At 41.6% G+C, this 72,089-nt stretch overlaps 1 protein-coding gene across 1 annotated transcript; it reads right to left on the reverse strand.

The window, feature by feature from the left end:
• Positions 1 to 33,518: 33,518 nt before the first annotated feature.
• On the reverse strand, positions 33,519 to 42,379 carry tshz1 (teashirt zinc finger homeobox 1). Its single transcript, XM_078290546.1, has 3 exons — positions 42,376 to 42,379; positions 40,655 to 40,708; positions 33,519 to 37,411 (listed from the first exon to the last, which is right to left on the reverse strand). Exons 1-3 carry the CDS (start codon positions 42,377 to 42,379, stop codon positions 34,047 to 34,049), a joined length of 3,423 nt encoding a protein of 1,140 aa, XP_078146672.1. The 3' UTR covers positions 33,519 to 34,046.
• Between the last annotated feature and the right edge of the window lie 29,710 nt (positions 42,380 to 72,089).

Consider the following 72,089-nt stretch of genomic DNA (forward strand, 5'->3'; position numbering starts at 1 on the left):
CAAGGTCACTCAAAATTGATATATTTTCTACCTGAATCTGAAGACTCAATTTCAGCTGTCCGACCCGATTATTTTGGAAACAGTCAAAGACAATTAAGACTTTGTTGGGATTTATCTCTATCAAAAAGCGAAGTGATTGTTTGAGTGGGGAGGAAGGTGAGAAAAACAATGCAGAAAGGAAAATGTATGCGTGTGTGTGTGTGTGTGTGTGTGTGCTTCAGAGAGTGAGTTAGAGGCAGAGATACCGCCTGCCACATCTGAAGAAGGGAGCTGAAGTGGAGGTGTAACCAAACCCACCCACTGGCTGACTAGCAGCTACATGGCTTGTGGTCAGCATTATTTTCCATAGACCAAACAAAGCAAAACAATAGATTATGTTGAAAATAGCCTGTTGGCATCCTACGTTACACAATCAATCATAAGATGTGCATAGTTTTGTAACATTTGTTTTAAAAAGACTTGCTGTATATGCTACAACTTCAAACATTTCCTGCACACATGGCCTCTTGTCTTTAAAAATGGCAATTGAACTTTTATTTTGAAATTTTCACTCAGTAAACTGAAGCACTGCTAGTATTACAGGAACACCAATTGAAAGCGCTACAGAGGACTGAATCAGTATTCATCAATGTGCCATGTTCCGGTTATTAAGCTCTTGTTCAGGTGTTATGAATGTGTTCATGTAGTGTTACCAAATGATTCATAAACTCTGCTGAGTGCGCACTTTGCTGGAAGGTGAACATTTTTTTTGTGTGAAATGTTCATCATAATGGCTTAGTTTTGAATTACAGTATTGCTGAAAGTGGCAATAATGGTGCTAAATTAGTCAATCTAATTTGGAAAAGAAAAAACAGAGAATGACTACATGACACTCACTGCAAGTCTTATAGTTAGTATTTCAGAAGAGATGCTTCAGTTGCAGCATCCATACACCTTTGCAAAGAAGGAAACATACACATATGAATGCACATGCCTCTTTATTCATTTTCTTACACTCTAGCTCACACAAACACATTCAGTCTCCATGAAGTTTTAAAGCAATATAATAGGCTTAAAGTCGTATTTCTATCAATACCAAAGGTATAGATGCTATAGATTATTTTCGTTTTTTTTCATCGTGTTATTTGAAATGATCTGATGGTAGAATCGAGGATAAAGTCAAAGAACATTTTGTTACAATGAGGCCCCTGGGGCTCAGCTCTTGGATCTCTCACCAGTATACAGTACTTGTCATGGTTGTCATTTCAATGTTCCTGAAGGTTGCCTTATCTAAAAGGCTCGGGGGGAAAAGAGGTGGAGAAATATTCACTGACCTCAGGATGTATCTGAATAACTTCACGCTTTAAGATGAAGCCTTTCACATGTGACCGATATACATGGCCAGTCGTCTTATCAGTCACTCGTTGTTTGTATGTTTGTTTGAAAACAAACATACTTGTTTTTATTATTTGTATTTTGTTAAATTGTGAGTGTTAACGCTTGATTTGTTCAATTTTTCATACTATTGGGCTCTTCAGACAGAGGAATCTAGAAAGTTATAAATAAAAGGGAATCAGAGCTGGTTAGTTTTGGATAAATATTGATGCAAGCAAGATAGTCTTGTCAGTGTAATAGTCTCTCTCTCTCTCTCTCTCTCTCACACACACACACACACACACACACACACACACAAAAACCAATAATAATCCATGTTCTGTCAGATAAATGATGTATGGAAAACGTCTTTTTGTGTCCGTCTCATAATAAGCATGTAGTCATGTTGATGTTGTCCATTCACATGATTTCATAACCTATGCATGCGACCCTCTGCTGTGCATGTCCGATAAGACAGCTTTGTACCAATGGAGTTGGACCTGTCACAGATCAATGTGGAGCTAGAACTGTTATAAATGGTGAAGATGGCATAAAAGACAGGTGACACAAAACATATGATAACAGAAAGAAGTGGGTTGAGGAAGAAGAATGTTGCTTCTTGTGTTTTTCGTGGTGTGCTGTGCATTACATTTTTTCGAACTTGTTTACCTTCCTCCCACAAACACAACACCTGTGGTTTTTGGTGTTTTACCACTTCACAACTACCATTTACATCCATTCAAGATGATCTAGTCAGCATTCAAAGAAAAAGCCTCATCTCTTTCCTGAGCCATTTCCTCAGCGACTGGACAAACAAGTGATTCCCAGTTCACACATCTTATAGGAGGGCAACGAGTGAGTTCATCGAAAACCGCTGCGATCTGTGTCGCAACACATTTCAGCCACAAAGGCTAAAAAGCATCCATCTCAAGCCAAAAAAGCAAATGACAAGACAGTGTTATTAGTACACTATTTTGCATCATGATATACACTGAATGCACCAAAAACTGTAGTAACAACTGTAGGAACATCTTCCTAATATGGAGTGGCAGCCGCTTTTGCACAATCCACATCTCAGGTGTCTCAAAGCTTAAAAGTCCACTCATCTTCTCTTCATCTACATCTCCTCCTTTGTGATTGGTATAGATTTAATAAGGGAAATCAGTAAGGGATAATGGCTTTTACCTGGAGTCACCTCATCAGTGTACTTAATGAAAAGAGTAAGTGTCCCTAATATTTTGTACATTGAGTGACCTCTTTCGGTAGGTCTTCTGCTCTAATAAACTAGCTTACTCGTCTCTTCTGAAAAGGAGACAAGTTCTATCGATGTTGTTGCAGTTCCTACAGGTCACCAATAGAGGTTGATAAAAGTCACAGATTACTTAATGCCCCTTTAATGCACATAGTAATACAAGGCTGAATGTTTATTGGAGTAATATTGACAGTCTAGTGTCTGTTGTATGTCCTGCACTGCTGGTTCCCGCAAAAATGACGCCTATAGATAAATTCCTGATTCAGCCATTTCCTACAATCAAGAATCCCTCCGTCTCTTTTCCTCTCTCTCCACTCTAATTGCTTAACTACCCCCTGAATACCCTTTCCTTTTTTCTCTCTCTGTCTTTCTCTTTTATTTCTCTCTCCCTTCCCTTTTTTTCTTTCCCTGTCCCTCTTTTTTTTTGCTCTTCACCCTCACACATACACACACACACACATACACACACACGCACACACACACACACACACACGTTTCCTCTGGCCCCGAGTCAGGCAGGGCAGCTGCAAAAGGCCTCACCGATGCGGGCTGACGAGAAGTGACAGCTCTCTGTATCACTCCCTGGCACTGACAACTGACAGATGGATACCACTCACACACACTGCAGGGGAAAAGATAGGGTGAGAGAGAGAGAAAGAGAGAGAGAGAGAGAGAGAGGGGTTGGGGAGGAGGAAAGTGCAGAGGAGGAGGATTCTCCAGCATTATTCTCTTTTCATGGGGGCCATTGTTTGATGGAGTGCTAGGGTAGAATAATAAGCTTGTGTCATGCCAACCTTAAGCTGTTTTCTCATACACAAACACACACACACACATGTCTGCACACACACACACACACACACACACACACACAGGGTAAGGGAATACATGTATTACAGCAAACAGATGACCAAATAAAAGTGAAGAAAAACAAAACAACAAAGTAATCACTTGTTGGAATACATACTTGAAAGGAAAAAGGACATTTAGACGATGAAATTACAAACACACACATCTCTCCTCACAACTTGCAAAACTCATTAATTGGGATTGTAGATGATGCAATAACCACTTATAAATGACAATGTGAAAATTGGAATAAATTGTCCAATCAATTCCATATTCAGTAGATTTTTGAAGTAAAGTAATCAAAAAGTAACTGGAAGTGATGAGATTATATGTTACTGTATGTTTTCCTGTGGATTAGGGCGCCCAAATACATTTTTAAGCAGGTAATCATTAATCTGTGGCAGAATACAAATTGAAAATTACAATCCCATTCTTGAATACATACACTACCAGCACACGCATGCATGTGTACACTCAGAAACACACACACAGGTTGTTTTGTTGATCGCTCCCATGCCAGACATTTTTAACATGATATCACTGATGTCAACACATTGCTCAGTTGATGCCTACACATTCATCCTGTGAAGATATTTGTAGTTCTCAGTTCTGCTGAAAAAACATGGACCCATCACAACACAATGGCTGATAATATCATGTATAATGCGATGTCTCTCTTTTTGACACAGGGAAGACAAGCGCTGAAATGTAAATAAAACGTGGTGTTTTCATTATTTTGTCCTCAACCTTTGATTCTAAAAAGCCCTTACGCCAGAATATTTACGCTGCAGTATTTGCCATAAAATGGAACTGCAAGTACACACTCATACACATAAGCTTAAAGACCAGCAAACATTTATCCATGAATGTAATGTTTGTTTTTCCTTTAGCTATAACACACCATAGCATCAATGGGAGAGAGAATGTATTGAAACGTCCACCATTCATCTGGTGAATGTTGTCCTGACAAAACCTTTTGTCTGAAATCAATACTGCGCCCCACATGAAGGAAATGATTCATGACTCCTGGGCAAAGCCAAACCATTGATTCAAATTCAGTTCAGTTCAGTTCAGTTCAGTTCAGTTCAGTTCAGTTCAATTCAACTCAACTCAATTCAACTCAATTCATTTAATTTAATTTCCATTCCATTCCATGGGTGGTAGGCCTACATAGTAAGGTTTAAAGTGACTGATGCATTAAATACAAATGATGTTGCTAGTAGCAGGTAATATTCAGTAGGAACACACTCTAAAATGTCACTATTGCAGGAACATTGATGGGGCAATCAACTTGTTCTTCCCAATTAAAAAAAAAAGATATATTGTACTTGGAGATACAAGCTTTTTGCCTGAGTAACAAAACAAAAGCTTTTCCAGTTCAACTGATTGGCTTGGGAGTATTCACATGAGAGTCGATAGCCAGGTGGTGATTGTGGTGGTGATTGACTCTGTACTGCGCTGAAAAGCGGGGATGGAGAGGTGGGGGAGATGAAAGGAAACATCGTGGCAGTAGGGAAACGACGGGGGAATTCTGCTAAGTAGACACAAATCAAAATGGAAGCGGACACTGCAACTGTACATGCCAACTGCAAACTGGATAAGGTGTACACCTGCCTCAGTAGCCTGGAAAACATCGGTATCTCTGAGCTATCTTCTCATCATCGTAACAAGGTCCACCTAAAAATGGAACACTTTTTTCCCCCAAATAATAACAGGACATTTGGTGTGCAGCACATAAGCACACTCCATGAGGCTGCCAGTGGAATCCACCTACTATTTGATGCTTTATTATTATTTTTTTCACAAAAGACATGTTATGATATATCTATCAGTATGATTGGACCGCCCCAGTCTCCAATCTAAGAATTCAATTTTTTACTCTTAAATGTACATAAGAAATACCCAGGGAGATTTGGGAAAGCTATAGGCATTCAAGTGCAATACGCTTTGATTTGATTTTAAGTTGGCACACACCAAGCATCCAAACTTAGAGTCTCAATGAACTAATAAGCTCATGCCTGAAACCATAAGTGACATTCTAAAATAGCAACAGTGTCAAGTCTCAAATGGGCTGTGCCACACCAAGGCGATGATGACATGGGTATTGTGTATCGGAGGTGAAGAGTATGGTAATGTTGTCAGTGCACCCCGGGGCATTGGAGCCATCATACAGGAAAACAAGAACCTCGGCAATGCGCTGTCTCGTTACGAGCTGGCACATATTCTGTCACTCATTATATGTTCTTCCTAACGCTAGACCACCGCACTGATTACTTCCCCTCCGCTTCCCACATCCCTCATAGACTGCTTGACCTTTTACAATCGCATAAAAAAAAAGATTATTCTATTTTTTCTGTAGGGTAAATCTCGTGAACATGAAAACTTGTGATCATGATAGCTGGAGCCTCTTGTGATCATCACAGCAATACAGTCTCTTGTGATCGTGATTGCTGGAGTCTGTTGATCGCTGAAGGCAGTTTGTTTTCTTGCAGAAAACCAAAGTGTGATGAGTTTGATCCTCGGCCAGCGGGGGAGTGGTTTGAGAGGCAGGAGACTTGCTGCTGCGCCACTGTCTGGAAGTCCATACTGCAGATTTACACTTCATGCTTAGTCAGATTATCACTTGTGGTTTCGCTGCTGTATATTGCATGAAAGACAGGAGAGAGAGGGGATAACATAGATGGATAAATAGATAGATAGATAGATAGATAGATAGATAGATAGATAGATAGATAGATAGATAGATAGATAGATAGATATTGGTCCGACAAATAAACAGACAACTACATTGCTTTACTAACATTATATCATATCATATCACACATTAGAGTACATGGTTTGCACCTTAGCCCAACAAGAGTCCATGTCTTGTACCCCAAACTAATCCACTTTTTGTTTTAATATACTTGATGCAGGACACACAGATGTTAGATGAATGTGTCCATGCAGAAAAGTAGCGAAGCAAGTTAATTTACCACTTCATTCTCACAAACTCTACCTTTTTTCACCGTCTGTAGTTGTATTCTAAGTATTCAAAATCATAAAATCTGTACATTTGTGGTGGCTTAAGCTTACTCACATGCAAACACACACACACACACACACACACACGGACAGAGAGAAGAGCATTGAAGAAATCTGCCATGAAACTTAATCACAAAAGGTCATGTTGGCGAGTGAGGAACAGATTAAATTAGCATAGTATTAGATATGGAAAATGATTTCTGTCAAATCAAACTGTAGCACAATTATAATATGTTAATTACTTATTTCATTAAGGAAGTTGATTGCGGTTCACAGATGAAATCATGCGGGCAAAGACACCTGGAAGGAGGTGATGAAGCTTGAAACCATCTCTCTCTCTCTCTCTCTCTCTTCTGCCCCTCCACTCTGACTCCTGTTATTTCCTTCCTTTGCATCCTCATTGCTCATCATCGTTTCCCATTTATTCTCGCTTTGCCATTCACGTATGCATTAATTGCCTGAACGTGCCACATAGAAATGTTTCAAAGGGCACAAGGCCTCTTATTTGTTCATCAAAGGGTAGATGATGGGTGGTGTGAGATCATATGACCAAACCAGAGCGCTGCTCAGGGGAACGGAGAATAGGAGCCAGTGTTTATGGCAGCCAATAAAAACACATGGGGAAAAAAAAGAGAGCGAGGAAAGCAATGATTTTTTATAGACCAGTCTAGAAAAACAAGATCTTATCTCATCATTAAGCATTATAATAATATGTAATTGTTTATAAGGTTTTATGATCTGCGTTTCTGTATTCATTGTCTCATGTTGAGAGTGGAACAAGAGAAATCAAAGTTTAGTTTCTAACTGAAGGGTTTGTTTTTTTGTGATGTTTAATCTTGCAATGTGACCAAAAATGCATGATTTTTGTGTCAACCTTTATGAACAAGTAATAGGCAGCTGCCAACTGCTTTTGTGCTCAGTTGCGAGTGCAAAGACTGACGAAAAATGAGTCAGACTAAAATTGTGAGGATTGTTGACACCTTCATTGTTTGGACTGCTTATTGAGGTAACATTGTGAACATCTGTGAACACGTTGATGTCTGTCATTTTTTCAGTTGACATGAGTCGTTTTCTGGTTACAGTGCATGAGATGGTTTACAATGGCCTTTACATAATGCATAGAAAGTTTGCAAATAAACAAACAAACAAACTAGAAAACAAGTCGGCAAGCCAGCAAACAGCCAGGCAAATATATAAATAGTTAGAGGCATACAGACAGAGAAACAGAATTTCAATTAAACCAGTTATAGACTTAGTATCTTGGGGTGCTATAAAGGTATATAAAGATGATATAAATAAAAAGGAATATTGAGATGGAACTGTTAAGGAATTGGAAAATTTGATCAATTCCCAACCCTATATGTGTACTTTGTTTTGTAATGTGGTTGATTTTGTTCTGCCTCTGTGTGGCCATGTTTCTGAGTTACTTTGACTGCAATACAGTTGCTTGGCTTGCTCGCTTACGTCCCTGGAGCCTTTTCTTTGAGCTGCCAAGCTCAGTAATAAGTGTCATCATCGGGATAAGTAGACTATGTAGGTGTGATGTTGGATGAGCAGAACGAGGACTGTTCACTCAGCCGTAACTTCGTACATGACTGCATTTTTCTAGTCAGCTCTCAATCAGAAAGAGAAAGTAGTTTTGTAGCTTACAACTCAAGAAGAAGACAGCGTTGTCTAATGGCAGTAGATGATGCACAGTATACTCAACAGTATGCACAACGCTACAGTTGGCTAGGATATGTTCAACTGCATGGCTCTGTTCACCACATAGTATACAGGCTGCATATCCTATCGTCTGTTAGGGCCCAGTCCATCAGTATTGCACCAAGGCCTGGTGTTGGTACGCTACACACCACTACTCACACACATACACAAAGACACAGCACCAACCTCAGAGCAATAAATCATTCCACAAAGCTTTCATATTTTGCCAAATTGTATATATTTCTAGCATAATTTATTATCTAATCAATGGCCAGAAAAGTCCAAACTAATCTGGAGCCTCTTTCCCTGATTGAAAGACTGACACATCTTGTGTGAGTTACTGAAAGGCTGAAATTCAGAAGACTGTATGATGATGGCAATGCTAAATGGCACTTGCCTCTGACAAGTGGCAAATGGAAAGGATTAACATAAGCCAATGAGCTACAGAATGAATATATGTTTAAACCTCATTTGAAGTGGCATCTATGACATTACCATGCCAATTTAGAGAGAATTCAATCTGTTGGCATCAACCCACTAAAATTGTGATTGGACTTCTAAAGAGACCAATTTGTTTCTAAATGTGTGCAGTCAGGGCTCTTTGTGATTATGATATGATATCTGTATCTATTCTTGAGTTCAGCTGTATTCTCGACTCCATCAGCCCTCAAATTAGCCTTTCTTATCAAGTATTTGAGGGAAGATTAGAACATAATACAGTCTATCATTCTGAGAGGCAGGGTTAATGTTTAGTAGAATGTTTGAGAGGTTATCAGCTGTCAGTACAAATTGCTGGAAAGTTGATGAAGTCTGTGTGTTTCATTTGTGACCGGCAGTTAATCCAATGTACAAGAGTTGTAGTCTGGGATGAATTATTTCAGATGCGGCTGACAGCCTTTCTTTTCATGCATGTTTATACAGTCCATAACTGTCACTTGCACAGTGGGGTTGGCCATGTTATTTCTCTCAATGTTGCTACTTTTATATGAGTTTATAAAAATGGCTGTTACAAAATGACTGCTGGCGAAACAAATTATGGAATATGATAAAATATAATTAGCTATATTGTGACTGTAATGTACAGTAGAAAACAGCTTTATAACATGTTTTATAAGTAGTAAGTAATAATCCTCTGTATTTTCTTTTATTCTTTATCAGTGAAAATCAGGTTACATTTTTTTTGTGAATGAATATACAGCATTTGCATTGAAATTCTTCTCCTACAATTGTAGCTTGCCATTATTTAATTACAGAAACTTAAAAGCACCAATTTTGGAAGTCAGACATGTTGCAGAAACCTGCAGGAAAGCTTCCGTGTGTCTCATGGTTTGATTATTGTGATGAATGATTATCATCTCTCTTGCTCTTACAGAGCAGCAGAGGATGAGAATGACCAGTTTCTTAGACTATTATCTCTCATCTCTTTGTGCAAACGGCACTTTAATGCTTCAGAGGAGATGTCGCTGAATAAAATTAGAATAACCGCATGTGAAAGAGGAGGTTCACTCTGGTGGGGCTTGGTGTTAAAACAAATTGTATGTATGTGTGGCAGCGGGCGTATGAGATGCGTGTGTAAGAGGAGACAAAGTCCTGTGTGTGTGCGTGTGTGTGTGTGAGTGCAAGGGAGCTTGTGTATGCCCTGTCATATGATAAATGTTCTCTCTCTTATAATCTATGTGCTTCAAAATATGATGTATGTGAGGATGAACTTTGAATTATAACCTGAAGAGTGACTCATTAATCTTCTGACTTTGGTGGGGAGTGGACCAGTGGAATCCATTTTGCGTGTTTGTGTTTTATGAATAATTCAATATTGCAACTGGCCGGCTAGATCTAGGCGGTGACGTACAGACATATGGAAGCCGACACACAGGCAAACAGCTTTCTTTGCGGAAATAAATAGGAGGTGAGTGCGTGTTAGCATTCACAAGGAAGGTCAACAGATCCTATTAGGGTTCAGGGAGGTATCAGGCAGATATAGTTATGGCCATGTTGATGGTCTGACTTCTTGCTCTGAAATGCCTCTACTTTCTCCCTTCCTCTAAAATAGCCTATTCCCTACTATATAATATGCCAATATCTTATTACAATTAAATGCACCTAAATCACTTCAATTCAAGTTTTTAGCTATTATTAATCTGGCTACAAAGGCTGAGTATAAACTCTGGCCTCCAGGAGCTGAAGATGCTTTTGTTGAATTCAACATGAAATCTTCCAGATTTGCAGACCCCTAATTTCCCATTTAATACACAGTGTATGACAGCTTTTCTCCACCTTTGTCAACACTCAGCTGTCCTTCTTCACCCAAAGCTCTCCACCTTCCACCGCAGAATCAGTCGGAAGGAGAACGATGGAGAGAATACATGAGAGATACGTATGAACCAATGCTTCATGAACTTTAATAAGAAAACGAATGTTTGACAACTGCAAAATAGCCAGGTCTGTATTTTTTTTAATCTTTTTTTTTTAGAGATACAACAGTAAATCATAGTTCTTGCAAGATGACACAACATATAATTCTGGTTTCTGGATATATTTTGATAAACTTTGATAGCTCACAAATGAGAATTTGTGGCAAGACTGAACATGACACAACAAGATATATCTGTACGGATCTCCTCCGACAAAACTGTTCTTTATTACAACTTTACAACCGATGACACACACACTTCGATTATTGTTTTTCGCGGCGCAGTGCAAGATGGCAGAACCGTGTTGCAGTTAGGGATTGTCCATGCTGGAATTTCAAACAGTCATTTAAGCCGTGAACACAAGTTGACGGCGTCCTCAACCTGAGTGGCGAAATCCCTTTCAGAAGGAAATGTAAAAACCTACCAACTTATCAGGTGAGCCCACCGACACCCAGACACAATGTAAGAGGTGATTTACTCTGAGCAGGCTGGATGTCACAAGGGCTTTCTTTGCTTCCCTTAGGTCTGATTTGGACTTAAATTGCCTCTGTGAAGACTCGCTTCCCTTCCCATTATGTTGCTCCTCCTACAACTCAAACATTAAGCATCCTCATGTACTGTATCCTGGAAGATCCTCCAAATGGTAATGCTCTCATCATTGCCCACTATTACTATGTAACCATCTGTCACACTGCTGAGGACGGTTTTAAAAGTATTGTTTTCCAGGTCATCCTGGAGCAGGAGACATAAGAAAGGCAAACTGAGAAATCCATATTTCCACAAATCTTTTCACTTTAATGACAATGGCTATAGAAAAAAGGAATTTTACATTAAAATGACTCATAATATTATGGTTATTTCAAATTAAATGGCTGTCCTCATTCTCTTACTTGTGCAAAACGTATCTTTACTTTCCCCATCAATGAAGAGAGTCAGTAAATGTCATAACGAATACAGCAGTGATTTCCAGCAATCAGGCAGCAGAGGTGGGTCACTTTACAATTGCATGTCCTTATAATGCAATGACAGAACTTTAGACATGCAGAAAGTAAAAGTTAGTGATACCATTTCACAGAAAAAAACCTCTAAACCTCTGATGAATCACCGAATCCTGTTCCCAAATTAACTGGGTGTGAGTGTAACCAAGTGAGCTTACATTAACACAACATGATACATATGAGTTTAAGCTCTTTAGACAAATCAAATTGTCATGCTCTGGTGTGCTACCCACATCATGGGCAGCAGTTATGAAGCTGACCAGTTATGAAGACAACCATTTTGTTGTCCAGAAGCTGGAAGTAAACTGATGGGTCATTTTAACAATATATCCCTTCCTCTTTCAGATTTTTGAGCACCACCTCCAGGATGTCAGTTTTGGTTTTAAGGTTAACTGTCTGCTGTATAGGTGGCCATTTTGAACTTTTACAAATGTCACTCATTGCTTGAGGTGTTTTTTTTCCTCCCCATAAAGGATGTTTTGTGGTCAGTAACAAAGCACACAAAATTTGGCACTTTTCTCCGCTGCATCACAGTTTTTTGATCCATAAGCTTCTGTAACAGATTTCAATTCATTCAGCAACATTCAGTCATCCACATGCCTTTTCAAATTATTTGTAACATTTTAAAACAATTTTCCAGCACATAAGTGCCAATTACATAGCTTAAGTGGTTTATTTGGATCTATTAATTTAATTATTACTCATTACCAAGATTCAAATAATACAGGGCTTTACACACACACACACACACACACACACACACACACGCACACTATCGCAATTCTGCAGTTGGCTGACGCACCAAAATCAGCTCAAACAAGATAGAGAAGGATATAGCAGTGAGGAAAATGTACATTAACAAACTTGTAACTGCTGGCAGAGTGCCTCTCACGCTGCCTGTGTACAGCCAGGCAGCCATAACCAGATGCATCAAGCACACATTACATCCCTATACCCCGAGTATTTACTCTGCCATCCAGCGAGAAAGATTAGTTTTGCTGGAGAGTTGATTTATGGACGACAGAAAGTAATCCCTTCTTGTCCTGCGCGCTGTAGTCGTGCCTCCTCCTTTGCCACGGCGCCTAGCCTACACAGTCTGAAAGCCCTTGATACCGTGTTTGCCCTAAGGTGTAATGTTTGATAATATAACTACTGCTTCTGTCACCAGACCCCCCACCCCATCTGCACCCACACCCCGAACCTCCACCCCCCGCAAATACATTACAGTCTCACAATGCTTTGAGATTTATGAGGGAGTAGTGGCACAGGAGAGAGAGAGAGGGGGGAAGAGAGAGAGAGAATATGCATTGATTGAAAGCCCCAGATAGTCCCATCCAATACCGCCCCGAAGAACATCAGTTATTTTGCATCCTGACACAGCGATTGATAACTCGTAAATGTGTGCAGGGATGACAAATGCAGATGGAAACTGACTCTGACAAAAATGATAACGGCATCGGTCTCGAGGGGGTGACGGAGGTGGAAGCGGAATGCTGCTTAAAATATTTAATAATTGATATGAAGGCAGTGAGATGTTGTTTGACCCTGGAGGAGTGTGAATGTCATCAGAAGACTTTGAAGTGAAACACATTAATGATGCGTGCGTGGATGTTGTGCATGCGTGTGTGTGCATGCGTGTGTGTGTGTGTGTGTGTGTGTGTGTGTGTATTTGTGGTGGTAGGGCAGGAGGTTATGGCCTGTAATAGCCACTAAATTATATTAGCATTGTCATCATTATTTGTCTTCAGGATATAGAATTTAATCTTTTGTACTAGGTGGGGGGCATTGTGTGAAGGCTGTTGGAACAAGTTTTATCGTCCAGTATTAAAAGTAGTGCAAAATAAGTTGCATTTTGCTTTGCCATAAGGAAGGATAATAAGGGATTAAAAAGTGTGTTTCTAAATGCTTATGGGCCTAACCTGGGATTTAAGTTTATATACATTTAGATTGTAAAAGGGTAGGATTTGCTGATCAAAAATTGTGTTCAACGTTCAAATCGCAAGGCAAACCAAAATACAATTCCATTTTGTGTGAAAAGCCCTAATCTTATGTTTCTTTGTCAGATACTGGCAATCAAACAAAATTAGTTTTGGGGCTATAGTAGCACCAGAGATGGCACTTTACTCTAGTTCCTGATTGGTCCTTTAATGTGAATTGCTACATGACAGTATTCTGATGATGAAAAAAACATTTCTGTCTATCAATTATGTATTTTGTTTGGTAGGGGCTTTTTCAGGTTGATCCCAATTTTCAGGTATTGAGCAGGTATTTTCAGATTTAACCTTGTGATATCACACAGGTCAGTTTATTAGACAGATAGGGGTTCCATATACTTCACCTTCCGTTGAACACACACACACACACACACACACACACACACACACAGACTATTTTTTAACTCTCAAATTAATTGAATGAACTCTTGCTACAAGGACCAGCAGTATGTGACAGCTAATTATGTGTTTTAGCTGTATTGTGAAACTGCAAATAGTTGTTTTACATTTCTATTGTTTGTAGACATTAGAGCAAAACAAGCCCTACCTGTCATACCCTTCAGGAATTTGTGTTTAATGTACAGTAGACCCACAGCTGATAGGTCAGAAGTATACAAAAAACATATTTTAAGACAAGGACACTGGGAGGAGCACATGTAGGAGGGGAAGGAGTTCACTCTTATCACTGGGGGAAATAAGCAAGCTATATATTGTACTGTGATTTATTTGACTAGGGTTGTTATTTTATTTTTGAAAAATAATAAGCACATCCATGCATTCTTGGAGTATAGGATGCTTTCCGGATCTGAACTGACGTAGCACAAACTCCAGCGCCTGACTGGATGCACTTGTCTGTATTCATGTCTGTATTCTGTATTCGCCCCACGCTGCGGCAAGTCCACCGTAGCAGAGCGCATACGAGAGCACAAAACACTTCTTCTGTGGTATTCACTGCGTACGACTGAGTATCTACATCGGAATTGTATCCAGTGATACCTGATCTGATTTTGTTGTATTATGAGAAAATATTCGCTTTTTAATATTGATTCAAGAAGGAATGCAACATCGCAGGCTGACAGTTATCACCCTGATAGCAAGTATGGTCCTGTGTGGTTCAATGGTTAGAGCATGACTCTACTGCCAGGTTGAGCGTTTCTATTCTCACTGGAGCTATGCATGCTCAAAATGTCCCACATATAATCCTGATATTGTGAGGTGCGTCGGATAAAAGCAACAACCAAATGGCATATGTTAAAATGTCTGAATTCCTCTCCATATGGTAAGTGGTGGAGTCCTGCAGTGGACACAGTGGGACGCTGGAAGTATCACCCCCGCTCACCCAGCTCACCCCCACACCTATCCCTAACAAGCCCCCGAAGTCTTTATGCTGTCTAATTTGGTATTAAGATAAATCGGTCTCAAAACTATGTGAACCATTTCAATCCTCTTATCAAAGTCTGATGTCTGAAAAGCAACAGACAAGAGGTTCCAATTAACAAAGTGCATGAGATTAAGGATTGCTATTAAGAAAGTATTAAAGGTCCATCATGTAGTTTGGGGAAGGAAACTGGGACTGGTAAATAAGCACTAAATGTCCATTTTATAGTTTTGTAAGTGCAAGAATAGGAGAAATGCCTCAAACTTTTCTTTTGCACATCGTTCCATGATAAAACAATATAATCCTCTTCAAAGCTACTTATTGTACCGAGTCTTTAAGAAACGCATGGCTGGAAACAGGATATTGTAATGGCCAAGCAAAACCCATTATCACACCCCTATATGATAATGAATTTAAGCTTCTTGTGGATATGGTGGAAATGGAGCTTGTGATAAATACAGAAATTGGGAAAGACTGGGCTTGTTCTCTCTGGGGAAAGAGAGAGAGAGAACAGGTGCGGATCAAGACGTTTACCTATAGCATGTGCGTCAGAGGTGCATTAGAAGATGACATGGTTTGGATCGCTTCAACACATGACCTTCTTCTCCAAAAACTGTGCTAAAATTCTGATTAAAGCAGGACTGATGTTTCTCAGAAGTTAGTTCAAGCTTCCTTTTTAATACGTTTGACAACGCCTACCTCTAGGAGCCTCAGAAAGCAAAGGAGAGGGAGACGACAAGAGCAGAATATGAAGAGACATTAAAACATTTCAAATGAAAGGTGCGTCAGAAGAGCTTGTCAGTGCATTACTGCCAAGATTAAAGGGGTCTCGGTGTCTTCAGTCGGGTTCAAGGGAGACTGCATGAGGATTTGGCTCAGCCTCTTAAATACCTCTGTCGACTGAGATTCAAACAAATACTTCCACAATAATTACATGTTGACTTTTCTTCACTGCTAGTGAGGAAGGTAAAAAATATTTCAAATGAAACTCCTACATTGTTGGCATAAGTACTTGGTGGTGTTTATTCAAGTTGAGTAAGTGACTATTCACTGATTAGGGCACATGGTGGAAAAAAATAATAATATTAGGACATTTAAAACCCTTCGTAGTTCAGGAGGAATAATGTGTTTCATTAGTTAGGAAATGAATGTGCCATTAGTCGCACAACTTATATATCTAATGTCTCTAGATCATACAGCATGCACACATGCCAAAGTTGCTTCTGGAAGGTTTTCTGCTTACAGTAGTAGTGCTTCTGTGCTAGTAATTGCAGTTATTAGCTCTTCTAAGTCTTTATACACACACACACACACACACACACACAAAGTTACACATAGTGGCATTGAAAGTGTGCTCATCTCTCTCACCTGCGTAGCTGTCATGTTGGATTTTGCCCCTTTTCTCCTGAAGCTGGTGTTGACATGGTAGAGGGTCAGCGATGAGAGCGAGTCATACACTAATCTACAACATTTAATATTCATTTTACACTCTTCTGTAGAGGCGGGGTGGCGTTATGAGTAGGGATCTTCTGGGTTCAAGCCCATGTAGGCAAGCATCCTTCCTGCTGAAGTGTCCTCAAGCAAGACAGTGAATCCCTACCAGGGTGCTGTCCTATATCTGACCTCTGACCTTTGACCTCTGTGTGGAGGCGAGAGAAATTAGAACTTTCCTATGGGGATCAATAAAATATCACATTATTATCACTACAGCAAAGTTTAATGTCCAGGAAATTTAAGCTGGAGATTTCGGAGGGGAAAAGCACATACATACACACACACACACACACACACAAACGACCATGTTCTTTTAACCAGTCAGTAGCACAGTGGGAAGCCATGGACTGCCGATGCCCTTAATAGCAGTAGCTGTCAACACAGACAAGGTGGCTGAACTCTAGACGCGCCTGTCAAAAGTCCAAGCAGCTGTGACTGCTGCTATTGAATGCAAACATGAGTGGCCATTTGTATGAACTTGGCAGGCTGAGAGGTGACTGTCAAAAGTGGCGACCTGGATTGAGGAGAGATATTCAGAGAGTGCACATCCAGTATCTGTCTTCCTTGTGGGGAAAGTCCCTTGGGAAGAATAGTATTGGATTGGTTTCAGGATTGGTTTTAGAATAAAAGGCATTCAATAGTAGTTCGGTCTTCAAAAGCAAGGTTCAGGATATTTAGAAGCGTATCCTATTGATTACAAACCAGACATTCAAAAAGTTTCCCTGTCCATGTTTACGTGTCTCCTGTTTATATTTGTTAGCAATATAAGTCAATAGAAATTTGAACCAAGTCATTCAAACAGTGCAAACATCTTTTTTTTACTATTACAGTACTATAGCTAATACTGGTAAAAGGAATAGCTTGCATGCAACTCTTGTCTGATTTATCTGCTTCATGGTATATTAATGCATTGTGTGGTGTAAGTAGTTCATTTATGGTTGGAAAACAAACCCAGGTCCTGGGAAGTTTAAGAATATATAAATCATCACTCCCACCACTATTCTTTAATATACAGATGGCTTATTTGTGCTGGTTATAATTACCCTAGTGGTCTCCCAGAGAGCTCACTAATGCACCATCTGTACTTTATAACACTAATCTTATAGGTATAGTGGTGGGAAGTTGCTGAATTATATTTGAAGTCTCAGGAGCTGGACTTGTCAACTATAAGAACAACACATACTCCACACTATGCTTCAGTACAGTGAAGCAGAGCACCATGCACCTAAATACTACAGAAATTCATTAAAGGGACATAAATTCAGGCTTTTTAGTGAGAAAGACACAACAAAATATTCAAAACGTCAAGATTTGGAATACCTACAGTACCAAAACAAATGTACATATCTTTCCCAGAGTAATGAAAAATGGCGTATTCTAACCTAGAATGATGCTAAGCTTCTTAATGCAAATTTTGCCCCAAAGACGAAAACCATGCTCTCTGTAGTTGACCGGTACAGGAACATACACATATCACAACAATGCAGACAAAAAGAAACGGGAATTAACTGGAAAACTGTGTAGAGTGAAATAGAAGTGGCTGAAAATTGATTTCAAGTTCTGTCAGTGAAGAAAACACTGCACACAAAACAAACATCTTTCACAAAATGCCTGGAGAAAACAAAACTGTGCCATTAAAAATATAATAGGATTATCGTTTCTGTTTGTTTGTCATGGTGGATCAAGAAAATTACAGTTAAGAGAAGAGCTTAGAGCCACATTGTTATCACCACTTCAGAAAATTAGGCGCAAACAGAGATCATTTGCATATTCATTTATTGCTTTTGAAATTCACCTTATTAATTAGGCTGAGTGTAACAATCACTTTAAATATCTGCAAACACCTTGACATGGGCATGTGCGGCCGTCACAAACAAGTTCCTTGGTTGCTACAGTTACATGGGATCATCAAACGGCGGAGAAGTTACACAACGCTGATGTGTGTCGGAGTGATAGTTGAGTGGGAGGAAGATAGCGAAAAAAAAGAAGGGTAATAGTCACTCCGAGGTTGTGGGAGCTGTGTTTGTTTGTTGTTAGTGTAAGGATGAAAAAAAAAAAAGAAAAAAGCGTATGAGCCAGACAAAGGCTTTAGGACTGGAAGCTGTTGCAACATTGCAGAGAGCCACAACACTTACTTAGATCTTGAGTGCTCTGTCCTTTTTTTAGTCAAATATTTTTCTATTCTCTACTAGATAGCGAGCATTAGAGGGGCAACAGGAAAGATGGGAGGGAGAGAGTTCATGTCGAGTCAGACCGAGGCACCAGGACATTCCTTAGTCTCAATTTCTTCTCTCTTTCCATAGCTGTTTGAAAGCATTGTCATAATTATCCTGGAAGACAATGGTACACAGTAACTTGTTCAGGGAGGGAGGGTCAAAAGACGTGAAGAAGACGGGCACTGCTGGTATAGTGTGTGCAGCTCGGGGCGGGGGCGGGGGCGGGGGCGGGGGCAGCAGCGCGGCCTGGCCCCCAGGAGGACATGGTTTTAATTATGTGAATTTGGAAAGGAAGGCTTACGATTTTCTTCCATTACCTTGATTTCAAATGAGAAGTCAATTTTTCCACCATGAAGCTCCAGCAACGTGAGGCTAGTAGGGGACAATAAATAAATAAACAAATGTGTGTGTGTGTGTATCTGTGAGTGTGTGTGTGTGTGTGTGTGTGCGTGTGTGTATCTGTGAGTGTGTGTGTAAGTATTCTGAAATCCACAACATAATTTATAATTTATAATGTAATATGACTGTAATAAGCAGGATGATCTAATGTTGAAATGATTTGCATACATTTTTTATGGGATGGCTGACACAAAGACTACCATTTATGACAGCAAAGACACACACCTGAGCCATAATCTGATTGCAGTTTGAGGAAAATTGAATACTCAAGCCTTTAGTGTACACTTTGATACAGCCTGTGTCCACTTCCATAATAAAGGTATGCTACTATTTAGCATCCTGTCCTGTTTGTTTCTCCAGGCTGCCTCTATGAAGCTGGACAATGTCCCATCAGAGTGCAACTCATTTTCAAGAACATATTCCTTCTTGGGTGTGACCTTCATCTAAATCTTACTTTTGCTTTTTGCAAAAAGTGTAGGGCTCACTGACCCCTCTGCCTCTCAGCACAAACCCCTTACAGTCCTTTACTGCGCAGTTTGAAATTCGACTGACATACTTTTTAAATTCTCAGCTGCAAAATCATTAGTGCTATTTGCATTCATTCCCTCTCAGTTACACATAAATGTGAGCCTCTGGTGGGAAATCTGCTCTCCATTTCATCTCCGCTCACTGTGCCCACTCTCTTTGACTTCCACATTTTGTAGTGTAAAGACTTCTTTTGGACAATTTAGTAAAATTGCCTTTTTCTATATGGCTGGCTCTGCTCAGGTTCCAAAGCCAAGCCCCACTCATGCGACTGACATGATCCTTAAGAGAATAATAAAGTGCTGGGCAGAAATGAATAAAGGGAGAGAGAGAGAGGTGGGTAGCGTGCAAGTGGGAGTGAAAGGAAAAGAAGAGAGGGAGAGGGAGATATGGAGTCAAAAAGAAAGAAAATGTGTGAAGCAGGAAAGATATGAGTGTGGTAAGATGGCAAGCTGCTGGCCATAGATTTGTCTACATCTCACTGGTTACACATCCGCTGCTGCTGACACTGGCCAACAAGCACATTTCCATCAAACTGATCAAAAAGCTCTGCCGATGCCTCTAGCGACTATATGGGCTAACCAGCACTGCTTAGCACTTCACTGTCCCAGACTCAGACGGTAACACGGCTCTTGAAAGCCTCATTTTTACTGTGCCACTACAAAGCTGATTTTCCATTATACAAGATGTGATGCAGATGTAATCTCTTCATTGCTGACTAATTAAGAAAAAAACCCAGAGTCGTGCTGAAAAGTCAAAAATGACCAAAAGATTCAGACCTGCAGTTTAAATACAGTCTGTTAATTTTATTCATATTGCTTCATTTTTTCATCTAAAGGATCCACTTTAGCTGATGGCATGACAGATAGCTAATCTTCCTGGGGGCCAACGCACAACAAACGTTAAATTGACAGTGCAGAATAATCTTCTGTGTGTGTGTGTGTGTGTGTGTGTCAATGTTACTGAAGTTTAGCTTTTGGTTGTCCTTTTGTTAAACCTGTGATCAAGTTTAGCAAAGTGCAGTGTGACAACGATGATGTGGGTTTGATTCTTTGTTGCATGTCACTCTGTTTTGCAAATCTCAATCACAGGCTTCCATGCAGTGTAAATGTCTTAAAAGAGTAATCACAAAAGTGCATACTGGATCAAAACATCAGATAGTTTTTGATCCATTAACTAAGCCATTTTACAAAGACATGCCTGCTGTGTGTGTAGACCGCTCATTCAGTCATCATGAAGGAGTGAGTGGGGGGATGACAGCTGCCTGTCACGCTCTTCTGATGTCTCATTGCTGCAATCCAATATCATATTCCAGCTCGAGCGGCTATTAGTATTATTATGATTATCAGCATGGACAGATGAATGGCCTCATCAGCCGGCTAATGAACAGAGCGTTCGGACAGAAACTATAACAGCAGGACAGAAATAAGCATGTGCGGCACACACTTTGGGGTCTCTGCTGATCACCATAGGTTTCAGTGAGGCACACTCCGGTGTAACGTTGCACTCTCCGCACATCGCTGCCACAGCTACACAGGGAAAGACAGCAAAGCAAGTAAAGTAAGATAGAGTGTCTTACAGTCGAGCGTGGCCTCAGCTTTTTGAAGCTTTCTCATGCCATCGTAACTCAAATACAACTCTACTTTAGTCAAATCTTTACTGCAAATGGAACAAACCTGGAACAATATAAATACATGTTTGTCTGTCACAATCACTCCTTGTATTAAAGGTTACATCTGAAATGAGAAAAACACAAACCCTCTGGTCACATTTTGCAATTATTGGTGTTTTTGTGATGGAATTGCCCAGCATTTACGCATTCCTGTGCTGACACTCCAGGCTTCAGTCTTACTCTCTGCTCACCGTTGTAAATGGTTGTCAGGTTTGTCTCATAAGTGGTTGTGGCCTCGCCAGGCCGGCCCTGCATTTTTCTCTGTCAGCTCCACCACTGCCTAACGCTGGTATCACTTGTGGGCGTGTTAATAGGAAATAAAATAATACGAAATAAACAATAATCCGATGCCTTTCCTTTTGTACATGCTGCACTCCAGCTTGTCATAAACAGGTATTACAGCTGTCAGGTTACAATAGACTTGACCTGCACCAGCAGGGTGATAGTGGATAAAACACACCTGGATAACAGCTTAAAAGCTTATCAAAAATATATAAAAGAACACAAAAGACTATTCAAAAATCTGGTTGAAATGAAATGCGTATTTGTTTAAAAACGATGATACTGGTGAAGCGGTGATGAATGTTCTCTCATCAGTTCGTGTCTTTAAATAGTCCCAGTAAACAATGAGATCCCCTTTCATTTCCGTCATTTAAATAGATGGCATCTTGCTTCGCTGACTGGCAGTTAGATTCAGACGACATGACAGATGTTTCTTCATTTCCCTGTCGTTTTTTTTCTGTTTGGATACAGGACAAGCACCGGACTTGGATGAATGTTGAAGTTGTTTTAACTTTTATATTGGGCAAGTATTTGCTCATTATACTGTCTATACTGAATGTGCATCCTTTCATTGTGAATATTAAAGAGGCTTTTCTTCATTATGAACATTGAGTATGAGTTTATTGAATAGAATTCCCCACTATTTACCAAGTTTCCTTCATTGTCCATTTTAGTTCATCCAATTTGTTTCCAATTTCCAACTACTGTAACTTTTGGTTACTCTTTTGGTGTTTGGATAAAAAAAATTGGGCCTTAAATGAGAAGCAGAGTGTGTGACTCAATCTCACAAAGTCTTTACTCACACAGCGGCAAAGGGAGAATATTGCACCTAAAGATTTGGCTGTCAGTGTGGCAGATGCATCAGGTTCAATCCTGACATTCTATTTGTAGTTAATATTTAACATCAAAAGTGTCATGTTTCCAATCAGCTGTCCATTTACAATGCTACTCATTTTTTTGGAATATGCCACCACTGGAAGAAAGCAAATTTACTGTATATAGTATATAGTATAACCTGTTTTATTCTTCGGCGTGGTGTGCAGCACTTGCTGACATGCTTGATGTGTTTGTCTCAATGTGATGCGTGAGTACATAAATAACAGACCTCTGAATGTGTGCATGTGCGTCTGTGTACAGTATGTGTGAGAAGGGGGGGCATGTGGATCTGCTTCTGCGGCGCCGTCTTGTTGCCGCATTTCTCGCTGACAGGTCTGATCAGAAAGTGATGACAGCCTATGATTGTCAAAACGCCTGTCGCTGAGTGGCAGGTCGACTTTGGCATGTGCTATGGCTCTGCCTTATTTTCCACTTCCCTTCCCCCTGTTTTTGTCACATCTCTGTTTCCTGGCAGTGGGGTTGGCTTAACTGAGAGTGAAGGTAAGAAGAGACGCGTACAGGCAGCATGAGGAACTCAATCTCGGTGTGTTGTGTTAAGGCCGTTGTAGATGTCACACGTTACGACTCCCACGGCGGGGGAAAAGCAAGCCAGATAGTGACAATGTGGGAGTCGAACCACCAGTTGGAGAGCTGGGTTTGGTGAGTGCCTTGACAAACAAGTCCTGCTCCTCGCATTGTGTGCCGGACAGGTATGACAAGTGCAATACATGTATTTTCAGTAAAAGAATGCTCAAACCTAGAGAACTGAAAGGTACATCACTAGCTAAGTTTCACAATGAAGTTCTCATTTATTTTGATTGAGTGTTAAAGAAATACTTGAGTGGGTTTGCAACCAGTAGAGCCCCTTGGATTCAATGAAGAATGCTAACAATGCTAACAAGACATTTTTAGGGAAACTGGGGAGACATTTTTCCCCACAATGTCACAAGGAATTCATTTAACTTTTGGAGTTAGTTAAGTTTCAGTCTCAGTTGCAGCTTATTTATTTGGCAAAGTATAGTGTTAAATTGTGATAATGTCAGATTTTGTTGTAAGGGGCTGAGCTTGACATCATGAACTCCATTCATCCTGGAAAAGTCTGAATCTTTCATTATAGTTATAGCCTCTTTTGTAACATAACAGTGACCAAATCATACCGTTTTCAGTCTTTTAGCGCACATTTTTTGAAGAGGTCAAAAGTCAAGTAACATGAAATCGTATATGTTACATGAAGATAAATTAAATTTCATATCAAACAGCTTGGGTCTGGATTTGGCTGTATTACGTTACTTCAAACAACATAGCTTAACAGGTTCACCAGTTATAGTCAGTTTCTGACTCCAATCCATCTTGCTAAGACGGCTAAGATGCATTTCATAACACTTTGCTTTCATTCATCAAATTACATACTGCTGCATTATCAGTGATACATATTGGGTGGAATCATGATTTAAAAGGTTGAGTGAACTTGCGTCACAAGTTCAAAGTGTCAAAGTCGAGCCCTCAGTTGAGTGGTAAGGGTCAAGTCTCCAGTTAAATCTACCCAGATAAATCTACCCCCTCTATCTGACAACAGCTTTTCGGGTGCGCTTTCCTCTTCACACTTACTACTGTATGGCACAAAAGCCACTCTTCAGCCAACCTCCTGTTACTCCCTTGTCACCATCTTGCTGCTCCTCTGCCACCCTCCTGTCACGTCTCTGTCACCCAGTTCCTACTATCATCATGCTTATTCATGGATAATTGCTGTTTGATTATATGTCAAGTTCATGCTAAACTATACATGGAATTTCTAGCAGTAAACGGCAATGCGTTGCTGGGATTTTGTTAGTTGATACATTTTGATTGGTACACAGTGAGGAAACAACCCAACTCTATCGCCACTGCTGTTAGCTTATCGATAGGGTAAAGTTTTGGCTTGCAAAATGTCAAACACATAATGGAAATGACAGCTACAATATATGCAAAGTTTCATAACAGTGTAAGACAGAGAGAAGGAAGCCTGCTCTGTCTCCTTACCAACTTCGTAGGAAGTTGGTTGTGTTGTGGATCTAGGACACGACCTACCCTCAGTGGAGATGTTAGGCAAGGCAAAAGTGACAGGCCGACATCCATCCGCCTCCTCAACTTGTCTATTTATATATATATTCATATTCATGAGCTATTGGACCATGCGCTGTTGGCGATGCATTTAGCGTTATTGGAAAAACTGAATCTCAGTCCTCCCCCCTGGCAACTGACAGAGAAAGATTGCAGTGCCCAAGTGACAAAGGACTGGCAGGCCCGGGTACTAAATCATCATATTGACGTGGGCAATGAAAGCAGAAGCTCATCTCTGGACTTGTAAAAATGACTCTACCCTTCACTTTGGGCATTAAGTGGATTGTTTGTTCCTCTATTAATACATCTCTTAAAGACGTGTAACTCTTTGAGCTGCTGTTTGAAGCCAGGGAAGAGGAACACAGATGACGTTATAATTTACGACTCCCTTTGCTTTTGTTCACCTCATGACTCTTTCTAACTTTTACCTCCGCGCCTGTGCAGACGGGAGCGTTTTGGCGTGAGAGCAGAATACGTACGCTCCATACGCGGGATGGCAGTTAACCTTTAAGTGGGCAAAATATTTTTAAAGAACACTACAAAATGAATATACTTTAAAAATATCAGTGCTGCACAAAAGGCAGCCTTATCTCTGCAACACTGAGCAGCTATTTATCTGAACCACATACAGGCATTCGTGTCATCCATGCAACAGTGCTCTTGGAAATGAAAATAATGACAGGGGGATCGTGCGTTATGTCCTTTTTAGAACTGCACGCTTTGGTAAGCTGTAATTTCAATTAGTGATACTCTTTGTGATTCCGTTTGAATGATGGTCACAGAAGATTCAGTCGCAGAAAGGAACCAGAGAGGTAGAAATGTAGTAGCCAGATAGTTGCCGCAAAACTGTGTATGAAAATGGCCTGGAGCTTTTACTGTGAGGTGATAAAGAGAGCTCACCAGTCCCTGTGAAATTCATTTGCTTTGTTGCCCTGGGCAACAAAGCACGCCTCATAATCTATGTAAAATATTTTTAAACCATTGATGGTGTGTGTGTGTGTGTGTGTGTGTGTGTGTGTGTGTGTGTGACGTGTGTGAATACTGTTGCATATTGCGGTGCAGGGACTTTTGCACACTACAGATGATGTCCATCTTAAGTAATTTAGTCTTGTATTGAGTTGTAAAACCTTGTTTTCTTCCAAACAAGTGAATATTTCTGACAATTTCACTTGTTTCCAATGCAGTTTCACCTCTTTTGAGAATTTTCTTGAAACAAGCACAATGCCTGGATCACTCCCACAGTTTTAAGACAATTACTTGATTAAAAAAAATCTAAAATCAAGTTGATTTTCGTTGGAAACAAGTGAAATGATCTCGCCCCATTTTTTGTTTAAAAAATAAGATTGCACACCTCAATGCCAGACTAAATGATTTGTTACAATGGGTATTTTTTTTGCAGTGCATGACCATTCCTTAAAGCAGGAGTCTCCCTCTATTCACTTCTCTTATTGATTTGCACCCTCTCTCTTTCCATTTCTCTCTCTGTCTCTCCCATCTCTCCCCATCTCCCCCCAAGCCCCTCCAGTTCTTTCCTTAGTTCTTCCTTCAAACCCCTGACAGTAGTGCTGCACATAAAGACACTGCTACCTTTGCATAATGCGGATGCGCCTTCTGTAGGTCGAATGAACCTCCTTCGACATGTGTCAGAAGCTTGCCGTGTAGGCTTGGACTAATGATGGCACACCGGCCAGCCCACTGCCCCTCAGCATATGCCCACTCTCGGATGTGTGTGTGTGTGTGTGTGCGTGTGCAGGGGGGTGGCGGGGTTCGTCATGCTGATTAAAAGCAACCCCCCCCCCCCAAAACCCCTCAGAAAAAGACAGCAGGGAACATGAACCACTGTCAAGTTGGCCCAGATGAGGACACAGGATCCGTGTCACCTGAATTTACCGGCCTAATATGACAGCCAAGTTGTGATCCCTTGTCTGGGACGTGTCACGTTTGCAGAGTTTGGGCTTATTCTCATGCAAATGATGTCAGGTTTGGACAGAATGTGAATGAGACTCGTCACACTGTCCAAGGGCCTAAACCGACCCATATGACAGTGGTTTCTCACATAGCTCAAGATGAAATAAATACGACATTTGACATTCAAATCTGGCAACCAAAACCAGGAATAGTTCAAAATAATGAGGAATTTGTGAGTGGAACCGCAGTACTATGTGTGTAACCTATTTACCTTTCTTAGGTCCTAAATAGCACATATCCCAACTCCAATGGGAACACATCAATCTCCGTTATTAAAGATATACACACACTGTCCCAAGTTTTTCTAGTGAAATCATTTTTTCCTCAGTGGGGACAGAAGTACCTTACTCACAAGAGCTCACAAGAGCCAGGACCATGGCAATTTGTTTATTATATAAAATCAAAAGCACTTTTTATGTATATCTATAGCCCATCTGGAAAACTATATGTACTGGCAACTAGATGGAAAGAGAACAATTTTTCTGGTGGTGGAGAAAATTCTAAGAAAATAGCGCTGTTCAGCCCTGCAGTGGAAACCACGCTAATGAAATGTCCAGCGGTTCTCTTTTCTCAAATATTTTCTTGTTTGTCCACTTTATTCAGTAGGTCCAGATGATTTTCTGGCAAGATCAGAAAATCCACCAAAAAGGAGATACTAATGAATAATGTTTCATAATATATGACTGTCTCAATATTTCCATTACTTTGACACAACAATGATGGTGCGGCACATCACACCTGTGGGCTTTGCAGAAAGCTGGCACCATCGAAAAAGGCTTTTGATAGATCCTAAAAGACAGTACATCCATTCAGTACGTTGGCAGCCGTCATTATTCTCGAAAGAATCGACTTTGTCACTTCTCCATTCTTCAAGAGCCTTTCCCTCAGCCTGATGAATTATGTCGTCCATATCTTCCAAAACAAGGCTCATTCCTGACAGGTACACAACACTTTACAAGATGGTTTTGACTGCTTGCAGATCTCGGCGGGGACAAATGTATCAACGTATGTATCAACTCTGTCCATGATGAGATGTCTCAGGTGGTTTTAAACCTTCAGCTTCCCTCTTCAAATCCAGTATTGAGGCTTAATGTTTTTGCAAATTTTAAGGTGCTACATTGTATTGCTGTCAGAATGGCTGTAGCAGAGAGAAGCAAGTCTGCCACCTCAGGTATATTTATTTGTTATGTGAGAAACATGGGTTCAGTTCTGGTCCCATAGCCTTGCAACTTAAGAAAACACCATCATAAGTAAGGTAGACGCATCATTTTAATATGCGGTAATCATTCATACTCATAATCAAGGGTAACACTTATATGAACTATAGTTTATAACACATTCATAATGCCTGAATATTCAGCTTGACAAAGAGTAAATTGAATGAAGCAACCAGCATAACTAAGCACATGGAAATACAAATGGGTTGAGGATATTATAAAGATCATTCACTGTCTGAAATGACACATGCAATGCATTACTGAGAGATGTTTATAAGGAACCCTGATGGTTGAGTGGACTAATGTGCATGCCTGGAAAACTTTATTGCAACTGCATTGAGATGAATCTGGCTAACAGTATGATTTTGCATTATGCGCTATGTTTTCATCTTCACTTATATTTAAAAAATGAGCCAAAAGCACAGAAATATGGTGCATTAGCCATTGTCCTTTTCACACAGCATCTTGAAAGCATATTTTCCAATGGCACATACATTTTCCAATTCAATTAATGTACTGTGCAGAAGGGATAGATTATTAGTGGAGCATATTCTATTTTTTGAATGCAAGGTCTTGTTAACTACAGTGCAGAGCTGTGGCTTGCTCATAAACGAGTGAGGAGGAGGAAGGAAGAGGAGACATGGTTAATTCTGTGCGCTCTGTTTTCATTGCATCATTGCTGTCAGCGTGAGTAAACATGATATGCATGTCACAAGGATTCAAACACTCCCTACATCCATTGTGTGCATTTCACTGGCATCTGATACTTCACGGATTTACAGATGTTGCTACTCGGTTGCAGAACAGCTTGCTGTGACTCGGAGCTTTCTGTTCTGATTATTATAAATGGATAACAGAGTGCATCACAAGGCCTCTTGTCATAAACACCATTTTGTTTAACATCAGATTTGTGCTGCTGTCTGTGAGCCTCTGTTTGTCTGGTAATGGTGATGACATGGAGCCAATTTATTTTCTGTTTGCTTTAAAGCAAACAAGAGTCACGAGAGAACAAACAAAACATCGCCTGCCTGACAAAGTCATATGTAGAGGTTTTGTATTTGTTGTGACATCTTCTGACAAGACAAAGATGACTTGTTTTAGAAAGACCATCTATGGAACAACTACTCATATCGCCTGTAGATTGGGACATGCCAGTGGTGCATGCTTGCAACATCATAATACATTTATTGACTGAGCTATCCTGAATTGGACACAATTGTCTGTAGAAGCCACAGCTATAGATTAGATGATTTACTATAAATGGTTGAAGTAAAGGAACCACCAACATATTGCAAAGACTTCAGTGACTGTTATCATCTAATGGTGTTGGATGCTTTTTATGGGATTGATTTGGTCCACTCATCTCCAACTAACATAATGTTAAGTACTGGAACTTTAACTTCACCAATCGTGAAATTGAAATCTTTTTTTATAATGGCCCTGCTGCCTGATTATAAAGGCAGATGAGCATTTGAGCTCAAGGGAGGTCCCAGCCTTATACAGTATATGATGTACTGATGCTCATTCTCCTTAGTTCTTATGCATTTCACCTCAGTTAATACATCCTGCATCACCTTGATAGAACAAAATGAAAAGTGAAGGTGTGTTGAAATGAGGGGTGACTTTATGTGTATTTTTACCGACAAAGCTGAGCAACTTGGCTGGTAAACTAATTGGCCAGACATCCGCCCAATGTTAAATGAACACTTTTTTTTTTTTTCTTACCAACTCCAAGGTGAAAAACTGGATCATATTGTCTAACCTTGCTTGCTTGACTCAGCATCACTACACAGTTCAAACACTACAGGGTATATTTGATAGAAAGTGTGATTTATTAAACCCTAGCAAAATGTAAAAAAAAAATAATAAAAAAAATAAAAAATGAGTGGATTGCAAGGTAGTTAGTCAGGGAAGGAAGCTACTGCTGTCATTTAAAAAATAAATCCATTCTGCTGATATTACATTTGTCCCTTTTCAGATTGTGAAAAGTTTTAAAAGGGAAAGCAAACACAATTATTTATCAAGAAGAAGTTGAAATATTACAGGATTGTTTCATGTCCTGTTCTTCTGTTTGCACCTCCTTGAATCCGTCAGTCTTCTTTGTTTCACAAATCAGTCGGTTTTCTGTATATTTTGCACCATGTTGCCTTTTATCATATGTGACTTTTATTGTACGTGACTAATCCCTGTATTTTTGACTGCTCCTTCTTATGTCTTCCAGGCACAGAGAGCACGCTGCAAGGCACTGGAACTCTATTGTTTCTTGGGAAAAATGCCTCAGGCTAGTGTTCAAGAGCTGCGTGGGGTGGGAGTATGTCGACTTAAATACCTTCAGTGGAGACATGCCATGGCCTCTTTTATCAGGTGTCTCGCTAGGTGAACTATAAAGCTTAGCTCTATGTTAAACCATAAACTTAAGTCTCAACAAATCCTGATTTTTATGACAATGTGTTTTATTCACTTTTTTTTCCTAAAAGGGATTATGTCTATATTTTAAATTGCTAAAGGCTCACACACATTGACTGATTTGGGGCTCATCACGGGCTCTGGCTGCTGAACAAAAACCCTCACATTCATTTAACAGTATGAAAAAACAAGTCATACTAACCAGGATGCCATATAGCACTGGGAATATGCAAAAGATGTTCAAAGGCATGCTCACAAGCTACATTCGGCATCAGAAAATTTGTATTCAGTTTTCACTCAGAGATATTTTCTATATTTTCATTCTATTGGGATCTTAACAGGTACATGTAGAGTATGAGCATGAGACCCGTCCAGCTTTAGGGTGCTGACAAAGCTTATTTTGGGGAGATGATTTACTGTACAATGGTAGCTTGATCAGGCATTTTGAAAGACGATCCACATACTTTCCAAGTTTCTCTAACATTTGATAAAATTATAACTTTACTGTCTGAATATAATTAGGATTGACTGTTGGTGACAATGAGTTGCTCGCACATTCATATTAGATAAATAGATACTTTGTTAATCCCTGGGTGGAAATTGTGGAGAAATAGTGTTATCAAAGTAAAAAATTGCCATGAATCAGATAATCTATGTTCTCCCCATAGGCCTCACAACACATTTTCCAGTCTGAATTCTCCCTCTTATTATTTCCTTCTCCAACCTTTTTACACAGTAATGCCCCACAATGGATTTGCAACGGTTAAATATTAGCAACCGAATCTTTGTAGCATGAAGCCCTGTTAGAATATATTCTAACAGGGATCTATTCAGATTTATGTAACTTTTGTCATTCTCCCAATGTACAGTAGTCATATGCTCCACAGGTAATTGTATTGTACCTTTGCAATTACTGTAATGTATTTAGACTGGGCATTAGAACTGAGTGATTAAAATTGTCACCAAAAGAAAGGGCTGTTGAGGAGATGAGGAGACTTGTATGGTTACAATGAAACCCTTATTCTCTGAGTCAAGAGCCTATCTCTACTCACATTTTGCACATTTAAGGACATGGCCTCACCTGGCTAGGTGATGTGGATAATTGTCCCTGTCAGCCAAGGGATGTGGATAATTCCTGAAGACACACCGGCTCTGAGCTGGCTCACCAACCTCTCCTCGGCACTGTTTGCTTTGCCCCATTCAGTCTCCCTCTATCCTTTTTTACAAAGAGTGCAGGTGCAGTGGCAGGTGAGCTTATTCTGGTGGCCCCAAATACTGCTTGCAATGAGCGGATGGAGCTATTGTCACAGGCAAGGAGGTCTGTTTTTCACCCTTACCCAAGGGACTCAGGCTCTGCTTGGCATCTGAGAAAACTGAGCTTCTAGCCATATCTACTGAGAGTGGTTTACTCTTACCACTGGAAGGTCTAAACCTGGAACACCTTCCAGTGGTACAGTTCTTATGGGAGTTGCTTAGAGTGTGAGTAACAGCTCACAGTGGGAAGGCTGACATTCCCTCAGTGGGACCTGGAAAGGATCCTAAGTGTGCTGCAGCACTTCCACTTTGAGGCGCAAAATTTAGAGGATTTGATGTGGCTGTCATTGCCTTCCTCCCAGTAATGTCAGTTAAGAGGTTGGCTTTGGTGGTGCACAAGAGTACTTTGATTCCTGCCTGAGGAATGGGGGGTTGGGTGGTCCTGTATTTGAACCCAGTTTTCCTCCCTAAAGTGCTCTCTGAGTTTCATCAGAGTTGTTTGAGCTCTGCCCCTTCTAGCCCCCCACCACCCCCCGGACAGGATGAGCAGAAGCAATGCTCTGAAGGAGTTCATTTATTATACACAGGCGTGGAAGAAGTCAGACCAGCTGTTTGTCTGCTTCAAGCTGGAGTGCCTGGGCTGTCAGAGTGCTGTCAAAATCCAGGCTGTCACACTGGATTGTAGTGATGATCCTGCAAGTGGATGGTGGACATGCCAGCGCTATCGGGGATAAGGGTGCTCTCCACCTGTGGTATGGTGACGATTTAGGTGAGAGAAGGAGATTGGTATATTTTCAAAGGATTCTACCATCTGAATGTTGCAGTCAGCATCTCCCTCTGGGAGATGGGAGCTAGTGTTGGGTGCATGTATTGTAAGCTATTTACCACTGTTCCAACACTAGTCAAATGCAGTGATGTCTAACTTTTTCAGTAGGCTTAGCGTCTGGTGGGATGACCGGAGTGGCCTCTCCCTTCCTTTTGAGCTGGCCGGAGCATCTGGCTGGGCCAGCGAAGCCTTAGTTAGTGCTTGGTGCCCTAGGCTTGGGGCAGTATGGGACAGCATCTGGCAGTGCCTGTCAGCCAGTGGGTTTGTAAATAGGATATTTGTCTAAAGTTCATTTACCATGGGCCCGTTCTACATAGTACATTGGTTGATGCATGCTTGCATGATTGTCTAGGGGTTTCAGGTCATCATCCACATCACCTAGCCAGGTGGGGTCAAGCCCCTGTTCATAGAATATGTAACTGGATGGCTGGATGAGTCTTGATAGGGAGCAGGAATTTTTTTGCTAGCAACGCTAACCAAATGCTGGCATGCAGTGGGTTTTAAACCCCCCCAAAGTCATTCAAACAACACCAAAGGTTAATCCAGAACATGGGAGTTTATTTTACAATTGAGGATAAAAGAATGCCATTATGAATAATAGGGTCGATGATAAAACATGGGAATCTATCATTTCGTGAGAATTGCTTTTTTAAATTTTATGTACAGTACCATGCATCAGAGGAGATGCCAGTAAAGTTCTGCCATTTTATGTAAACCACATTGAGGGACCTACTTTTCATTGAAAAAAGGACATTGTGGTCCTACAGTATTCTGTAGCTCTATACATTTTTCCCCATATTTGTCTATAAAATAACATTATAAAAATGCACACAGTACAAATAATGTTGAACTGTAAAGAGCAAGATATGCTGACATACATGTATACATACTTGCTGATTATTCATACAATAATAAGTTTTAAACTTCATTAATTTTACAACTGAAGCTTCACAATAATAAAATTGGTACTAACGCAAATACTGTACATGTTGAAACAACCATAAAATGATAGCATACTAGAGAAACAAAGATTCTAAACATATTTTTGTAAGGATTTCTGTAATTTAACGGCAAATACAAAACAATGTTATAGTTAGTAAGTTCTACATTTCCCCCATATTGCAATGTTGAAGTGATCAGGGGAATTGAAAACTTAAATAGGTGATGTGTTGTTATTTTTACCCATACATTTCTTTACCCATTTACACTTCCTTAAAGTGCTGAAATCATGTTAACATTTGAGAACACAATCTTTCAATGTGGCTATTTTTTTACTATATACCTTCATATAAAGTTCAATTTCCAAAATTTGTTAGACAGGGATAGCAATTTTGTCAACAGGGATCAAATTTCATGAAACACAATACGTTCATTGCTTTACATAAAAAAAACATGCACAAACTGTCTCTTATAAATAATATGCAAATCCCGTGTTGAAATATATATATAAAAAAAAAACAATCATTCAAAAACAGAGATCAAAATAAGAGCGTGGTCCAGTTTTAAAACAACAGATGGACTATTTCCAAAGGCTCAGATAAGATGCAGTGCATTAAGAAAGCAACAATCAGTCAGTGACTATATAGTGCCATGGCTGCCGCACCAATTTCAATTTTGTATGTTCATATCGCCAAAACTCAAATTCTACAACTTAGCTTGGCACCTCTGCAGTGCAAGCTCCTGCCGCTATGGATACTGATTGATTAAGTGGCATTAAAGCTACCATGTTTTCATTATAATATCTGTGTCATAATAATACTTAATACAGTTGTGGCACTATCCGTAACGACAGATTGTAGCTTAGAGATATAGTGCAACAGTAATCTGTCATGCTATCAGCTTTATCCACCTTCATGGTTTATCAAACTTGTCCAACTCTTTCACAAAGATGAGATGGTCTTCTGGTGACTTTCCATGTGTTTTGCAAAGGTGCAGCTTAATTGCATGCTTGCTCACAAAGGTCCGATTGCACAGCTTGCACTGAAATATCGAGCCAGTGTCTTCTTCTGCAAGTCCAGGGGAACTGAAAGTTTTGTCTGCTATTCTGCTGACTGCTTGCTGCTCTATGAAATCTATGGAAAGCTTTGAGAGGTCCTTTAGGGTAAACCCAAGGTGGGACTCCAAATGATTAATGTATGAGGAGGGAGTCCTGTACTGGGATGCACAGTCACTGCACAAAAACAGGGGTTGGCCAGAGTCAATATTTTTTAGGAATTTTGTGCCCCCTGTCCGCTTTAACTGGTATTTTACATTGGCCAGCCAATGTGAGATAGTAGTCATGGAGAGACCAGTGAATTTACAGATGTGGACACGTTCCTGGGGTCCCAGGTCAGTAATGACAAACTTTCCATCAGGAGTCTCCCGAAGACTAGAGGCAAACTGGGCCTGAAGAATCAGGAGGTGCTGGGGATTCCAGTTTGACTGTCGGCCTTTCCGTCTTTGAATGGGAGACAGCTCCTCCAAGCCATCCTCAAAAGTACAGCCATCCATATCTGATTTCTCAGAGATGGAAGATGGGGTTGTGGACTTTGGTGTCAAGCGGCCGGTCAGATTTTTTACCATGTCCGAAATATCCATCAATGCATTCTCCCGTAAGGGTGGAGATATAGACTGTGAGAAACCTTTGACAGCAGGTTTGTTGTTGTTGTTTGCATTGCTGTTGTTCAGTGTAATAGAAGTACCCTTAGCTGGACTTCCATTAGTGTGTTTGGATTTTGTCAAGTCCATGGGCTGATCATCATCATCATGGTATTGACTCAGGGGCTCCACTTGCTTGACCTGAGCCGAGTTGCCGTCGACCTTATAAAGCATTGCAAAGGGGTCTATGAAGGGGGTGGCCACCTTTGCAGCTTTTCCCAAGTGGTTATTCATGATGGACTGCAATGCACTCAGAGGGTTGACAAGAGGTTGTTCAGGCGAGTGATCAGTGATGATGCTCAAGTTACTGCAGCCATTGCTGACAGGCATTTTTGGTGCATTAGCTTCACTCTTTATCTGTGCATCTGTTTTACTGTCTGTTGACTCTTCTTCTTTGCCTCTAGACTCAGTCTGGTCCTCTATCACAGTGGTTTTCACTGGCTTAGAGAGGTTTTCTGGCTTGGGGGAAGCCTGTTTGTCCTTAGGATTTGGCGAAGGTGACTTGGCTGACATGGATCTACACTTATTCTCTAAGGGTTTTTCCTCTTTTTCCTTCTTCACTGAGCTTTTCCCAGTCACTTTTTCCACCAGCTCCTCCATGGCCAGCACATTGCTCTTGTGATTGGGAGGTGGAGAGGGGCTATTTGGTGAGTGGATCAGAGTGCCTAAATCAGAGGACAGTACCTTCAAGCTGTTGGTGCTGAATAAAGGCTGAACCTGTGCACATGAAGACAAGGTAGACTTCAGAGACCCATGGAGTTGATAGGCAGCATGGATGCTGGGGTATCCACCCCAGGTTGGTGTGCCTGTCTGGGCCTTGCTGATTGCACTTGAAACTGTATTCTCTAATGACTTTAGGATGTCCAGGCCACCTTTAGGTGTCTCTTCTAAATCTTCTTCTCTGAGATATTGGTAAGGTCTGGCCTTTCCAGGTTTTTCACTTTTTTCAGAGGGCTCTTCTTTTTCCTCTTTTATTTTTTTCTCTGGCCCCCTTGCCTCTATTTCTTCTTCATCCACCTCTTCATCTTTTTTTTCTTCTTTTTTCTCCTCAGGGCTACAGGGCTGCAAGGGAGAGTCAGGCTGCGACTTCCCATTGGGAGCTGGGAGTCGTGTAGTCGTTGGTGGCAAAGGAATTGATTGAATTTTCTCCTCAATGACCGGATCAAAAACTAATTGCTTACCCTTTTTAGAGGCTGAGTTTGTGACTTTGAGAAAGTGTCCTGTGACCATCATGTGGGCTGTCAGTTGTTGCAAGGTGTCATGTGAACTGCCACATTCCATGCATTTGAGAATTTGTGCCTTGCGTGCCTCAAACTGCCAAGTATAACTGGCACCGTTTTGGTAACCATATCGATTATTAGCTGTGACATAGGGATTGGCCACTTTTTGGTCTTTAGGGCTCTCTCCCAGGGGTATGCCAGATGTGACAGACTCTGGTGAGCTTGGGGACATCAAGTCTTGAAATGCTCTTTTTTTGGTTGGGGGTACCAGCTTTGAGGTGAGGGCTGGCATTGGTTCTTTTAGAGGCACTTTCTGATAGTGTTTTGTTTTGATCATGTGGACACTCAGGTCTTGCAAGGATTCAAAAGAGTGGCCACAGTACATGCATTTAAGAACTTTCTGGGCATCCTCCTTCCCTTCCATTTCCATCAGAGAACGCTTGCGGGGCTTGGACCACCTCTTGCCTCGATCATCCTCTGTATCCTTATTGTCATCACGGTAGTGGCCCGTCTCGTTCATATGCACTGTCAGGCCAACCAAAGTGTCGTAGGCTGCACTACAGTCCTTGCACCTGAACTTGCTAGCACCCGTAAACACAGGGCCATAGAGCTTATTGTTCTGCCTGTAGAGCTGCACGGTGCTGAAAAGGCTAGGTTCAGGAAGGAGATGGTATGGGGTGTGCTGTAGGGTCTTGGCCAGTGCTGCCTGGTGCCAGTCATAGGCTACACCTCCTGTACTGCCACAGCTTACACTGTTGCCACTGTTGGTGTTGCTTGATGCGGTACTTGTGGTGGTACTGCTGGTGGTAGTATTAGTGGTAGCTGAGGCACTGCTGCTGCTACAACTGTTCTTCACATGGCTGTTCCCCTGGCTGTGACTGTTAAGGAAGCCATTGCTCCCTTTGTGATTGCTCCCATTGCTGTTGCTAGGTCTGAAATTGTTCCCTTGTTTACTTTTAAGCATGTCCAGGGCAAGGCTGGACCAGGAGGCATCTGAGATCAGGTTTGCATAGACGGCTTTCATTTGTGCCAGGCTGTCCTGCAGCGAGAGGCCATTGGCGGACTCCGTGCTCCCCCCAACCAGCCTTTCTTCTACCTTGTCCTGAACATCTTTGAAGGAGGAACTGGTCTTAAGGTCCACCAGGTGATCACTGGTGGTGCTGAGTGGAGAGGCGTAACCAGCGTCTGGGTTAGTGCCATTGCTGAGTGGAGAGTTTTCGCAGCTATAGCGATCTCTTGCGTCCTCGTCGTCATTGAACAGATACTCTGCATCTTGGCCATCTAGGGAAAGGCCGTCATCCTGTAGGTGCTCCTCCTCATCGATCTTGTCAACCTTAGAGTCATCTTCAGGCCCATAAGCTGGAAAACAAGAGAACAGAGGGGAAAGATAACATTAATTTCTTGATATTTTCAGACATACTATGTACTAGAACGGTACCAATCATGCATGTTTATTTTGCCTAGAAGTCATGTTTCTCTTTAACTGCTTCCCTCACTATGTGAGGGTGGTAGGTGCAATAATCCTAAAGAGATTTTTGTCAATAGTCCCGGCAGAGGACACAGGTTTGCAATAATAAAGTGGCAAACATCCATATCTTGACAATGATAGATAGTCCCCTTCACTGCACCGCCTAATGAAGCTATTGAACACTACAGCTCAGCAAGGGTAGAGAGCAGAGATGAGCTACAGAAACATTTCCCCTTAGTTTAAAAACTAGAAAACAAGCAAAATTTCAAATTATGCAGAGAGCTACTCCTCAGAGGACATGATACTTATTAATCATGTGGTAAGATCTGTTACTTCACAACAGAATTGAGGACATTCTGATCCCTATACAAGTGAAAAAAATAAACAGGAAAAAGGAAAAATATGCACCATTAGGGGAACTGTTAAGTCTCACTTTGATGTTTGCTTCACAACATATACTGAGTAGTAACAATAAATTAATAAGTGTGATTTAATAGCATGCATACATGCATTTCAATACAATGTTTTCATCAAATATGAATAGCTCTCTCTCTTCTCAGCAAATTTAAATGCCAGACAAGCCCACAGCCATACAGTCTACACAGAGTATTTCATTATCTATTTTGCCACTGTAGGGAGATCATAGATCTGCTCCTGACTTCGATTTGCTCTACGCTACCAACATGCCACACATACTATGGATTCACAAGTAAGAGATAGTGGGGGAAAATGCCAGCTGCATCAGCCTTGCCAAGCCATGGTTGGCTGGAGTCAAGTTGGCATCGGCTGTGGAAGTCCTCACAGCGTGATGCTAGGAAATGGCCAGTGGACATGACAAGCCATGTTGTCACTGCCTATGCTCCCCTTGTAGTCAAGTGTGCCATCTTAAAAGACGAGAGAGGGATTTATAGTATCAATAGAAAATGGTTGCCCTCTCTCTTTCTGTTACTGTCTTCATATCTACTTTATCATTTGTCACAAAAAATATAAAATCACCATTTTAACTACTTTAAAATAACCCTTCCTTTTCTACTTTTAACCAAGTATTCCAGTTGACCAAGACATACAGAAAGCATGTTAGAAATGAAAAATTCTGAACACAGTTGTGTAACTACATTACAAAGCATTCATTTACATCATACATCTCGGAGTGCTACAATAGCAGAAAGAAGAAACGGTTTATATAAAATGATTTTGATAGTGAAAGCAGATTAAGAGAGGGAAATATTATAGAGAGACAGGGAGAGAGAAAAATAGAGGGTTAGATATGCTAAGGCGGCTCCCCCAATCCATCCCTCATAAGATGCTTGTCTGAGGTGCCAGAATCACTCTCCAGTGAGGAGGCAGATGTGCTGTCAGCTTCAAACAGCATGTAGCTCTCTATCCCATAATCGGAATGGACATAATACCTGATGTTTGTGAGGTGCCAGTTACTGCTGCCTGGGAAAAGCTGGAGGTCCAACAGCTGCAACTCTGAGTTAAGTGTGTGCGTGTGTGTGTCTCTGTGTGTGTGTGTCTGTGTGTGCTCGCGTTTAGTGTGTGCATGCATGCCTGAGTGTGTTGTATGAAGATGTAACGTACATCATTCCTCTTGGTAATCAAACTAGTCCTATGCTGTTTTCACTCTCAACTGCACACTCTTAATTATACACTACTCCAAATATTTAAAAAAACACACAGGCTACAGTGTTGCAGGTCTATCAAAGAATTTCATTAAATTATCAATTGAATCATAATATTTTAACCTATTGCCGGTGCAGCTGTACAAATTTCCTTCACCCCATCTTCACCCTCCCTATCTATGTGCAGTAGATGGCGCACTGTATTGAAATAAATTCAAAATTGCTCAATATGGTGAGAGTAGCTAAAGACAAAGCGGCTTAGCTGACAAAGTGAGAGAAACCTGACAGCAGTATACACACACACACACACACACACACACACACACAAAAACCTAAATGCTAGTCTTTCCCTGCCATCCTCCGTATGTTGCCTTGACAGGCATCAGTGTCAGGAGTGTGTCAGTGTCAGCCCGAGGTGTCAGTGTCCACGCAAACAAGCCTGAGAAGAGGTGGGAGGGGAAAGTAACAACAACAAACACAAGTCAGCCATTTTTTCTCCTGCTCTACCCTCCTCCTTCACCATCTGTGTCAGAAAAGCTGCGGGTGCCACCGCCGGCTAATAAGGCAATCAGAGATGGAAAAGATGCTGACACGGCGGCTTTCGAGCGTCACTCAGAACAAAAGAGGAAGAGAAAAGGGAGGGAGGGAGGGCTGGGGGGGGGGGGGATTAAAACGGGGGTGCAGGGGAGGAGGGGGAAGGTGTCTGTTGTGGTTGTCAGTCAAAAACGTAAGCCCACTTTGTGCTGTCAGGGAGGATAGGGAAAAGAGGGGAAGTTTTGAATAGAGAGGAGAAAAGATGGGTTTAGGCCAGCTAACAAGAGGTGAGAGTGTGTGTGTGTGTGTGCCAGTGCACGTGTGCATGTCTGACAAAGAACACGACAGGGAAACAAGTTAAACAGCGTCCAACAAACTAAGAATGAGATATTCGGAGAGACAAAAGCAGTGGATTTTTTTGTCTTGTCTTTGCATGTGTTTGTATTTGTGTGTGAGATAGGTGTGGCTGAACGTGTGTGTGTGTATGTGTGTGTGTGTGTGTGTGTGTGTGTGTGTGTCAGTGTCACAGTGTGTCAGGTGCAGGAGGGGATGCATGATGGCTGGTGGGGGGAAAGCGAAGCCATCTGCGTCTGGAGAGCAGCCTGTCACTATTGTTGTGCCCAGGGCCCAGGACTTCCTGCTGCAGACAGGTGACACCACAGTAGGACACAACTGAGCCCCCCCCCACACACACACACACACACATACACCCGACACACACACCCCCACCCTCGTCTCAAAACTCCATCCCACCCCCAAGACAAGACAGGGGGAAGCCTTGTGAGGCCCACACACAAAACACAACACCTTGCTCCTGTACACTTTGGGACTGCCATAGATAAAAACAAATGCAACTGAATGGAGAAAACACAAAAGAGAATTCTTTCACCTGCCACTAACACATTGAACACACACATGAATTGATATACACACATGCACACATGCCTGGACACACACAAACAAGCATTACAACTGCGCCTGAGAATAGGGAACAAAGGGGAAAAAAGATGCAACTAACTGATAATTTATTTTCTATGTAAAGGTGCAGTTAGTAAGATTTTTACCGCTCCATAGCACAAAATGACCATAATACATCTGCAGGGGGTTGATAGGGTTGTTGATCAATACCAATGACTCAACGATTACTTTGCCAGATGTGGAGATTTCTGGCTTTCAAAACCTCACTTTCCGGCCTGCGCACTGTTTTGGACACAAAGTACCCCCCCGCCGGATCCAAAATCTTGTCGTTATGCCTTTACCATGGTGTCAGACTTAACCCGACCCATTCTAGGAAATAGCATGCGACAGGGTGAGAAAACTTTAGTATGACACGGCACTGGCACTATCAACGCAACTCTCTCCTCTCTCACACACACACACACACACACACGCTCGCACACACACACACAAACACACACTTGCCCCCTCTCAACCTTCTTCATTTATTCATGTTGTCTCGGAGAAGAGGGCAATCCCGGCTCTCATTTGCAGTGCTAATGTTCAATTCCGCCAGCTTTCACCCTGCTGATTTACCCTGCGTGGCCGAGCGCTCTATTCCGAGCGGGCAGACGGCGAGGCTCCCTCACACCGTTTAGCGGCCCTTCAAAATGGGAGCTCTGGCGTGGCAGTCTTATTTCTCTCTCCCGTTTCGCTTTGTCACCGGCCGCTCCATTCCCTGCCACTCACCTCTGATGGCTTTGGACAGGCCTGATCAGTGTGTGTCATTGACCTGTACAGCGCGCATGAGTGTGTGTGTGTTTCGGCGCGGAGAGAGAGGGAGAGAGGGAAGGCTGTAAATAAAATGACATTATTATTTCCTCTGTCCTATCATGTAGAAAAGCCAATTATGGTAATGCTTAGTATGTCAGGCAATCTCTCTCTCTCTCTCTCTCTCTCTGCCTCTCTTCTCCCCCTTCCTCTTCATTCCTGCTCTTTTTTCTCTCTCGGGGATAGTAGTGGCTGGGGTTTCAGAGGAACTGACACTGTCTCTTTGGACTACGCACACTGAGGCAAGCTGGCACAGACCAATAGGCTCCTCTCAGGCTACAGACAAGAGAACAGACCTAGACCTTCTCATACAATTCTGCATAAAGCGTCGACATCAGAGACATTACTTGAGGAGACCCACATTGTCATTCCTATCATAAAAAAAGTTAAAGGGTAAAGTCTTTGCAGTAATAATCAATCAAATCAATGTTTTATGTCTTTTTTTTTCTCTTCTAATGACTGGAGACATGCCAGAATCTCTGCTAATACATGCTAATGGCTTCGTTTGGCGCGGTTTGATGTTGACTGTCATTAGAGTTGCTTTGCAGGTGCTTGTTTTACATAAGCCGACCCCACAACAATGTGCAAAGTTACACTGATGGGTGTTGCCACGGATACCGCGTAGGAGCCCTGATTTAACCAGCGGCTTCTTTGACCAGACATGTAAAAGCCTACCTAACACCCCCCTCCCTCCTTTAGCCCCACCCTCCCCAGCCCACATGGAATAGTCCACCATATGGCACAATAGCTCCAGGGCTTCTTATAGCTGGTGCGTCGTACAAATCCACCTTCTCAGCTTCCACTAGTGGGGAAAACAAAACAGGCAACCGAGCCTCGGCGTCTGCTCACCTTGGTGGTAGCAATGTAAATGAAAATGAATTTTTGAAAGGTTAATTAAATTTGAATCTTGTGAAACACACACTCGCTCTCACCCATCATTGTCTCTTGCTTTCATCAAACGCAGAAGACTATCACATCCATCCTTGTATGAAGTGGGACCTAAATTACCTTTCCTTAAACTTTTTAATGTCCTAAGGGCTTTCGCATACGTTCCTAGTCATTTGCAATTACTTGAACTCATATTATGCTAATAGCCTATTTAAATGGGTCATATAGACAGTGCATTTTACCTCTGGCTTAGCTTCATTTGGCCACCGTGTGTGTGTGTATGAGTGAGGGAGAATGAGAGAGAGAGAGAGAGAGAGAGAGAGAGAGAGAGAGATCAAATGATAGCAGCTCACACAACAGATCAGTGTTGAAAGAAAAAAGAAAACTGAAGAATTGCAGTTATTATTTCTAGAGAGCAAAAGCATTTACAGTTCTTCCCTGCATCGTTGTGCAAGTTTCTTCTCTTATTCTTCTCTTCCCTTTCTTTTTTTTTTTTTTCTGTTTGTCCTGGTCTCCCGTGAGCCGGCTTTGACACGCCATGACAGTGACTGCGGTCTATAAATCACCTTTTCCCCGGACTGTCAGCGCATGCTTGTTGTGAGATGAAACAACAGCCATTAGATCATCGGCACCACAGATTCCTCCCCTTTCTGCTTGATTCTGCCAAACTCCACACCCAGCAATCTAACATTGCTCTGGTGTTGCAGCGACATTTCAAACCATCTGGTTTGTTTTTAGGCAAAGTACAGATAAAGCATTGCTAATGCTAATTAGGGATGATGTGACTGAGATTTACTAAGCCAATGCCAAGCACTGATTCAATATATGTCAGCCAGATGCCTTTTTTTTTTTTTTTTTTTTTTTACTGACGTTCTTTAGACAAAAAATTATTTCTTTACCATTGATAAGATGTTCATTTTGGGCAAAATGTAGTCTTTGGAATCAGATTTGGACTTAAAGAGTTTGGATTCAGCTTTATGAAATTCAGATTGGAACATCAGGATATGGCGATCACCAATCTCATAATTTGAGCAATCTCATAATCTGCCAGTCTGGTTGATAGGAGCATCTGTGATCACTAAACATCCACATTATTTAACGTTTTCCTTTTTGGTTTAGTCATTGGTGGGCGTTACTTGCATGATGCAAAGGTGTGCTGTTGAAAACTGAATAGAATGGATCATGAAATCAACACGCTAACAAAAAATAAGGGTCCGTCCTTTTTCATAGATGCCTTCTTTTGAATTCACCTGCATTGCCCCTGACAGTGGAGCTTCCCCCGACCAAACAACAGCTGCTCCCATCGCCTAGCAACAACCAGTTGATGGATGACCCCAAAGATGGATAATTACCATAAATCACTATGGTTGTGTGGAGAATAGGAGCAGAAAATCATTGTAGGGGAAAAAAACAGGCTGAACCACAATTGAAACTAGTGTGCCTAGTGTTTGGTTTGGGCTAACTTTGCCTTTCCTGAATTTGCCTGACGAGGTCATCAGTAATTTCCCTGTGGGCAAGAGCTGGTTGGTGACCAGTAAGCTCAGCGGTCAACAAAGAGAATCGAAAGTGACATTGGATTTGTCTTTCTGGGTCGTTTCTTGAGAGTGGCCAGTGTTTTGGATAGTCAGAGACTGTATGAATAGGGGCTGTAAAATGAAACCTGATGAAATGACTCATGGGACAAAACCTGTCCTGAAGGAGGAGAGACAAAGAAAACAAAGTGGGCAGAGGAAGGAAGAAAGGAAACGGGGAAGAATGAATGATGGCGAGAATGATGAGTTTAGTGCGGCAAAGAAAAGGGGGGGTTGGGAACGGAGGGTTTAAGGGAGTGTGTGCATAGTGTGCTTGTATATGTATGTATTGTATATATATATATATGTTTGAGTGAGTGTGTGCATGAGTGACGGAGAGATATTGAGATACAGAGGGAGCAGAGACGGAGAGTGAAGAGAGAGAAAGAGAGAATAAAAAGAGAAAATGAGAGGGCACAGGGCCAAAACAGGGTCACAACCTAACCAGTTCGGTCTAGCCGAGTCCGGTTGCACAATAAGCCATCAATCAACCTTCTCCGCGCTGTCAGCCCTCCCCTCAATTCACAGAGGCCATCCACTTTGTACACTGCTGAGGAACAACACATAGAGACAGAGGGAGAGCAAAAAAAAAAGTCCCGCAGACACACACTTCCATGAATCTGACCCTTTACTCTCTGCAGGAAGGAAGCCCCCTAAAACTATGGAACAGTCTGATTTAAGACAGTAGGATGCCACACACACATGCAGGAGACACACACACACACACACACACACACACACACACACACACAGTCCCGCTGGATCAAAACATTCCGTCAACTCCACTCGACCCTTATGAACTTCATGGTAAGACATTCAAAAACAACCCAAACACCAGATACACAACAACAGCAGCCTGGACTCAAGAGTGCTGAGAGTTTTGTGAGAACAGGACCTCAAACTGACGTACAGATACATCTCATGTACTTTTTCAGCGTGCACAGCCAGCTAATCAAAGCAATCATGAACTTAAAATGATGAAGTCACTTCAGGGAAATTAATTAGAACATGGTTTACCACAAACCCTCAGGACAGCAGGCCGCTCAGGACGACCAAATGTCCCAAAACATTTAAATGCTTTTAGCTGCATGTGTCACTGGGGAAATTCCAACATTTGTGCCCCATCAATTCACTATCCTTTATGCATCGCCACATTTCCTCTCTCATTCTGCCCATTGGGTTAGTGCTCAAGTCTGGCGCTCCACTAAGTGGGATTCTACTATGACTGGACTGTTTCATTTTAACACTGTTTTAAGACTGAGTAGATTCCATGCATGACGAATAGCATATGCCATAACAGAAAATACAACAAACACACATACTACTCGCACAGGGGTTGTGCAGAGTGTGTATGTGTGCATGTGTGGAGTTTTTTTCTTCTTCTCATGACCGTAGCAGTAAACTGACAAAAGAGGGAATGATGGAAGGAGGGAGGGTGGAAGGGAGGGAGGGAGGGAGGGATTAGGGGTTGAGAAAGGGTCCCTACAGAAAGTCAGTAAATTATGTACTGGGCTCTCAGAGAAGACTAGTATCAGTAGCCATATCATCCTAATTGTGTCTGTGTGTCTATGCGGATGTGTGTGTGTGTGTGTGTGTGTGTGTGTGTGTGTGTGTGTGTGTGTGTGTGCACATGCAACGGCTATGAAGAGCTTCACAGTCAGAGAGAGAGACGGGAAGAGAGAGAGGAAGCAATCCTTCAACAGAGTACAATATCAGACTGTGGACAGACAACGAACGGCTGGAAGGTTCTGGAAACAGAGATGAGAGAAAAGCCTGCCTCCCTCACATTTCAGCTTCAGTGCAGCCTCCCAAAGTGCCCTCTATCTAACACTAACACACACGCACACACACACACACACACACACATATAAATGGCACCATAACTCTGATATCCGCGATCAATCTCCGCTATAAAGACACATCCATCTTCAGTAATGTTAATGGTAGGTTTTTGGGGTTGGAGGGGTGGAGGACAGGGGTAAAACAGAGGGTATGTGACTGCAAGGCTGACCTCACAGCAGTGTGAGGTAATACGGACTGTGTGTATGTGTGTGTGTGAGAGAAAGAAAAAAAAGGGAGACTGATGCCTGTCAGCTTGCATCTGGCAGTGAAAATAAATTAGGCTTATGAAGACAAATGAATGGGCCGCGGGAAGAGAGTAAACGGGGGAATTGCGAGAGACAGAGCGAGTAAATAGGAGAGGGAAGGCAAAAGGGAAAGAAAAGGGAGGGAGAGGTGATGAAAAGGAGGAAGAAAAGAAGAGAGGGATTGAGATGGAGGGAGACGGAGCTGCGTTGCCGACTAAGAGAGCGCCTTTTGGTAGCTAGTGACCACTCATTAGGAAGGACAGGCACACAGACAGGCCTGCTGTTGGCAACAGGATAGGCTTTGGCTGTGGCTTTCCTGGCTACGATAGAAAAGTGTGTGTGTGTGTGTGTGTGTGTGTGTGTGTGGGCGCATGTGCGGGTACGTGTTGCATTTGCGTTTGTGTGTGCACTGCCTTTAGGTTGAGATCGAGAAAATATCGACACGCATCTCTCACCCACTCAAAACCTTTTGTCTTGGTGAGAAACGGTCGAGTTCGTGTACGGGACGGTGTTTTTTTCTCTGAATATACACAAAAATATATCGAAATTTATGAATATGTCCTGAAGCCCGCATGTAATGTTTGATCATGGGTTTGTATCTGTTAGTGGCGCCTCGCTGTGTGTGCTTCCTCCGCTCGTGTGTGTGTGTGTCAGTGTGTATCCATGTGTATTCTATCTCTGTAGATTTGTCAGTGTCTATCCCATGACACACTCCCCTCATTGCGAGTGGAGGAGAGCTCTCGGGGGGCTTTGTCACGCGGCGGTCTGTTCTTTTCCTCAGGCCTGGCGCCCCTCGTTTGATAAATGACACATGTCATTCTGTCAGCCCCTGCCATCCGGGCTGGGAGGCCCCGAGCTGATGTATGGCCGCCCAGGCTAAAGGAAATCAGAGTGTTTTGGCAGCGCCCCCGAGAACATGGCCTCTTATATGGGGTATGTGTCTATGATTGTGTGTGTGTGTGTGAGTGTGTGTGTGTGTGTAAGTGTTTGTGTCTGTCTGTCTGCGATATTGAGTGCATGTGTAATTGTGTGTGTATGTGCTTGTGTTGGTGAGTGAGTGTCTGTGAATGCCTCAGTGAGTGAGTATGTGCATGTAAGTGTGTGTTTGTATGTGTGTATCCCGGAGAGAGTGAGCGTTTGCATGTATGTGTGTGTGTGTGTGTGTGTGTGTGTGTGTGTGTGCATGCTCTCAACCTGTCAGGCAGACGGGCAGAGGGAGACAAATCATCGTCATGGCCTCCCCAGCTGTTCCCCAAATTTGGTGCGAGGAGGAGAGCGAGGGAAAAAAGCCTGCCGTTTGAGTTTTAAACGGTTGATGCTTCCCAGAAACGGGAATGAGTGAGAGGACAAGTGGAGCCGAGCACAAGCACACACACACACACACACACACACACGCACACACACACACACACACACACAAATAAAATCAAAACTCGAAAAGCTGGAATAGGAATCAGGCCAATCCCAGAAGGAAGCAACAGACACTGGTTTCTGTTGCAAACAAACATCCGCATACACACACACACACACACACACACACACACACACTTCAAGCACATATACGCTCATATTTCAAACTTATTTTCTCCAAAACTAAAATGAAAGGCTGACAGGCAAGAAACTCAAAACCCTAACTATGTTTAGAGAACTGTCATTCTTGAAAACCTGCATGAGATTTCATATCAGTGTCTTATATTTCTTCCATTTTACTTCTGCATATAGACATTCTCTCTCTATCTCTCTCACACGTTTGTTTTCCTGTACCGTGCGTCTATTGGCTACATTCCCTAAGTTTAACATTAACCCTCACCACCACTTGATTAACCCGACCCTAACTCTAATCCTAACCCTAAACCTAAAAATGACCCATTTTCTAAGTAAGAACTGGTCAAAATGTTCTCACTTGCACACATTCCTTGTCCAGAATTGATCCAATTGATTGGACATAACACACACCAGACAAACATATACACTCACACATACATACATACATACATACACATACACACACATACACACAGCCCTGGTGGAGGACAATCCCACCTGGAGGTTGTGAACTCTGAATGACCCCATTTGATTGGGTGCCGGCCGAGCTCCCTCCCCCTCTCCCATGGAAAAAAGAAAAAGAGAGAGAAGGGAAAAAAAACAGCGTCATTAAGCTGTGAGTGATGAGTGGCAGCCATGGGTGACATCCTCCCCTCTCTCTCTCCCTCTCTCTCTCCTCCACGATCCTATTGCTTTCACTGTCTCCCTTTTTTCTTCGCCATCGCCTCGATCCGTTTTTCTCTCCCTCTATTCACCTCTCCCTCCATCCCTCAACCCCTCAAGTCATTTCTCTTTCACTCCTTCACTCTTTCTCTGTTGCTTTGCCTCCTCTTTTTCCACTCCCTCATCCCTCCCTCCCTTGCCCCCTTCCTCCCTGGTTCTTTTTTGTCTGCTGTCACTCTCTTTTTCTCCTCTCTTTTTTTTTCTTCGCCCCTTTATGCCCCTCCTTCCACGGCTTCTTTTCTGCCCTCCTCTCTCTCTCTCTCTCTCTCTCACACACACACACACACACAATAGTGCCTCACGCAGTCCTGTCTAGCTCTCTGGCCCCGGTCATGTAGACACACAGCTCCTCCATACATAATAGATCCACACATATCGAGAGAGAGAGAGAGAGAGAGGCGGGGGGGGGGGGGGGGTTGCACATTTTCACCCACACAGGATTATGCGATCAGCACTAGTTCCACAGTAACTCTCCTGTCTAGCACCGCGTGGCTAAAAATGTCTAACGCTAGTTTTAAAAATAGTTCTAAAGCATGCTATGAAAGCATAATTTGCTTCCCCGTCCGTGTACACTAAAGATCAATAGCAGCACAGCAGAGCAAAATATGTGAAACCTTTTTATTTTTTATTTTTTTTAAGCAATTGCTATTCAGACAGAGTTGTTCTTTCACGCAATTAATTTCCTCTCTCAAGATGAGAGTTCAGAACCAATCGACAATTTCTAGTGTGTTCTGATCTCTGGCCATTTAGCACAAATTTGCAGGCATTTAGATGTTCTAAAAATTTATTTCAGGGCACTATAAATTATTATGTGAGTGCGACAGCATTTCTGTTTAAGGAGAGAGAGAGAGAGAGAGAGAGAGAGAGAGAGAGAGGTTTGTCATTTCTGTTGCTTACAACATCGGCCAATGATGCTCCAACAGTGTTTTCCTTTCCCTTAGTTGTCTGCCTTCAGCTTGCTTGCTGGATCGATTATACTGGGGCCAGCTCTGGTATTTAATCGCTATCAAATCCCTTGTCAAAACTGCAGCTCAGGACTCATTCTCTGTCACTTCGAAAAATGTACCAAACTAGTTTCTTCTTTGTTTTTGGCTCCGTGGAAGATTCTGTATGAATAACCATTTTTGGCCAATGGTTGCTGGATGTCCACTTAGATGTCAAACATTGTTGCTGAGTCAACGCTATAGGCTTACAGTTCAACTTGCGTGGCACGGCTTGCCCCAGGCCCATTGTCTCTTTCATAAAATGAGACAACAGTTGTTGTTTAACCAGAGAAGTTTAAGAATGAGGCCACCAGTAAGAGGCAAGCCAGGGGAGAGACGGAGAGACAAATTGAAAAGGAACAGCACACACAAGTAGAAATGATTCACGCACAGACACGGGATAGTGGCCATTCTTGGACTTTGACTGGAAAGTCAGACAGAAATTCCAAATATACGTATGCAGCAAGACTACAGTCAGACATATTAGACAGACCTTCAGAAAGATACAGCAGCAGGCAGGCAGTACTAAGACTAAAGACTCCCAGACAGAGAAATGGACCAGTTAGACATTACCCAGAAACACCTCATGGACGCCGACGTGCGGGATGTGGCCAAGCTCAACGACAACCCAAACAACCACAGAATTTTCACAGTATGAAATTATGGCACGATAAAAAAAAACATTTTGAACTGATATCAGAACTATATTTCAGTCCCGATTGCACAAAACAATGCAGGTAGCAGCTACGGACTTCGTTTCAACTACCATTTTTCTGCAATATTTACATGGGATTTCAACTTTGGGGCAGACTGTCGTTTCAACATCTATACAACATCGTTTGCTAGGTTGCTAGTTTGACATAGTGGCAGTTATCATGGGGACCTTGGCACCCCATCATGATGTACCATGCTGACAGACCAGAGGCAGAAGGACCAGTGATAGACAGACAGGTAGAGAGGCCAACAGCTGGATCTACAGTCAGTCAGACAGACACAGAGAGAGAGAGAGACGGGCAAATCAGAAAATCTGGTGTCGGGCACTCCAGTCAGTCAGTTAGACAGACAGACTGAGTGATGAGAAAGGCAGACACCAGACACACGGACATGGGAGGGGGTTTGGGGGTCTACAAGAGGCCCCCCGCTGCTCCATCTGAGACAGACGACTTAGAGGGACGGAGCTGAGCTTACACCCCCCTGCGACCGCTACTGTCTGAGACAACACGGCGGCTCAGGAGAGATTTTTGGGGGAGCATGTGGTGTTGTTCGTTCGACTGAGACCCCGTGACATCATATCCCCTTTCAACTGCCCGTCAAGTACTGCGCCGAAGCCGACTGTCTACTGTCTAAGTAATTGTTTTGCCTAACCCCAACCAAGATGTAGTCAAAGAGTTTTTCCTCCATGGTAGCGCCATACATCACCGAAAAGTATCTGATTCCTATTTCACACCGACAAAATATGCTTTGACTCGCTTCCAGTGCAATGTGTTTTATGAATAACTGACTGCATAACGGGAATGGAAATGGCTCTTGGAAAATATGTGACTGTCATGTGTTTAGCCTCCAACGAAGATGATACGAGACTTAACTGCTTTGTGACCTTTTGAATTTTTACATCTCAGGAGCGTGACTACATGTGCCTAATGTCAGTGGAAGGCCGCTGGAAAAAGGTTCTTGAAATATGAGAACAAGGCCAGTGAGCCTAAAAGAGAAGTGTATAGCGCTCTCCTTTTTCGATTTTGAGCTCATGTTCTTGTAACCAGTTCACTGACTCTTGAGCATCCAGTGAGAAAGCGATTGATGGAGAGAGAGAGAGAGAGAGAGAGAGAGAGATGAAAGAAAATATGAGTAGGGTAGAGGAGAATTGAGTCAGTAAGATAGAGATTGATGACAGATAGGAAGATGAGAAAAGGCTTACAGAGGGGGCCAGTAATCCCAAAAAACGAGGAGAGAGAGAGAGGGAGTAGGCTGAGATAAAGACAAAGAGGGAAGGAGGGAGAGAGAGAGATGTGAGGAAGAGAGATGGCGGCGGCGCTACACCAGGCTGCAGCATGACCTGCCCCAGCGTCCGCTCTCAAGGACAAAGTGTCATCTGTTAACTGTATCCATTCCCAGATGGCTTATCTCCAGTAAACTGTTGTCCAAAAAAATGATATTCATTGCTTTTCAACCCACCTTATCAGTTAAATAAACACTCCTTGGGGGATAGAAATTTCCACCTCCTGACTTTCGTCCACTTGCGCCGAGTGCTGTTTTCGATATGCTGAGGCCGGCTTTTATCAATCGCCATGTAATAAAAAATGAGCGCCTTTCTTCTCGTGATATACAGTGCTAGCTCTTGCCAATGTCTGCACCGCATGCTCTACATACAGTATAACTCATTTCCGCTTTAAAGCCGTGAAGGGAAAAAAGAAACTTTATCACTAGTTGGTGTTCAGTTTGCATACACTTAGCTAACTTTAATCGTCTCCTGATGGACTTTGGATTACACTCAAAACACCGCAATTACCAAAACATATAGGTATATTTAAACCCATAAACAACCTTTGCCTCAACAAAACACACATGAACAAAATAGACATGAACAAACCACAAAATACATGTACTGACAAACATGTTACTTGTAGACCTCCAGTCTTTTTGAGTTGGTTTCTAAATCGGGGTGAGCCATGTGATCAGACAAAAAAACTATCCATTACAGGCTTTTCATTTTCCACTTATTTTCCACTTCCGCTTATGTGTTTATCCACAGTGTTCCTGAACTGGTTAGGAACAACCAAACAACCGGTTAGGAACAAGCGACTACATTATGGATGAGATCATTTATGGCCTCTTGAAGATAAAACAAACAAACAAAAAAAAAACTTTGTGAGCAACGCCTGCACCTAAGGCACAATATTCAGCCTAAACAGCAACGTACTGGTTAGTTTTTAAAAAATTACTGCTATTTGTCTTCACAGCAATGTACTAGTTAGTTTAAAAACTCTTCACCAGATAGTTTCTACAATTATTCTTACGTTTCCCTGAAAATTATAGATGTTAGCATTGTTAGTATTCCCCTTTGAACCCAATCGGCACCATTAGCTGTAAGCTAAATAGGTTGGAAGTAAGAGGAATGCTGACAATGCTAACAAATGACGTTATACTTAAATTAAGTCCCAATACAATAACCTTTTAGCCACAATGTGACAAGTATGTGGTGAAGAAAAGTAAAACTTTGTAAATTTCAGTAAGTGTTAGCAGGTTCCTAATATGGAGGAGCCGTGCTGCTGCTGGAGTTATGGTCTTCCAGCAGGGAGGCCGGTCCACAAGAACAGTGTTTCACACTATCTCATACTAAGGACCACAAATTACACGCTTTTAGCCAGGGAGCCCCATCTGAGAATTTGTCATTTTGAGATATGACTGAATACAGAATGGTATATTAGGCTACTTTCTCAAAGTCACATGACAATTTATGAGTGACTTCTATAACCTGACTACCCCCTAATTTACAACACGCTATTTAATTGTCCTAAATGATAAATGAAATTATGGTTACATTAAACTATTCTTTATTTTCTGGCGACCCTCTGAGACACTTTCAAGGACCCAACTTTGACAATCAGAAGGAAGTACAAAAGTATACCTGTGTGTGTGTGTGTGTGTGTGTGTGCGATTGTGTGTATATCTACCTGGAAACAGTCAGAGTAAGTGTGTATGTGTGTGTGCGAGTGTCGGTGTGTGCGTCAGTAGTGTAGCGCAGGCACATATAATCAACGGCTAATAACAACACGGTGGGAGTCGCTGCCCCACCGTAAATCAATGGGCAAAATAATTGCTAATACACTGGTTATCGATTAGTGTGCCCGCCATGCACTCATTTTGTGGGGCGACCGTGGCTAAGCGCTAACGCAGTGACAAGGGTAAAGTGTTATTTCTCACAAAGGCACACAGACAGACAGCTGGGGTGGAAAAAATGACTACGGGGCCTCGGCAGTAATTCTTAATTGACACCTGTCAGAGCAATGGCAGCAGTCGCAGCTGCTGCAGGAGAACGTCTACCCAAGTCCTGTTCATCTGTCACTTTTAATACCTATTCTTCACAGCCCCTCTTTCTCTCCCTACCTTTTCTTCTTCCCCTCTCTCTCTCTCTCTCTACATCTCTCTCACCCACACCCTCTCCTAGCTGTCCTGGTTCAACCCAAATGTTCAAAGGTTGGGTTACAGAAGCAAAACAAAGACACCTTCAAGGCCCAGGAGTGTCGGGCCTACTGTGGCAACACACTCACCTCACTACTGGCTTTGGTTTTATTTACCTCAGAGAATCACTCTCAGCTCAACTGACTGAGCTCTGGACTCAAGGCCTGGCAATATGCAGGAGCGACAGAGATTTGCTAAAAAGAGAGTGCAGAGAGTCATTTAAAATACGCCGTGCCTTCTATGGCTGCCATGTATTTTCTAACTTATCTTATAGGATCGCCATGATTACCACTAAAGGCGCTGCCTCAGCGGCAATTCCTAATATATCAAGTATAGAACTGAAAAAAGCAATTTCTGAGATCACTCAAGCAAAATGCATGAACCGATATCTGAATTAGAGAGAGGAGTCCCTTTGCTTTGGACAAATTCGATCACAGCAGACAGTACTGGCTTACTCACTCGCTCCAATAACAGCATCTGTCTGGCATGCATCAGTCAACAAAGGGCCCGGTCTGATGATGGGCTTGTGAGAGAGCACACACAGATATATACATATGCATACGCACAAGCACACATATACAGACACATACGCAAACAATGATGTCATATTACGCTGAAATTAATGGTGGAAAACAGTCGCATTGCTTTGGATTGGAGGCACATGGGACACAAACGCTGTCCAAAAGCCACATCAAACCATGCAGTACATACACACTAAGATACAACATACTTGCTAACACACATTGCAAAGACAGACAAACATACACTCTCACACACACACACAGAAAACACACAGTGTAGGCTGGAACGGAGGCAGCCGAGACAAGGCTCCCCTGAGTACACACTGACCTCTGAGTGTACTCTAGACCTCCAGTCTCCCCGTCTCTAAGTCGTGACTTGCCATTTCTTTCTTTCTTCCACATTCTATTCGTCTTCCTCTGTCTTTGCCTGTGACTTAAACTGATAGAATTAGCGGGGAAATGAAATGTCAGTCCACACACACACACACACAGCGATGTGTGTGTGTCTGCATGCATGCGTGTTGAGGAGCAAATGCAGCTGGCCCATTTTGGATGTCTGATTACCCACAATGCTTTACCACAGCCACCTAGGATAGGGAGTATATTCCAAAAGCTTTATAATGTATGTTCAATCGGGTAAAGTCGGGCGTTGAGATATATTATCACATTGCTCTAATGGCACTCAGACTGCAACACAGTTCATCTGCGCAGTTCATACACTAATATTCTAGTATTATGTGGCAAAATAAAGGAATTCGGAAAGAGGAATCCTCAAATCCTGAATGAATCCTGATTGGCAGGCATGAAGGAACATATGTACACACACTTTGTGAAAGCCATGTGTTTGTGTTGGGTTCAAGGATAAGGTAGTTTGGAGCTAGTATATATGAAGCAGTTTTATCAATAGGATTTTTTGCATCTTCCTTCAAAATGGCCACTGTCTTCCTTTGACTCTACTGGTCATTTACCATTCAATAAAAAGGAAGATTTTGCCAATACAGTAGTACAGTAAGTCTAAGCAGTTGGAGAACTGGCAACCAATACCCTAAATCCCCCTAAGTCAAGGTTGTGGATTCTTTTTTTTTCCACATTCCCACTGAACATTATGGTTTTTGTTTTCCCACTGAACATTGTGGTTTTGTTTTGCAGCTCTATTTTGATTGACTACCAAGATGTCTTTGTGAATGGAAAACACACACACACACACCCACACACAAAGAATCAGAGACAATACACATAATACATCTCCATACATGCAGGATGTATTTAAAGTGAGGATGCTATTGAGTTTTATTCCTGTGAAAATGACCTTGTTTTTTTTTTTCTTCTTCTTTTTTTTAAGCTTCCCTGTGTTGTGCTTGAGTGGAAATTCAGGTTTTCCTGCTTCCTCAGAACCTCATTAAGCCCTCGGATAGTTTTACCTCGGCCGTGCAGCGGTGAATGCCTTTACATCGTCACCCTCCTGGCGAGCCTAATTCCCGCATATTTTCAACGCGACCCTCTCTTTTCCATAAGAGCAGTCATCGATCTTCATTTGTCACTTAACCTCCACGCAGATGAGGACGGAGAGTGTAGTGTGTGTGTGTGTGTGTGTGTGTGTGTGTATGTAGGAGTGTGTGTCTTTGATTTCCTGAAGGCCTACTGGCTCTGACCCCAGATGCAAATGAAACTGCTGGTGTAGTGGAGTGTGGGATAGCAAATATATCCATTGACTCCCTGAGTCAATGTCACCTGTTAATGGTACTTTACATACACTACCTTATCCTAGGATCAGGACTGTAACATCGGTTTTACACACACTCGCATCCAAAAAGCATACATCCGAAAGCATACAACACACTGTAAAAACCTAAACATGTTCATATACACACACTCAAGCTTGCACAAACATTTTGCTCAGTGATACACACACACACACACAAACACAGATATTCTGTGTTCAAACACTCTCTGTCCTCATCTGTACTCACTCTACAGATTCACTATTGACTTCAAGAAATATCAAAACATTTTTTCACAGCACAGCCTCAACTCCTGACAAATGTCATCAAATACTTTATCATGAGCATCGCGATAAAAAAAAACATAGAACGCAAGGTTCTAATAGTCATCTTGCAACGCTCGCTTCTTAGTAGACAGGTGCCGCGAGTTACATTTCTGCAGAGAAAATACAATGGAAAGTAACAACAACAAATGGTTTTAATGCTTAGAACTACTGTATTGTCACGGTCTGTCAAACAAACCAAAACGCTGTCAGACGGAAATAAATCAGAAAGGAAATGCACAGTAAAACTTGCACATTCATTAGAAACCACAATTACATTACATATTTTGGAACACCTATTAGAAAACTAGAATCCATGCCCTAACCTGCATGCTTATTTACAGTGAGAGTTCATGTGCCAACCATAAGTTTAGATCCAAACTTGAGACTACAGCCATTCATGACCTCTTTACAAGGATGTTTGTGTCCAACGCAATCTTGGCTTCACTAGTCACGCAGGTGATTTCCGTTTGTCACATTTCACATTACAAGCGCCCACTACAATCGAGTTTCTACTGGAACAACTGGGGGTGGGGATATGGGAAGTGGCTAACACCGAGTTGATTATATCAAGGCAGCTTGCAGACTTGACACCTTGCTGAATTTGTCAGCATTAATCGGTGGGGCCCTGTCACTGATCCGTCAGCTTCCTGGATAATTAGGGACCACGGCTAACGATGCCGTCGGGAAGAAGGGAAGCTCAACTTTTTTTCCCCCCCTCAAGTCATAATTAAGAGACTCCGTTTGCATAGAGGTGGTGATGGTGGCGGTGGGTGTAAAGGGGGATCTGTTTTGGAGAAAATAAGGCAGCCGCTGATGTCAATAGAGAAGCCGTGCTCACAAGACAGTCTGTGCAGCCTGTTCAGTACGTACCACACTGTGCCTTCAATTTGGACAAATGTTGTAGAGTGCTTTAAACATGCGCTGTGCCCGTAAGATAGTTAATATAAAATCATATCACCAAAATGTAGTATTGAAGTCCTTTTCATAGGAGCACAATGGCACATATTTAAAAAATGAACAGCACCCACAGTCTCTGACCTAAATACATTTCAGTTTAGTCATGTTCAGAGTGCTAAAGCTTTTAATTAGTGGCATCTGTGTGAGTGGCCAAACCCAGCCAGTGTCCCAACTTTCAATGTCTTACCTGTGAGAAAAGACAAAAGCAAAACTGATTCTTCTCTTCGGGTATGAATGAACATATTTCCTCTTTGTAATGGCAGACTGTTTGACTTTGTCACAGCATGTCACTCGCTCTGCCTTCATGACCTGCACTGACTCCGCCGGCCTGGGAGCTGCGCTCTCTGCTGCCAGTATCCATGAGTCTCCAGCTCAGGATGAAACATTTCTGAACTCTTAAACACTGGCCAAGCAAACCAACATTTGTTAAGAGGGGATGGGAATTGAGCTGGTTTTATATCTCACTGTCTGGTTCAACATATGCACATGAGCATAAAGATGGCAGTAAACATCATTTGATGGTCCCGGTCCATCCCACAGTGCAGTGGGCACCCAGACTTTGCTCCGCCTCTTCCTCTCTGTCTGAACCAGCCACAGTGATGATGGGGATGGCTATTACAAAAAGTAATGATAAAACCAGGAGGCCACCATCTTTTGCAGCTAGTACTTTTTAACTCTTCTCCAATCAATATAACATGATGGCACATTGTAATCACAATGACATTAGTTAGTCTGAATGATTAGCTGACATATTCATTACTTTAAGTGACGCAGTTTGATCTAAGACTGAGATAATGTGGCTAGCAAATTATCTTATGGTGGAACCAATTAAAAGTGCAGCCAACCAATAGCAACAGATAGTCTAGAGCCCAGTTTACCAAATGCAAAAGTAGAGATAGAGCAATAGCATTTATTTTTTTTCACAGAAATCAAAACGTCACAAACTCTGACCTCAAACACAGAACTATAACTTATTTTTTACTCTCTTCTAATCGATAACCCACGTCTGCTAATAAAACTAATTACCGATTATCTAGCCATAAAATGTACAGTATGTGTGTATACACACTCTATATGATGCTAGGGACACAAGCAGTTTAATATCATCTAAAACCTTGTGAGAACAGTGATAGAAAGAGATGTTAAAGTGTCAAAGGTCACATAACCCCTTAACTACAGCAATTAATTAATTAGCTATGTAGCAACACTCACAACACTTTATTAACACTTACAATTATGTCAAAGGCATCACTGGGACAATAACATTAAGTCAATCTTTTTTACTGCTGCTGTCATAGTTTTAACCGAGATTGTTGAACATGAGTTTAACATTAGTTACATTTTTTTCATGTGAAATCCATGATACATAATAGAGAATCAAGACTTCCTGTCTCAATGCTGTTTGTTTTTAGCTGTCATTACATTTTTCTCCCTATCTTAATTATTGTTATTAGATATTATTTAGTTAATAACCTGAGATCCTGTGAGAAATACCTCCACAAAGCTGCACTTCAATGAAGGGAGACAAAAAAAAATGAAAATGCCGACAAATGACTGCAGCAAAAGTCACTGCTGCTCAAATTGCACTGCATTGAACTCAACTGCCAAAACTAACAGATGCAGTAATGCGGTTCCAAATGAAAGAACACTGATGTATTGTCACCGGTCATAAACTAGATAGGGTACAGAGCCATTACAGGGACTAAAATCATCACTGTGACTGATGAAACAGAGCCCATTTGAAACAGCATACAAAGAACCATTGAAACCTTTTTCTCTGAGGAGAGCGTGCAACATTTTGTTTTAGTGCAACTCCAAAGTGACAAATCTAGGTTGTGGAAATATCAAGTAATGCATTGTAAAAATAGCCTGCATTCACAGCCGTGTGCAATATTTCACACAGAAAGCAGACACAATCTAACACAGACACACACACACACGCAGAGTTGTTAAAGTTTTTTTGATTGACCATACGTCAAGCACTGGAAATAATGTAGAGACAAAGCCTGCCAAGTTGCGATTGACCATTACTGCCAGTGATGTATGTGTCTGTCACAAAAACAGACAATTAAATCAATATTCAAAAGCTGAGGCGGAATGGGGCCACTTTAAAGCTCGGTTGAATGACCAGAAGAGGCTGGATCAGAAAAACCAACACATTTTTTTTTTTGCTCTCTTTTGGGATTTCATCACCATTTGTGGTAGAAGGATCAGCCTGCACTATTCGTTTTCATGATTCCGGCTTGTTCTTCAAACACATTTCTCTCGATCCATCACTAAAGCCTCGCGTCAATTAGAAATTACAACCCCACCGAGTTCAAAGTCTTTCCGTCACAACCTTGATTAAGTCTGCTTAACCTCACATTTCCACCGCCTGCTTAACATTCTACAGCTGTTTTATTCGGCTTTGGTCATTACCGCATGAACTTCAAAGGCTATCTCCCATCATTTGGAAATGCCTGTCAATCACTCACATCTCCCAGGGACAGAAAATGAATTCAGGCAAACATATGATTCTCTCGCAGAACACTTCATGTCTGCTCAACTTGTAGAGAACATGCAGGCCCGTTTGTCGAGAGGCAACATGCTGGCCTGCTGGTGCCTAAAAAGGAAATGTTCACATAGGAGTTCTCTGATCGTTTGTATGCATTTAATTATTATTATTTTGTGACAAAGCAAAAAATTGTTCTATATGTTAAGTAGTGCAGAGTTGCTTAGTTAACTTCTAACACTGTAGGAGCGGATGGGAGGTAACAGGCTGGCATCTATGATCAGAATCGCAATGGTCAGTCTTCTTCTTCTTCTTCTTGTTAAATTCCAGTGAGTGAAACAGTGAGAAAATTAAACTATTTTGAGACCTAGAGACCCCTGGGATCCACTCAAGCCTCCCCGGGGATCAGTGGACCCCGCACATACAATTTGTAACATAAATAGTGAAAAAAATCATTATAATATTCATAGGGATTTATAGTATGTCTGTGCTGTTATTAATGAACTTATCATAATTTATTGGATTTTTTTTTCATCTGCTATGGTAGCACAATAATATTCCTATAGGGATCTAGAGTGAGTGTGTTGTACCCAATAGAGAGTTTATAGTGACCTTATCGTACTTAATGGTATTTTTATCTGCTCATGTATCACTGTAATATTCCTATAGGGTATTACATAGTGTTTATGATTTTGCTGTGGGATTTGTATCATAGGTTTACAACAGTTGTTTTTGGTAAGGGATGTGCAGAGAGGTCAGGTCAGAAGCATGAAGTGACCATTAGAGGAAGTTCACCCTGTCGTGTTTTTAGGTCTATTGCTATTGAGTGCAACTCTCTGATGTCGATACGCCCCAGTACCCCCCCCCCCCCCCCTCCCCCTCCTCCCTTGTCCCTCCCCCTTGGGTATTAATCGCAAAGTATTTATCCCGCTTGAGAACTTTTCTTTCAATTTGTCTTTTCTTTGCTCCTCGACGGGGGCAAAAAGTTATCCTTTTGAGTGAGTCCAGCTGCCGAGCGCATGCGTGTCTCTATGGTGAATGATTTACTGATGTTTATCAGGAATGAATAGATCAAAGGCAGTCGCATGACAGGCGATCAATCAAGCATCAAATCAAGGATGGCAATCCCAGAGCGGAACACAAGCTGAAAATACGCCACTTTTCTTTTTTTCTTTTCTTTTCTTTTTTTTTTCTTTACTGGCACTACACATCAAACACGTTAGCCTGTAAAAATGAGATAAGAGGCTGTATGGGTTGGTATCTTTGTTTGGAAAACTTGGATGCTGGCAATCTATTCGAGAATCAACTTTAAAGCGTTAAAACTGAAGTGCAACTGAGCGCATTAATTTCTAAGAGGCAAAATTGGCATTAAAGCATGGCTGCGTAAATGAAACTGTTTCCTATTGAACATACCAGATTCCTAGAAATACACCTAATTATCGGCTATTAATATGTTGTACAACTCAGCATATAGACCGAATTAAACTGGAATGTGATAGCCTACTCCACGCATTACTGTATGCACATAGATAGCCTACTGAATGTATAAGTACAGTGATATAAAGTGTCTATCTCGTGTTTTGCCCTGTCCGTTGTCCTTGTATTATGTTAATAGCCTATATCAGGCCCATGTACCTTGTTCCTGTGTTAAGCTGTCTGTGCACCAAGCTACATTCCTGTGTATTTACTGTGCCTGGAGAATAAAGTGGCCGTGTGTGTGTGTGTGTGTGTGTCGGGGTGTTTGGAGAGGCGAGGAGCCGCAGAGCCGGGCTTACCTACTGACCGCCGCGGTGCTTGCTGCTTTCTCCTCGGCATGCTGCTGCAAGACTTTCCGCTTGACTTTTCATGCAGAGATCAAAACACCGGACGAGCTGGAGAGGAAACCGATTCAATGGAGAAAAATCACAGCCGGTAGCGTCTCCGTAGTTCTTCAGTGGGATACAATTACAGTGGAAATGTAGATCCCCGTAGGGTAAGAAGTCTTTTTCTCTGTCGATGCAAGTGGAGGTTTATCTCTAGGCGTCTCTTGTCATTTTTGCAATCGTATGTCCGGTGACAAAAGCGATAATTTCAAAAAATCAGACTTCTAAAACAAAAGGCGTTCGTTTATTAACTTCTGCCGATTATAGAAACTCATTGCAGGCTGCGTTTGTCAAAAAACTGGCGAAAGCTCCGTGCAAATGTGAGTCTAGCAGGGAGGGATATGGACAGCTGCCAAAGCCCCTCGCCGCGTTTCCATCAAAAGAGGTTTCCACCCCTCAATCGACTATTTCAAGCCTATATTCGCGTAAAAAGTAACGAAAAGGGGGGACTCCTCTCGTGTTTTAAGGTAACTCCCTCGACGATGTATATCAGTCCAAACTGTACCGTGTAGTCTCTTCTCCGTCCAGGTGCCCGCTCCGTTTGCAAATCTCTGTTAGTCTTTGGAGGAAATAAGGGAAAGAGAAAAGAGTGACACATTAGTCGGCGATGTCAATCAGTCAAGTCTGCGCATCGCTTCGCCTCAAACACAGAAACCCCACCAGCAATTAGCTCACACCCCATCTCTCTCTCTGCAAACACCCCCGTCGTTTTTTTTAGGGATAATGCAATACTCACAAATATGCTGTCCGTCCGATTCTCACATGGACACTTGACGAATTACTCAGAAACTCATAACAAACACAGCACGCAGGCCCGCTCTATGGATCGCGGACTTGGGTTATTATTATGTTGTTCTTTTTTTTTTATTCTAAAGAGCGCAACGAGCGTCCCTCTTTTCTCCGCAGTGAAATGTGCGCACATTGGTGATGCGCGGTGCGTTCAGACAGCTCCCACTGATAGACAGACACATCCAGCTGCCTTTCCGGCCTCTCCTTTACTCCACCCCTCCACAAGCGTCACCCTGACAGTCAGAGCCCACCTGTCAATCTGCTCCTTTAATTGTTCTGGCTTTCTTTCATGCGTTTGTAACCCTGGTTATGCGGGGGGGAAGTGTGTATCCCGTTCGTGGACAAATAAGTAGTCTTTTTTTTTTGCGAAGTTACAGCAGATGGAGGTCAAAACTGGAGGGTACCTAAAAGTTGAGGTCCTTAAGGTGGGGGGGCACCAGGGGTTATTGATGGGGATGGACCGAGAGTGGGGGCGGGGGGGTCACCCAGCCAAATGAGACATAGTTTAATATTCACTGTTATTTCATTCTCAATGTGTGAATGTATGAGGATGACGATATTTATATGTTTTTTCTCTCTTTCCGCTGTTGTTGTCACATATATATACACAGCTATAGGCCTAATCATTTACTATACTGTCATATATACAAAAACAAAATTACTCTCTGATGGGGTTCTGGGACCTAATCCAGATCTATATAGGGTCATTCATATGAAAACAAAAACACTGTGTGTTAAAATAGCCTATATAACCACAAAATAACCACAAATCTGTTATGATGATATTACACGGCAAAACGAGGAAGACAAGAATTGCAAATTTAATTTACCATTGTGATACACTGCAACAAATATATATCTTCTTAACAAGTAATTTATCTAGTAGCTATAGTGAGTTTTAAAATCTTAGTTTTCTTGAAACAAGTGAAAAAGCTATAGCCTACCAGAGAGAGAGAGATAATTTCACTTTTTTCCAGTGTAAATCAAGTTGTGTCAAGCATCAGGTTCATGATACTAGTGGTGCAGATCAACTCAGGTTTTAAGTTTGCTAAAATGTTAATGTTGTCGGTGACCTCTTTTGCGGGACAAAGGAGACTGCAGATCGATTCGTTACACCTTTTTAGCATGGCTTCTAGTGAAGGGGAGGGGCTCTGAATCCACTAGTGGCTGCATTAGTAGCCTACACTCCATCCTAACTATTCCCCACCATAAAGTGTTTATAAAGGGCACACAACTAGGGTAATGTAACCACAAATGAAGACAGCATCATATATCCATTTAGTACTGGAGCACTGAGTGGGACACTTTGCTAAAGAGAACCAAAAACACTGTGAACTTTTTGCTGTAGGGTTTAGTTTGAGGTACAGATGGGTGTGGTAATTACATGCTGAACAATCAAAACATAACTTGGACGGCATGAAAACTGTTTAGGACAGACTGGACACGCTCTAATTCCGTCTGCAGCCAGCCATCGGAGTTTGGGAGATTATTCATCACCGCTGCACCGGCAAACAGCCCGGGCTACCGGGGGCTTGGACCGGCCGACTCACAAGAAATGGATTACAAACTTTCTGCAACCCGACGAGCCAATCCCGGTTTAGCGGATTCGGGTGAGTTTCTGAATTTACCGCTCGGCCAGACTCACTTTTAAAACCACCTTTACATTCTTCAGTTGTTATTAACAGATAATAAAGAACAGAGGCGACCTGCGTTGTCCTTCTCCCTACCAGATACATAATAACCACGGCAATAAAGCTACTCAGTGCGCATACAGATTTCTATGTGGTTGCGCTCGGCATTTTTTGAGCCATTCCCAGTTTCCAAAACTGATTATCTATGGGGAAAAGATATCTGAGGTCGCTTATAATGTGGTAAAAAAATACCAAGTACCGCCCCAACATCTGTCTATCTCTATCTATCAAGCTGCCCCGACTGCCCACTGATTGATGTAGCCTGCTGTGTCTACGTCACTAATATTTCCATCCCAAACTCAGCGGATGGGACAGACAGAGAGAGAGATAGAGAGAGAGAGACAGAGAGAGAGAGAGAGAGAGGAGTTTCTGTGCATTGCAGCTCACACATAATAGGGATTAGTTACAGTTCCCTTTTGTTAGAGAGCCTCATCAATATTCTACAAAATAATATTAGGCTATAAACATGTATGCCTAAATATTTAGGCTGATATTAGGTTTAGTTTCTTAAATATTTAAATCAATAGTAGCTTGTTACTTTGAACATGAAATAGACATCAACCTGAAAAACCTTAAGCTTTTGCTTTGACTTAAATTCCTCATAGTTTGTGTGTTGGCAGGCTATAGGCTCTACAATCCACACTATTAATATAATACTGGTTTCTATTGCTGAATATTGAGTCAACAGTTTGAATCAGATATATATTTTTTAAAAATCTTATAAAACCATTAGGTGTATTCACCGCATAGTGTTGTGTTTTGAAAGGTTATTATTATCGCAGTACCTAGCACATATCAACATGACATAGGTTAGCTGTAATTAAATAGTATATGCCAGTGTAAATGCAAATTGCTGCCTCACTGCTTTTGAGTAAAGTTAACATTTTCTTCTGCTCCTCTCAGTGGAACAGGAGGGCAGCACTAACCCCAAATACACCCAAATAAGATGTTAGGTTATTCACTGCATGTTTTGAGCAGCTTAACAATTTAAAAAAAAACTTGAAACTCTAAAAAATATTATAAACTATGACAATGTAAGATCTTTATTCAGGAAAATATGAGTCAAGGCAAACTAATTAAAATAGCAAAATGGACACTACAAAAGTGGTTTATTTTAATTAACTTAGCTTGTGCCAAAAATAGGATCTATATCCTAGACTATATTGACAGAGTTGTATTTTTCGGCCTGAGCTGAGGGCTTGTGCGAGACGGGGGAGTGTAAAGCATCATCTCTCGCTCTGAAGGTCGCAGGTTGTCCCTGCTGAGACAGTGGGAGCAGTTGGAGAGAAGAGGGAGCAGAGGACAGGAGGCCCAGGAGAGGAGGAGAGTGGAGGAAACACAGCAGAGAAGAAGGTACAACTGCAGGACCTGATCCCAGGCCAGCAGGGGGGGACATGCGGTTCAAGAGGCAGGGGTAGTAACCATTTCTCTGCAAGTGAAATTTTTTGTCTTGATATGTGTAGATGTGTGGTTTACTTTTTCAGAATGAGAGCGGCCTCCTTTTTTCATGTTACCACGCAGTAGTTTCCTCATATTGATGCAATTCTACCATTGTGGTTGATTTTCTTTCTTTTGCAGTAATTTGCTTGTTTGTTTGTTTCTTCTGTTTGTATCTTTCTTTTTTCTTTCTTTCTTTCTTTTCACTTTAGCCAGTATTTGTAAAAAGTTGTGAAATTATAAGCCTTGCTTGTCACATCACATAACAAAACACAAACTCAAAACTAATGTCATTTGAGCCAAACTGTCCAAATAGCTTGTTAACTTTTAACTAGGTTGGATTTAATTTGTATGTCAAACACATGCACACACACACTGTCTCTCTCTCTCTCATGCATACACACACACACACACACACACACACACACACACACACACACACCGTTGATTGTTCCTGGGCTTTTTGGCAAACAAGTTTTCTCAATGCTAAGCACTTCCCGCCTATATGTTATATACCATCAGATAATGTGATAAACTGCTAATCTGCAAAATTGTTCTCTCATATACTGGTAACGCCACCACTGCCAGTGAAGAAAGAGGTCGCAAATGCCGACATTTTATCAGTCTGTGATTTAGAGCCTGCATGTTATGACATGAGCAGAGCGGTGGATTGTATCATTAGTTACTAACAGCACATTCACAAGGAGGACACAAGACCGTATCTCACTCTGTGATACTCTCCTTATTCCCGTGAATTTCCAGGGACTTGCACCGCTGTTCTCTGAAAGTGTCACACAACAATATCACTGCACCGGTGACAAGGTTTTAGATGAAACCTACAGACTGGGGATTTGTAGTCCCTCACTCCGAGCCTTTGAACGTGAATATTCCTTTTTTTGTTTGTTGATTTTTTTTTTGTACAGCCAGTCACATGTGATCAGGACACTATGATCCAAATTGCTGGCAAGCTACGCTATCCGTGACGCCATCACCCATGTCCATGTGCATGTATGGCAAAAGACGAACACTCACAAACAGTCCCCCCTCCCCCCCCCCCCCCGTGTATATGAAGCACCTCGTCCCCATAATGTGCCACAGTGACAGCGTGATGAAATGTCATCCTGGTTTTCTGTCACTGTGTTCCCTCTCTTCCAAGTGAAGACGCTCCCTCAGAGCATGTGAGAATATCCATGTAGTCTTCATGTATATTTGCATACATTATTCTCTACTTTCCTTTATCTATCTCTCTTTTTTCTAGGTCGGCTGACGTGACCACCTAAAGAGAAGCCATTTTGTAAGACGTACTGGATCATGCAGCACAGCAATCATGTCCAAGGGGGTTTTTGTCAAAGCAGGTGAGGGACCGTGTTAGAAAAAGTTGCAACTCCCAAACTCATATGAGCAAATCATAACAAACATATTTATGAAAATCTTCATTTTTGCATGGAAATAACATTGAATACATGTCTCTTTTTTTGTGTGACTCCCATATAGGAATAAAAGGCAATAACAGGAATGATATATTCATCAAAAAACACATATCATACATCGCATGTCACACTGGCTTAAATTTACTTAGCGCACATAAAGCTGATTTCATTTAATTCATTTCATTTTAAGAAAAGTAATGTACTAAGTTTACTGATGTATGAATAACATTATTATGTACATTTGATATGTCATGTAATGCATTATGTTGGCTACTATGTTTGTAAATTGCATTACTCATTTCAGCCATTTTTCTTATGAGCTTCCTAATGCATTACAATTGCTACTGAGCTATATTATTTATTTGGACTTTTTACGATATGCCAAATAACAATGGGAACATTTATTTGTAAAATCTAATGTACAGATTATTTGATAAATAAAACCAAAGCCATGACTTGAGGTTTGTGACTGCTGTGTTCACCTATTACTGACATCTTTACATAAGTCACAGTACAGCGGGTCAAACACAAAACATGCTACACCACAAAAAAGATTCTTCTTTTTCTTCCTCTTCTTCTTCATCTTTTTCTATACCTCCTTCTTCACTACTACTTCTATCCTCCTCCTCCTCCTTGTCATCACATTCTTGTAAAAGAACTGTTTCAGCAACACAATGCTATAAAATTTGTGTAACAACTATGCAACGTAGTATAATTTAATTAATTAACCAGCTTTGATATTGGTAAATAACAACTATTGAACAGTCAGGGTTCTGTGGTGTTTAGCATTTGTTTTTGCCGCTGTATGCGATATGCTTTTCTTCATATTTTTGCTTGTACAGATATGAAGCCACAGCAGCGCACCTCTAAACTTATTCTTGCTGGACAGAAATAGAGTATAGTCTTTTCCCTTAGTGTCATTCAAATAAGTTAACATTTGGAATGATAAAGGCTTTCAGCTTACGATAATGCTACTTTTCATAATCTTTAGTAATCTTCAATCAATGATGGGTCCTATCAGATTCCAGACACTCATTGACAGCCTGAATATAAGAATATATAATAAAAATTAATAAAGAGGAGGCTCTTACTTTGACATGAGCTATATCTCCACATCCATCAGATAAGACTGCATAATTAAAATGCCAACTATAAGTATGGAGAAAAAGGGGTTTGGATATTTTATAGAGATTTACTTTTCCATGACTTGTTTAATGTGTAGACTTAAAACGATATGTTGCTGTAATTTTGACAACGCAATTAAAGGTTTGTAATCCCCACCTGAGCTGTTTGATTTTGTCAGTTTGGACGGAGAATGTGATGAAATGCTGTAAAGGACACTGTGCAGTGATGACAGATGCAAGTTTATTAAAGGATTCGAGTCTCCGAGGGATTCGAGGCTTCATTATATAGCGACGAGAAAGCTCAAAACTAAAGGGAGAGGAAGTAACTTCAGCTTGTTTACACAAACTATATAATAATTGTTCAGCAGAAAATGGCATTAGAAAGCACTGTGCTGAAATAGCAGCGCTTTCCCCATTTTTCCTGACACTGTAGGTGGAAGTAATTGTCAATATGGCATTTTATTTGTTTTTGTTTTGTTTTTTTAAGACGAGTTAAATTACACACATGCACACACATAACTTTGCCTGCCTGGTAACACAAGTGGAGAGAAGCAGAGATTTCCTGGGTCTCGGAACAACCTTGCTAAAACCTTTACTAGCTCGGCTGAATAAAGTGACATATTTCACGTTTCAAAATACCAGCCTTCTGACATGCACACTCCTTCCCTCTCCTCCTCCCTTGCCTTTTGTTTTCTTTGACACGTGCACTCCAATTAGCATTTTTCAGCCATTAAGGAGGAAAGGGAAGCAGCCAAATGTTTGTCTCACCCAGCTCTTTTCCACCGCACTTTTTGAGCCCTGTGAAATAACAAAACATTCAGACAGAGCAGCCTCAATATTATCCTAAATGTTAACATTATCCTCTGCACATTATGTTCAAAAACAATTACCGATTGCCTCGTCTGGGAAATTGATGTGACAGTAAGACCACTTGCAATTATGAGTGGAGTTTTCTTGCCGTTGTATATTTATAGCAATTAAAATATTTTTTTTTTACATGAAGACACATGCAATGAGGATTAATTCCTTCTCCAGTGATTTGACGTCCCCTAGCACCAAAATCAACACCAATGTAATGTGTTAAACATTTTAATTTCCTAAATAATTCCATTCCCTTGATAGTAGAGCAGGGGAATACAGTATGTTTACATGCACAGCAACAACAAGGATGGCTTCTCAACATTATATTATATTATATCTCCGCCGCTCCTCAGTACCTTTTGCAATCATAAATGAGATTAGAGAAAGGTTGTTATGTGGTGTTGAAAAAGGTAGAGAATGTGTCTCTTGGGCTTTACACACAAGAAAAACTGTACTTAAGCTTCAGTTACACAGTACAGTAAGTGAGAGTACAGTTAGCGGTCGAGTTTGGTCATCGATCCATTTTAATGTCAAATTAGTACAACTTAATCTTGAGCTTTATTCCTAAATTTCAGTCTGTGACTCAAATGACATCGATCCCTTGCTGCAGGGTTTGGCTGCAAAATCTGTCATTGCTGCTGGTGTAATGCACATAAAGGGAGAAAATGCCTTTAAAAAAGGTGCTTTCCTGACATTACAATGACTTGTGTGCACAGTGTTGGTCGATCCATGTAGTTTGAGGCATATATTTATGAATAGGAACCTTTAATTAGGGCTTGTGTTTCCTCCCTAGTCACATTGAGGGATGGTCCTCGCCGACATTCATTAATGATAATCACCAAGAGCGATGGCATAGCTACAGGCCAAGTCTCCGGGGACCCGACACTTGAAAAGAAGCATTAAATTACACAGAGGGATTCTTTAATTGCAAAAAGGAAAATATATAGCCATCACTGTTAAATATGATCTTTTGTAAGCCTTTACTGGTTCGAGGATTTGTCTAAGGTTTTCTTATCTTCAAATTCTTTCCAATTAATCTAGAATCACGTTTCTATGATACTAAACCACAGAACCTTTTCCTAACCGCAAATTTTTGCCTCAGTCAGTTTACTTCATAACATACTGAGCAAAAAATGTGAATATATGAGAAATGCATTTCATAAATTGCACACAATTTATTGTAAATTCCTTCTTGACACAAAAAATCAAAAGCAATTGAACTGTATGTTAGACTGACTGCACACGGCTGTTGGAATGCAAGAACATGAACATTCATACTTTCAAAAAGTTCTTCATGAACCTGTGTGCACGCACACATGCACACGCACATGAATACACACATTCATGCACATACACACCCAAACTCCTGACCTAATTGCTCAATCTCACTCAACTAATTAATCACAGCTGACTTAACGTGGTGACAAGGTTAGGTGGGTGACATTCTCCAAAAAATCTTTAGCAAAGTCTTTCTGCCTCCTTTCAGTTCTTTCTTTCCCCCTTTCCTTTCGTTCTTTCTTGCTTTCTTTCCTTCTTGCTTTCTTTCTTTCCTTCTTTCTCCCTCCTCTACTATCTCCTTTCTATCAGGTTGTGTCTAGGTAGAATCCGAATGGAGAACATAACTTGGCCCACATCTATTTTTACCTGTTATTGGGGGAGCTTCACAGAGGTGAGAGTGGGCATGCTGGGAGAGAAGGAGGGTTAGGGGCGGGGTCACAATGCTCCATTAATCAAAAAGAATGACACTCATGTCGTCCCTGACAACCATCCTGCCACCCGTACGTCTGTTCCCCTCCTCCTCCATCCCACTCAAACAGGACAACTTTAGTGATGGGGAGGGTGAGGGGAGACAGAAGGGGGGAAGGGGGGGCAAGCGAACTTTATTAATCAAGCATCTCAGATTAATTGTTATGAAGTGTCACCCATAAATTCTCCATTTGGATTTAATAATCTTGGAGGTAGACTTAACAATCTCTGTCGTGATTTGAGTTTTATTGAAGAGGCTGCAGAGGGAGAGAGAGAGGGAGAGAGAGAGAGAGAGAGAGAGAGAGATGCAGTGACACAAATAGCTTCTCAGCGGACAGTCCCTCTCCGCATGACAGTTATGAAATACAATTATCAGCGAGATCTGCTTAAGAATTCATCAACTGCGCCCCTGCCTTCCAAGGAGAGAAGGGAAAAAAAAATTCCTACATACAAAGCAAGTCTTAACTGATAAGACTCCTCTACCCCCACAGCCCTTAAACTATCATTTCAATTTTTCTCTGTCTCAGACATGTTAAGTCACTGTATAGGTATCGTATGCATATTGCTTTGAAAGGACTCTGTGCATTATATTAAAGCATGAATCATTAGGTAATCAGGGAATATGGTAAATGACACACCACATGCAAATCGCCGGGATAGTGAGTAGTTTGTTTGAAATGCATAGCCGTTGGTTTGCATCAGGGTCAATAATAGTATTTAATCTCCCCATGCTGTGAAAATATACTGTCACAGAATTGTACGACACCCTGTCAGGTCTCAAAAGTAACAGAATCATAAAACGCAAATGATTTCAATCAATTGTCGTCTAATTGCAGTCATATCTTTTGAAATGAACGAAGAACAGCCACTATGTAGGTTGACAGTATGCATAAAATTACCATAGCTTTGCATATTGCAATGACATTAATGCTTTTTTATTCTAGGCTTGGGTTTTCCTGTTTTTGTGCGCTATATAGGGCATTGTCTCAAAGTCTGGTTTATCACAAAGCAAACTAATAGGTTTATAAGTTGTGAAGTTGCATAAGACAGTGGTTATAGTAACGGTTCGACTCAACTATCATTAAGACACTTTCACAAAATGGAGCTAATTTTTACATCAGAAAGCTTCAGGTCTTGTATCCTTAAGGACAATATCTTGTCTGATCCAGGAAAGCTATTTCCTAAGGAAACCAAGTAATCTGTCTGGCGTGGGCGGGTTGACAAGGGACGGATCTGAGGGATATAAAAAGAATCTGTCTTGGTTCAGAATGATAATGGCAAGTCTTTACGTGACAATTTTTTGGAAAGTGCTTGAGAAGCTCGCTAAACACGTGCCTTTAACAACATGTTCTCCCCAGCGAGATATCATCCTGATCAATGGCACGCTGCTCTGTGAAAAATTACGATTGCTGGCACCCTGGTAAATGTTTTAGCTATCAACATTGCTTCATCCCCCATCACCCAACACCATGGCCAGTCATTCATTGACAATACATCATGGCCTTAGCTTGGTTAAATCCAAGGCCGTCTTAACCCATCGCTATTCGCACCTGTCTTGTGACTCCTGAACGATTCATTCACTTTGAACTGATCTTTTTTAGTGAATTGTCAGTATGAACTCAATGAGATGGTTGGAGAATTTTGAATGATGTCATGGGACTTGACCACAGTCAACCATTGCTTAAACTTGGACAATCATATCAAACCAACTACG

Source organism: Centroberyx gerrardi, chromosome 19 (assembly GCF_048128805.1).
Source record: "Centroberyx gerrardi isolate f3 chromosome 19, fCenGer3.hap1.cur.20231027, whole genome shotgun sequence".
Lineage (NCBI taxonomy): Eukaryota > Metazoa > Chordata > Actinopteri > Beryciformes > Berycidae > Centroberyx > Centroberyx gerrardi.

Coding starts and splice junctions, on each gene's coding strand:
- tshz1 (XM_078290546.1), bottom strand. Junction 37,412..40,654: donor CCTTTGTTCCCTATTCTCAG/GCGCAGTTGTAA, acceptor CTTGTTTTCCAG/CTTATGGGCCTGAAGATGAC.